Here is a 72,089-nt window from a genome sequence, read left to right on the forward strand (position 1 = left end):
TCATCCCCTTCTCCTCCTGCCCTCAGTCTTTTTCTGCATCAGAGCCTTTTCCAGTGAGTCAGCTCTTTGCATCAGGTGGCCAAAGTATTGGAGTTTCAGCTTCAGCATCAGTCCTTCCAATGAATATTCAGGGTTGATTTCGTTGAGGATTGACTGGATTGGTCTCCTTGCTGTCTAAGGGACTCTTGAGAGTCACCACAATTTGAAAGCATCAACTCTTCGGTGCTCCACCTTCTTTATGGTCCAACTCTCACATCTGTACCATGATTACAGGAAAATCCATAGCTTTGACTATACACTCCTTTGTCAGCGAAGTGATGTTTCTGCTTTTTAATACACTGTCTAGGTTTGTCATAGCTTTTTTTCCCATGGAGCAAGCATCTTTTGATTTCATGGCTGCAGGCAGCATCCACAGTGATTTTGGAGGCCAAGGGGAAAAAAAAAGTTTCCACTTTTTCCCCATCTATTTGCCATCAAGTGATGGGACCAGTTGCCATGATCTTTGTTTTTGGAGTGTTGAGTTTTCAACCAACTTTTCCACTCTGCTCTTTCACTTTCATCAAGAGGCTCTTTAGTTCCTCTTCACTTTCTGTCATTAGAGTGGTATCATCTGCATATCTGAGGTTGTTGTTATTTCTCCTGGCAATCTTGATTCCAGCTTGTGAGTCATCCAGCCCAGCATTTCTCATGATGTACTCTGCATAAAAGTTAAATAAGCAGGGTGACAATATGCAGCCTTGAAGTACTCCTTTCCCAATTTGGAACCAGTCTGTTGTTCCATGTCCAGTTCTAATCATTGCTTCTTGTTCTGCATACAGGTTTCTCAGGAGACAGGTAAGGCGGTCTGGTATTCCCATCTCTTTAAGAATATTCCACAGTTTGTTGTGATCCACAGAGTCCTATCCTAAAGCTGCATTGTCTTGTCAGTTCTTCACACATTTACTGTTCCTTTGTGTGCTTTGGTCCCTTCTGAGTCTCCTATCTTTGTGGACTCTCATATCTTTACAAAACTGCATATGTATTTTAAGTTGTTTTTCCTCTTGTTAATCTGTCTTTTATTATAAGGGAGTCTCAGCCCAGAACATACAAGGGTAGAGGGAAAATTATTTTTCCTCCTGTATGATGGCTCTGGGGAAAATTAGCAAAATTTCCAAGGTTTTGATTAAGATGAGCTTATTTTCATCATCTCTTACTTTCTACGCCAACTCTTTAGAGGTAAAGGCTGCCGGAAATAACTTTAGTTGAATAAAGCATGATATTAGCAAACAAATGAAACTGACATTTTGTTTATGTTTAGAGCAGTTTCTATTTAGGAAAGACTATTGAATGTTTTATCCGCTGTAATCATTACTGGTATTTTTTTTAAATGACTGCTATGGTACAAAGTACTAAAATAAACTACTCTAAGCACTTTAGACAGGATGCACAGTAATAATCACTGTTGGGCTAATATATTAATAAAAATGACACAAAATAAGGAGAAAGAATAGTATGTTTACCTCAAATAGACTCAAGGAGTTGATGACCAATGTTAGAAATTTTTAGGAACAATATAAATGGTCATTTGGTAAACAAAGTAAGTACATTTACTGAGGTTGATTCTCTCAAATAGAAATACATCTTTTAATATTATTTCCAATAGTTCTTCTGCTAACAAAATAGGTCTATTAGATCTCAAATCATCTGAAATTGTCTGGATTACTGAGTTCCAGAGGGACCTTGCCTTCAAAGGTTCTTATAATTGGTTTGAGGAAGCACATCAGATTACAGTAATAGTTCATGCTGTATGGTTACATGTCTCTTCAACTTCCTTTTCTCTCTCTATCTCCTTCTTTTTCTCATAAGATGTCAGGGTGAATAGGAAAAGTTTATTGTGAATTCTAAATTGCCACCTAATATTTCAGGATCCGTGGCCACTCAAAAATCTTCAATCTATTATTTTTTCTATTTTCTGTCATCAAGAGATTGGAAGTAATAGGCTCTGCCTTCAAGATATCAGACATGTGCTTTTGGATTCAGTATTAGGAAAGCATGGGAATGTTTCAGATATAAACCATTCTTCAAATAATAAAATATCTAGAGAAAACACTTCCTTTTCTTTTGTTAGGTGAACATTAATTATGGATGCAAATAATCATTCTTCCACCAAAAGTGATTTCTTGCATTTGGCTCACTCTGTGTTCAGCTCATACTATTTTAATTTCATAGTTTTTTCCTGGTGATCTTCCATCTGATCAAGTAGAAGCCTAAGACACTTGATATGTGTTGGGAACCCTACTGGGGAAGGGGTTGTGAGATCTGCATGCCTCAGAGCTGAGGGTGATCCAAGAAATAGCATCCATGGGTGAAGTCAAAATGAAAAGTCAGAGAAATTATGTGATCAAAATGTCAAATCCAATATGCATATGTATGGCTAAGTCCCTTTGCTGTATACCTGAAACTAGCACAACATTGTTAGTTGGCTATACTCCAGTAAAAAATAAAAAGGTTAAAAAAAAAAATCCAAAAAACTGACTAGGGAGAAAAAAAACCAAAGTGTCAATTCAGAAGGCGAGATAAGAATATTCAGTTCTGGGTTCAGTTCAGTTCAGTTCAGTTGCTCAGTCATGTCCGACTCTTTGCAACCCCATGAATCGCAGCATGCCAGGCCTCCCTGTCCATCACCAACTCCCAGAGTTCACTCAAACTCACGTCCATCAAGTTGGTGATGCCATCCAGCCATCTCATCCTCTGTCATCCCCTTCTCCTCCTGACCCCAATCCCTCCCAGCATCAGAGTCTTTTCCAATGAGTCAACTCTTCACATGAGGTGGCCAAAGTACTGGAGTTTCAGCTTTAGCATCATTCCTTCCAAAGAAATCCCAGGGCTGATCTCTTTTAGACTGGACTGGTTGGATCTCTTTGCAGTCCAAGGGACTCTCAAGAGTCTTCTCCAATACCACAGTTCAAAAGCATCAATTCTTCGGCATTCAGCCTTCTTCATAGTCCAACTCTCACATCCATACATGACCACTGGAAAAACCATAGCCTTGACTAGATGGACCTTTGTTGGCAAAGTAATGTCTCTGCTTTTCAATATGCTATCTAGGTTGGTCATAACTTTCCTTCCAAGGAGTAAGCGTCTTTTAATTTCATGGCTGCAGTCACCATCTGCAGTGATTTTGGAGCCCCAAAAAATAAAGTCTGACATTGTTTCCACTGTTTCCCCATCTATTTCCCATGAAGTGATGGGACCAGATGCCATGATCTTCATTTTCTGAATGTTGAGCTTTAAGCCAACTTTTTAACTCTCCTCTTTCACTTTCATCAAGAGGCTTTTTAGTTCCTCTTCACTTTCTGCCATAAGGGTGGTGTCATCTGCATATCTGAGGTTATTGATATTCTCCTGGCAATCCTGATTCCAGCTTATGCTTCTTCCAGCCCAGCGTTTCTCATGATGTACTCTGCATAACAGTTAAATAAGCAGAGTGACAATATACAGCCTTGATGTACTCCTTTTCCTATTTGGAACCAGTCTGTTGTTCCATGTCCAGTTCTAACTGTTGCTTCCTGACCTGCATATAGGTTTCTCAAGAGGCAGGTCAGGTGGTCTGGTATTCCTATCTCTTTCAGAATTTTCCATAGTTTAGTTCTGGGTAGGATGGTATAATTTGTGGTTGACCAGTACTTCCTTCAAAAACAACCAGAAATTCTTGGTAAGACAAGGTCACTTGTTTAAAGATAGACAACTGCTGAATCAAAGAGGGTAAAAATCTAAATTTCTCAAGAGGAAGGAACCTCAGCCTTCTGGCATGTACAATCACTTTTTTCCTTGGGATATATGCAGATTGTAAGAGATTGTCAGTCTGAGATTTTTCCAGAGTGCCAGGAGGAAGAAAAACTAGCAGAGATTTGAATGGTCTTGTGATGCTATGGCACCCCACTCCAGTACTCTTGCCTGGAAAATCCCATGGACGGAGGAGCCTGGTAGGCTGCAGTCCATGGGGTCGCTAAGAGTTGGACCCGACTGAACAACTTCACTTTGACTTTTCACTTTCAAGCATTGAAGGAGGAAATGGCAACCCACCCCAGTGTTCTTGCCTGGAGAATCCCATGGACAGAGGAGCCTGGTGGGCTGCCGTCTATGGGGTCGCACAGAATCAGACACGACTGAAGCGACTTAGCAGCAGTAGCAGCAGCAGTGGTGCTATAGAGACATAATTAAAGGCTTAAGGGACTTCAGGCTTCCCCGGTGGCTCAGGCAGTAAAGCATCTGCCTGCAATGCAGGAGACCTGGGTTCAATTCCTGGGTTGGGAAGATCCCCTGGAGAAGGAAATGGCAACCCACTCCAGTACTCTTGCCTGGAAAATCCCACGGATGGAGGAGCCCGGTAGACTATAGTCCATGGGGTCGCAAAGAGTTGGACACGACTGAGTGACTTCACTTCACTTCACTTCACTTCAAGGGACCTCAAATGCAAAACCCTCAAGACATTTGACATTTGCCAGTTTCTGAAGTGGCAGGGCAGGTAATTGAAAAGCCTAGCAGAAAACGTCTAAAACACTAACATGTTCTCATAGACTGATGGTACTGGGGGCTTCCCCGGCGGCGCTAATGATAGAGCACCTGGCTGCCAAGGCAGGAGACACGGGCTCGATCCCTGGGTCCGGAAGATTCCCCGGAGGAGGACAGGGCAACCCACTCCAGTATTCTTGCCTGGAGAATCCCATGGACAGAGGAGCCTGGCAGGCTATGGTCCAGAGGGTTGCAAAGAGTCAGACAAGACTGAAGCAACTTAGCAAGCATGTATGGTACTGGCCAAACAAAGAGAAGACTTTAGGACTTGCAAGCCGTATCAGAAACATCTGAAAATCAGAAAGGAATTTCCCACTGTTTCATAATGCAAAAGAGAAAAAAAAAAAAAAAAAGATCCTGCCAGGAAGAGGGGCAACAGTGAACACACGAGACATTTAGTTGAGAAAATCCTGAAGGGCAATATCTTAGTAAAAGACAAGGTTCAGAGGCAGACTGAACCTTGCCCGAACTGTCAGTTAGCCTCAACTCAGTTCATTCCCTGAGTGGTTTAAGAAATTTCACCTACCTAGCAGAGGAAAGGATAAACCCACTCAAGAAAAAAAAGCCACTTGGAGTGATATAATTTTTAGACACATGACCAACATTTAATAAAAAAAAAAATTGTATACATGCTGTGACTCAGGACTATATTACTAAAACCACAAGAAAAACCATTCAGTAGGAATAGAACCACAGATGACATAGATATTGTAGTTAGCAGAGAAGGACTTTAACTACGATTAATATGTTCAAGAAAATAGAACTTTAAAATATCTGTGTAGTATGTTTAAGAAAACAGACAATATCAATTTTAACATGGGAAATTTTCAGAGAATTATAATCTCTAAATGGAATCAAATGGAAATTTAAGAATTTAAAAATATGTGATATTATGGATTTAATAGAGATTAGAAACAGAAGACAGGACTAATGAACAGCAAAAATGACCAATAGGAAATTCCCCAGTGGTCCAGTGGTTAGGACTCCATGGTTCCATTGCAGGGGGCACGGGTTCCATCCCTGGCCAGGAATTAAGAATCTGCAAACCACACCACGAGGCAAAAAAAAAGGAAGAAAGAAAAGAAAAAAGAAAATGTCCAAACTGAAGCACAATGAAAGTAGGAATGAAAAACATAGAAAAAAGCACAAAAGACATGTAGGACAGAATGAAAATATGTAATACATATAAACTCTAGAAGGACAGGAGAGAATGAAGCAAAAGCAATATTTGAAGATAAAATGGCCAAGAATTTTCCTAATGAAGAGTGATAGCAATACACAAATTCATGAAACTCTGCCACAGATTCAAGAAGCAGCCATAAGCAAAATAAATACAAAGAAAACCACACTTGGGGACATCATGTTAATGCTGCTAAAAACCAGAAGGCCAGGCAAAGAGAGAATCTAGATATACCACAAAAATCCAGACACAAGAGAGGCCATATGAACAGAGAAAAGGAAGCTGGATTACCTGGATGATCCACGGGGTGGTACACTTGGCAAAGTATTTCAGAGGTGGAGATGAAAGCTCTTAAGAATAAAGAGACAAAGGAACTTTTGAGTTTCACTTTTAGTTCACTAGTGCTAAGAAGCCTAAGAACAACAATGAAATCTCAAGCAATTTGTACACTTAGTAGAGTCACCATCAAGTATTTTCTCTGTTATATACAAATATATTAATTTATAGGGCTTCCCTGGTGACTCTGACGATAAAGAATCCACCTGCAATGCATGTTTTTTTATATAGTTTATTGTTTGATAAATGCTTTAAGTATCAGGAAGAGTCTGCTTCTTGATTGTTGTTTTGTTTACTTGCTAAGTTGAATCTGACTCTTTTGTGATCCCATGGACTGTAGCCCACCAGGCTCCTCTGTCCATGAAATTTCCCAGGCAAGAATACTGGAATGGGTTACTATTTCCTTCTCCTGGGGATCTTCTCCACCCAGGAATTGAACCTGTGTCTCCTGTATTGCAGGTGGATTCTTTAAGACTGTGCCACCTTGGTGGGGCCTCAGCAAAAGGCCTCATTGCATATTGAATAGCTCCCCTTGTATTTCTGCCTCCCCCATCCCTACCCCTGGCCCCATTAAGAGCCACTTCTCTATACTTATGCTAATGAATCACTCAAGGATCCTATTAAAATGCAGATTCCAACTCTGTAGCTCTGGGGTGGGACCTGGGATTCTGTTTTTCTAACAAACTCCCAAGGGAGGCAGGAAGTTGTTTCACAGACCACTTGGAGAAACAAGGTTTCAGGTGACCCCCAAATCACCTAAAATTGGCCACTTGGGCTGTTAAATGTGTACTGCCTTTAGATAAAAGATCTGAAGTTCTCTCATGAAGTGGGGGTAGTGGGGAGTGATTGTAATTTTCAAATATTTACCAATGTATATTCTGAACACTAACTGTAGCAGTTGCAGAAGATGCACGTTCTCAAGAAGAAATAGTTCCATGGCTAAATAAATTTCGGAAGCATCAGACATTTTCCCCCCTCTGAAGAGATTCGTGATGCACATTCCCATTTAATGATTCTGAACCATCTGCAGTAGGATAACTTATTTCATCTGATAATTTATTTAATTAACTGTTAACACTCTGAGATCTAGTGTTCCGTGGGAAAAACATTGGGAAATGCAGCCATACAGTGCAGTGCTGTCAAACTTTGGTGTGTATCAGAATTAGCTAGAGAGTTAATAGAGAACACAGATACTGTTACTGAGCGGAACTTGAGTCTGCTCACTCACCATGCAGCAAAGCTAACTTACTGACTCTGGGGTGTAATGAAAGAGAGTACAGCATTTATTGCTAGCACCAAACAAGGAGAACAGGCAGCTCATGCTCAGAAGACCCAAACTCCCTGATGGCTTTCAGGGAAGGGTTTTTTAAGGCAACATTGTGGGTGAGGGTTGCAGGGTACATGAATTCCTTCTGATTGGTTCATAGTGAAGAAACAGGATGGTGTTTTAAGAGTCTTAATCATCAACCTTCTGGTTCTGACCAGTCTGGGGTCTGTGTGCTTGCAGTCAACATGTAGTCACCATCCTCCACCTGGGCAGGGCTGTTAGTTTCTGCACAACTCAAAGATATGCATTAGACTGTTATATACATTCCCTGAGGAATATACATTTCTGTTACCATCTGGAGAGGGAGGGTTGCCTGTTAGCCCGCTTCCCTTTTGCAGAAGCCTATGTTATCCCTGGGAGGACAAACATTGGTTACAAACTGCCCTCATCTAAGGAAGAACATTCAGACCAGATGGGGTACCCCAAAGATTCCTCCATGTATCCTACATGCCACAGGGATTCCTCCAAGTCTTTTCACTGTAACCTCCCAGTCATCAATGGCTATTTATTAGCCTTGCTCCAAATCAGAGCTCAGGAGAAGGACTTTCTGTCTAGAACCATTCACTAATTCACTGAACACATTTTCATCAATCAGTACTCAATAAACAATATGGCACTTCCACAAGGTGGGGTAGGGAACAAATGAGTAAATAATTTCAGATAGTAATCAATGCTGTGAAGCAAATAAAGTGTTACAGGTTGGGAAGCAGGATTATTGGATCATATCATCACTTGAACTGAGAATGATCTTGTGGCTGAAAACAAAGCAGGCAGCTCCATAAAGTGCAATTTATTGTGGGTGCCTTACATTCAGATAGGCAGGTTGAGGCATACAGAGGATCCAGAAGCATTTGCAGCTTCACCCCACACTGCCAAAGGGGCACAGAGTAATTTAGAGGGGCTAAGGCTAAAAACAGAATCTGACTACCAACTGAAGGAGGGACCAAGATGGCAGAGTAGAAGCACATGTGCTCATCTTCTCCTTGGAGAACTCCAAAATTGCAACTAAGTGCTGAACAACCATTAGCAGGAGAATGTTTGATCCCACCAAAAAAGATACCCCATGTCCAAGGGCAAAGGAGAAGCCCCAGAAAGAAGGTAGGAGGGGCAAAACCCCATACTCACCAGAGATGCTCGGAAGGCTCAAACAAAACCTTGTGCACACCAGAACCCAGGGACCCCACAAGAGACTGAGTCAGACCTGCCTCCTGCAGAGGCACAGGTCAGCAGTGGCCTGCCCCAGGGGCCTGGGCTCTGGCTGCGGCAGACCTGGGAGGTACAGCGCGTGAGCCCCACCATAGAGCCATCAAGCAGAAACCCACAAACTGGAGAGCAGTTGTATCAAAGAAGTTCTCACACTCTGTTAAAGTTCTGGGCCCACAACAGATTTCCAAACCTGGGGATCTGGCAAAGGGACTAATCGCACTCAACTTATATGCTAGCAAAATAATGCTCAAAATTCTCCAAGCTAGGCTTCAACAGTACATGAACTGAGAACTTCCAGATGTTCAAGCTGGATTTAGAAAAGGTAGAGGAACCTGATCAAATTGCCAACATCCATTGGATCATAGAAAAACCAAGAGAATTCCAGAAAAACATCTACTTCTGCTACACTGACTACTCTAAGGGCTTTGACTGTGTGGATCACGGCAAACTGTCAACTAAAAAAGATGTACAACTTGAGAGCGGCGAGTTGAGTTTTATTTGGAGCAAAATGGAGATTGCAGCCCAGGAGGCAGCATCTCAGATAGGTCTGAGAGACTTCTCTAAAGCGGCCGTGGGGGAAAGTCAATATATAAGGTTTTGGTGAAGAGGGAGTTCAATTCCATGAAGCATGCATTTTACAGAAGGTTTGTTAGTTATGAGGATCTGATGTCACCATGAAGGGATTTAGTGCTTCTCTAGATATGAGGAGATGCAAGGATTGAGATCATAAAATCTGTTCCTAAAAACATCCAACTATCTAAAGACGTGTCCCACCAGATTCCCTGGAGCCCAGAGTGCCTCACTCCATCCCGAACTCCCTCAGAGGTTGTTGAAGGTCAACAGCTATAGCAGCAAGGGATTCAATCTCCATAGCAGATGGCAAATGCCTCTGTTTTCAGCCATTGGCAATGCTCCTGGTAAGTGCCAATTTGTAGTCAAGAAAACTGTGGAAAATTCTTAAAGTGATGGGAATACCAGACCACCTTATCTGCCTCCTGAGAAATCTGTATACAGGTCAAGAAGCAACAGTTAGAACTGGACATAGAACAGACTGGTTCCAAATTGGGAAAGGAGTATGTCAAGGCTTATATTGTCACCCTGCTTATTTAACTTACATTCAGAGTACCTCATGCTAAATGCCAGACTGGATGAAGCACAAGCTGGAATCAAGACTGCTAGGAGAAATATCAATAATCACAGATACGCAGATGACACCACCTTTATGGCAGAAAGCAAAGAAGAGCTAAAGAGCCTCTTAATGAAAGTGAAAGAGGAGAATGAAAAAGCTGGCTTAAAACTCAGCATTCAAAAAACTAAGATCATGCCATCCAGTCCCATCACTTCATGGCAAATAGATGGGTAAACAATGGAAACAGTGACAGATTTTATTTGCTTGTGCTCCAAAATCACTGTGGATGGTGACTGCAGCCATGAAATTAAAAGATGCTTTCTCCTTGGAAGGAAAGCTATGACCAACCTAGACAGCATATTAAAAAGCAGACACGTTACTTTACCAACAAAGGTCTGTCTAGTCAAAGCTATGGTTTTTCCAGTAGTCATGTATGGATGGGAGAGTTGGTCCATAAAGAAAGCTGAGTGTCAAAGAATTGATGCCTTTGAACTGTGGTGTTGGAGAAGACTCTTGAGAGTCTCTTGGACAGCAAGGAGATCCAACCAGTCCATCCTAAAGGAAATCAACCCTGAATATTCATTGGAAGGACTGATACTGAAGTTCCAATACTTTGGCCACCTGATGCGAAGAGCTGACTCACTGGAAAAGACCCTGATTCCAGGGAAGATTGAAGACAGGGGGAGAAGGGGATGACAGAGGATGAGATGGTTGGATGGCATCACCAACTCGATGGACATGAGTTTGAGCAAGCTCCAGGAGTTGGTGATGGACAGGGAGGCCTGATGTGCTGCAGTCCATGTGGTCGAAAACAGTCAGACACAAACAAGCTACTAAATTGACTGACCAAGTGAAGAGCAATTGGAACCAAGTCCACACCAATTGGAATGAGGGCTTTTTCCCCCACTCCCTGAGGGCATCTCATGACCATCAACCATCTGTGTCAGCAAAAGGCAGTCTTTAAATTTTCCTGAAAAAAAGCTAAATGGGGACTCATCTGATTTGGTGCATTCCTTGTGAGTGAGGCTAAAGCTCAGTCACTCAGAAAAAGGGAAGGGGTAGGACTGTGGGCCTAAGCTGGAGCTAACAAAGTGGTGGCAGAGTGGTTCAGCCACATATCATGAGATGGAGAATGACTGAGTCAGGTACTCTGTTTAGATGTGGTCCTGAAAGACAGCAAAAGCCCTAGGGCCAGCCAGGGTAATGTAGACACCATTCCAGAAAGGCCAATAGTGTTGGGATTGGCCTTAAAGGTTGAGAAAACTTCCTTAGCTACTCCAAATATATCTGGTCAGGAGGCAGCCTGTATCCCTTAGTGACTAGTTCCTACAGGACTCCTGGTGAATGTTGGTGAACGGTTGGTTCGATGCATGCATGGATGGATGGATGAGTGGATTGTTGGATGTATAGTTAGTTTCAGTAATTCTGACAAAATTTCTCTGGTGAGACCTTAAAGCAGGATTTGTTTAAGCCATTGGGCCAAACGGGCTTCCCTGGTGGCTCAGAGGTTAAAGCGTCTGCCTGCAATGCGGGAGACCTGGGTTTGATCCCCGGGTCAGGAAGATCCCCTGGAGAAGGAAATGGCAACCCACTCCAGTATTCTTGCCTGGAGAATCCCATGGATGGAGGAGCCTGGTGGGCTGCAGTCCACGGGGTCGCAAAGAGTCAGACACGCCTGAGCGACTTCACTTTCACCTGGGCCAAACTGGGAATTCACTTTGATGAATAGCTCCTTCTACATGATAAGGCAAATGGTGAGATTCACTACATCTGACTCTGAAGGTACACGGTTGTCTAAGCCTTATGAGGCTGCCTTGGGGAAGTGATAACTTATTGGAAATCTGAAGGTTGAGTAGAAATTAACCAGGGTAAGAAAGAGAAGGGCATTTCAGGCAGAAGGCATAACCCAGCATACCTGTGGTGCAGGGGGAACAGCAGGTCCAGGCGAGCCTCTGGAAGGAAGCTGGTCTGGACAGAGGCAAATCGGAATTATGGGGCGAGGCAGGGTGGGAGAGGCAGGCCAGTCCAGAGTCTGCAGGCAAGCTCAGGGCTTTGTTCTGAATCCTAGTAGCTGGCTGTGTGTTCTCTCATTTGCCCTTACTCCCTGTAAGCTCTCTTGTGTTTATGCTAGGGTGTCCCTCACCTAATAAGAACCACAGTTTCTTCCACCAGCCCTCTGTGTTTAGGATTATAATATAAAGAATTTCAGCTATGGTGTCAAGTTACAAGCAGACTTAAATAAGGATAAAAATAAAGTGGTGGTTCTTGAGAATGAGGGAAATGGATGCTCCACCTTGAACAAAAAGGATTGAGATATATAATCAGCTATTTCTCTATGATATATCTGACCAAGGAAAACGCAGTACCCCTCTCATCAATCAGTAAACTACCAATCTGAAGGATCCAAACATGTGTGCATTGAACTCTTAACAGATTTAGAATCTGAAACTTTGGAATTCCTTGGCAAGTTGGGGTGGCTCTGTTATAAGGCAGGGAATGTACAGATTGTGTAGAATGTACAGATTGGTGATATTTATATCCTCCACAGTGGCTTGCATTAAGTAGGTGCAATAACTGATAATAAATACTAAGTTGACTTTTAGGACATTGAGAGCCACTGTATAATCAGCGAATGCAGATATTAAGGACTATGTTCTGGGACTCTCATCAAGGAGTGGCACAAAGTTGTGAAGAGCACTAGCTGAGGTTCATGAAGACAGTATTCTGGTTCTCACTCTGGCTCCGGCATGAAGGAGATTTTGGCCCCTAGACAACTCTTTCAAACCACTATAAGCCGCACCTTCATTGTTAAATATGATAAAATCACCTTCTTAAGTATGTGACTTAAATTTGCCTTAAGAAGAAAGGCTAAAGTTAAATATCACCAACACTATCTGAAAGATGGCTGAGGAAAAAAATGCCCGAGGAGGGCACATTGCTGGAGCTTGACACACTGCACCATCTCTTACCAAGTCCAACGCTGCCAATTTCTCTCCCAGCGTCGGACAGAACTGCTGTTGACTCAACTGAACGCCAGATGAAGTGGTTGGCCTGCATTCAGAAGCCATGTTGTAAGCAAGGAATGTACCTTCTCTTTAAACACTGAAACGACATTTTAGCAAGGTGAGATGCTTCCTGGGAAGCACCTGATTCTGAGGTAACGCCGCCACATGTGTCTCTCTCATTTCCCCAACTGCTGTTCCTGCATCTGCTAAGAGAAGCAACTGATACCACCTCATCCCTGCCTGCCTCAAAAGCATTCTATGAGGATAACTGTGGATACGCCTTACAGAAACCTTTACAAAGTCCAAGCCAGTGGGGAAAATCTCCAAGATCAATGTCATGTCAACACTGAGTTTTACGCAGCCAATATTTACAATAATGCAGTATCACATATGACAGAATCCTAGGGCTGCAAGTGGTCTTAGAAGAATTCTCACTTTTCAACAAGGTGACCCACTCCATGTTGCACTCAGACATTTTTCCGTTAATGACTTAATACCTGCTCCTTCAGGACTTCCACTCACTGTCTTAGTAATGTCTTTTGCAACCACAAAAAATTAGTATTCTTGCTTATGGCAACACTTCAGATATTCAAGGGCAGCAGCTGTGTCTCCTCGCCTCATAGCACATGGGTACCAAAGCTCTCATTCACCAGCCCAGACACCTGCCTGCACATACACAAAATTTATTTACCAGCATCCCTGTCCCAGGGCGGGGCTTTCCAGGTACAGCTAGCGGTGAAGAACCCACCTGTCATTGCAGGAGACATAATGAGATGTGGATTCGATCCCTGGGTTGGGAAGATCCCCTGGAGAAGGGCATTGCAACCCACACTAGTAATCTTGCCTGGAGAATTCCATGGACAAAGGAGCCTAGTCGGCTACAGTCCACAAGGTCATAAAGAGTCAGACATGACTAAAGCAACGTAGCATAGCATAGCCATTATACAGTGGGCAGGATCGCCAATCTTGCCTGTGCGTGAGCTTCCTTGAATGGAAAAAATTCATTTCTGGTATGGAATAATGGCTGCAAACCCGGAGTAAACATATCATTGGGCTACAGGTTGAAGATCCTTTTTTTAAATAAAAAATTCAGATGTGTGCATTTTTTACTCAGAGAAAACACGGACAAAAAAGAAAAAAGAAAAGAAAAAAATTCACCATAAGAAAAACAATTTCTGAAGTCTCCCACCCTTTTAAATATTTGAAATGTTTCCAGGGATTGTGTTTGGTTCCTGCATGCATGCCATCTCTGGAATTCAGTTTTCAAGGACCCAGACTGAACAGAATTGAGATACGGGGATTTATTTATGTTTTCTAATGGCCATAGATAATCAAGAATGTCACAGTTATTTCTCAGGAGCATTATAACCTGGTGAACCCATTAACTTCAACACAAGTAAGCATAAGAACAGACCGAGTCATCTCCCTAACGGCTCTAACAGCTCCTGAACAAACGGAATCCCCTGCATTTTCCTAATTCCATGGTTCTTAAAAGACCATGGCTGAGTAATTCTACTTGTGACACAACTCGGTTAACTATCCTGATCACTTTCTGAGCCTTATAATGACTAGGATGTATAGCACATACCATCTGAGATACACACTGTGAAATCTGTTCATGGTTTTTGCTAAGAGCTGACAAGTTTAAAAATACATTGTAGGAAAATTACTCATGGTTGTGGAGGAAGATGGGAGAAAAGTGCCAAATGAGCTTTTAATGAGGACTTCTCAGTGTGAACATATGTAAAAAGAACCTTTGGATAGAGGCATTGTGATAAACAAAAATGATCCAGCTAAGCTCTTAAGAAAACTTACAGGTACAAGATCATGGTGTGTATATGTACAATGAACAGCTTATTCATGAAGAACCAGCTTGGCTCCCCAGAAACATTTCAGCTAGACAAAACATACCAACACATTAGTCATAAATATAGTTTTATTATTATAATATTTTATAATCTAAAAACCTTTATTTAAAATCCAGGAACAAATATTCCAACTTCCATACAACAAAATGACCCTGCAGAATACCGGAAAACAGTGTCTAAGTAGTCTGAACTTTTCAGTTAAGAATCTGTAACCTAGTTTTGGGAAAAGAGAATGAAAGCAGGTTGAAACAAAGACTTCCTCCTTACAAAACAAATAATAAAATTAGATCCATTCTTCAGTTTAAACTCTAACATGTTTTCCTAGAAAACTTTGGTGATTTCTGAAAAAGACCAACTCTGAGGTTGACTACCCATGAGCACAAAGAATGCATTTAAAAATAACACCCAAGTGGGACATGGCACAAGGCTCAGGCCATGGCAGGTAAATGGGATATCCCTTAGAATGAGGTGGCTCGCATGTTTCAAAACCAAATTTATGTCTCTAAGGAAGCACAATATACATAATGCATTTCCTTATATAAGGATCAGAATTTAGTTGCAACTTAAAAAAAGTTTAATATAATAAACCTTAAAATCATTTGTCTTGTATAATGTACACAGAGTAGATAGGGCATTACGGTGCTTTCTGAAGATCACTGGGTACCACTGTCAGAGAGAGCTGTCATGCCCTCAAGGCATATTAAATGAAAACTGAAAACGTAAGTTACATTAAATAAAATGGGAAAAAAATCTGGCTTATACTACCTTTAAAAGCAAACTACTGTCATTACACACACACATTATGGGACAAAGAGCATGCAATACAACAAACCAGTCAAATTTTTAGTATGTAAAAGGTAAGTGCAATCATGGTATAAACATCAATAATAAATAACCTTGGAAGAGGTTAATTCTCCAAATAAACAGTTATTTTAACATTACAGTTTTTACCGTGTCATCCTAACAGTGATATTCACAGCAATGTTTTTTACCACTTGATAGCTGCCTATACACCACGTGAAGGGCCTATCCCCATGAGTTGAAAGTCAAGTGAAGATTCAAAAATCAACATTTTCACTATGATAGGCTCAAAGTATTTGTATAAATTACACTTTTCAATTTACTGGCATTTTACGTAATTGTTTTGTTACCTATTTTTAATGCACTGCTAATCTGATGCTTATTGCAGTAACAATCATAACCCTACTAATGTTAATTAGGTTAAGCTTTAATTTCTAAAATCAGAGAATTCAATTTACATGAACATATATAGTTTAAAAATCACCCACCACAAACATACACCTTTTTCATGAGTATTTAAAAATAAATTATTAATATACTTGACATATACATTTTGTATTTGTTATATATATATTATATGTATATAGTTGTGGACATAACTGTTCTTGTTTCCAAAGGAATGTCAGCACTTACAAACTCTGCGGGAGACCTGATGATATTGCTAAATTTTAAAAACTAACACAGAAATTTATTCTTGAAGAAAACTATAAAGCAGGAGGTTCATGACAGATGGTTCTTTATGGAAACAAAGGCCATTTTAGGGAGGCAGAGAGGGGAGGATGATTTCAGATTCTGGATCCCACATGCACTGTTTATTTCGGAAATCACTTTAGAAAGCCATATACAACAAATACATCAGGTACTCGGCTGAAAGGTAAGAACGTGTGTTTTAGTCATAAAATGGCACAGAAGCAGCAAGAGATGGAAAAGTCAGGCCAGCAAGGAGAAAGTCATGCCTATAGCTGACAGAGAGGCTGCTAATAAACCACCCCCCACCCCACCACCCGGGGGAGCAGGTCTTAGGAAAGAGCTGAGTAACATCTGTGGTGTCTCCTGGGTGGCTCGCAATGCACTAACTGTGTAGTCCACTGGTATCTAACCTTTCTGACCCTGAACTGCCGACGGGTGCTGAGCATAAGGGTTTTACTGTCCTCCCCAACCTCAGCAGTATAAGCAGCTATTAAGATAGAGGCTGGCAGCACAGTCTTAGAGTGCAGAATACTCAGCCAAGGAAGAAAGCAGAGAGGCACCAAAATAAGAATGAACATGCATCCAGAGAAACAAAAAACCTGAATCGAACAAACTGGAAAACAGTCTGTCGAGATGACAACTGAAGTCTAATGGGATGAGTTCTTGAAGCAACCCAAAAACTGGAATCTCGATTAACCAGAATTTTCAGGGAAACAAGAAGCTTTATTTTGGAGGCTCCCAAATTAACTGACAGTGAGGTTAAAAACAAAAAAATTTTTATTTCATAGAATTTTACTGGGCCAATTATTTTAAGAGCTGGAGCTAGCTTCATTTTACTAAAACTTTGGAATAAGACTGATTTCATTATTTTAAAAACAATTCTGTAATCTGCCTCCTGCTTCCAAAAGGGACTTGTAAAAAAGCCTGGTTCACCAAGATTCCCATTTGTTAAATTCTGGTTAATCCAGGTCAATGCCCACATTGACATGAAATATGTTTTATAATGCAGTATGTCCAAAAGGACACTACTGATGCCCCTAGAACACAATTCCCAAAGCCCAGTGCTGTGGTCCAGAACCACCCACCGTTTTAGATGATGTTCACGATGGCTGTTGGCTTTTTTTTGGCCATCTTGGGTCTGATATTGCCTTTCCGGCCAAACCCCAGAGGCTCCCCTTTCTTTGCTGGTCTGCAGAGTTCTCTTGGTGACTCGGTCTGCTCATGCAGGGACTTAGCGGGCTGCACGCTGGCTCTGTCATCCTTGGCTTTTTTCATCCTTCCCTTTGGATGGAAATGGGTCTTGAGATCAGGGTGGTTATACACAGAATGCAGGTGCCCTCGGCTTCTACAGATGATTGTGGGAGGAGGTAGATAAGCAGAAAGATTTAAGTCTTTAATAGAATAAAAACTACTCATGGCACAATCACTTCTACGTGCTAAGGTGGCAGTAATGCTCCAGTAAAACAAGTAATATATTGTATACTGATACTTTTCCTACCACATTGATACGATGGCCTTCATGAAAATGATCTCATGATACTAAATTCCCAGGGAGATATTACTAGTCTTATTTACCAGTGATAGAACCTGAGGCATAGAAAACCTAAATGACTATCGAGGGTAACAAACAGTGGTCTATGGAGAAGATGAGACCAGAACCTAAACCTTTTGACTATTTAAGTGACTTCTAGGGGATTCAAACAAATCTGTAGTACAGCTATCATAAAGTATATGATTCACAGTATAAATTTATGTATAAAATATATATATCAGTGTGCACACTACATTAATAGCACTATAGGGTTACTATGACTACACGATAGCACAATACGAGAAAGTTCTATTACACAATACTTTAAAAAGACTCCTGTAGTACTATCATACTGCCATATACTTATAGACCATTAGCATAAAAGTCACATCCACATTTTTAGAAAGGTAAATAAGCAGGTAAATTTTCACCTGAAGCTCTCAAATACATTTATATTATAGATACCATAAAAAGTGTAACAGGAAGGCATGTCATGCAAACATTAATCAAATGGTCTAAGTATAAAAAGATATACATACAGGAATTTGGGCTTCCTATTTGAGGAGATATCTGTAAGCTGAAGGAAAACAAGACAAAATATTACTTTCACTTAAAGGTTGGGTTTGGTTTTATAAAAATCCTCCTTATGTTTTTCAGAAACTGTATTCCCATTAAGGAAGCCAGTGACTGTTATCAGGAGCACAGCCCATGGCACCATCCATCACTGCAGTGAACAAGAACAGTTCGTGCTCAGCTCTGCTTACTCAGGAAGCCTCTGTGGCTCCCTGTTCTGAGAATTCCAAGAAGCCAGTATCAGCAGATCTCAAAAATTTCAAAAAGTTAAACAGCCCCTCAAGAGAACAACATTTGAAGAAACATGTTTTTAAAAACTGGAATGATGTGCCATTATTTCTCGATTGATTCAAGCTGTATTTGCAGCTAATTTACACAGCTATGACTGGTCACAGTGTATCAACTAAAGGGAAAATTGGCACAAATTTATTTATTGCCTAAAATACATCATTTCTAAAATGAGAGCACACAAAAACCCAACTCCACAACTGTCCTGAGGCCATCTATCATTGAGATAATTTTCCACTCTCATTGAAATATCTGCATGCACTTTTGTGGCTGGGCTCAGAATACCATTTGCAGAATAAATTGATAATTATCATTTTGTGTTCCAGATGTCACCAAACACTTTATAGGCAAGTGTATTTTCAGTGTATTCCCAAGCTTCAGTTCCCAACCTCCCGCATGCAGCCTTCAACTAAAAGAAGTGCTGTCACATTGACAGGCAGATTGACAGAAGAAGAAGGTGACAAAGAGAATGTGGAGAAAGGGCCATCCTGGCCCAGGATGGCCAACACCCACCCCTGCTATACTCAAGTCACCCAAAAAGCCAAGCCTGACAGAACAGGATCTTCCTCCAAGTTTTCTGTATGCAGCTTAAGCCGTAGACAGCAGCAAATCAGAAAGGGTTCTTAAACAGACTTCTTGGTGGCCAAGAAGGTGAGATAGAATTCCTGCCTTCTGCCTTGGGACACAACTGAATGTCACATTATTGCCAACCCTGTCCACGCTGGCTGGGTTTGGCATGGGATTAGTAAATTTGAACAGCAAAAGGCACCTTCCTTGCATGAGGGTCCTGAGGTCTTGTAATATACAAAGAAGGCCCCAGCAAACACCAGACTGGCAGCTTCTGGGAACTCTGGAGGCATCAGCATTTCTACTCTCTTTCCTCCAGTCCACCCATACTCCCTGCTCCAATCAGTTGGGCTCCTTGAATGGATTCAGTGTCTCTATAAACTGTAAAAACTTACAGGGTTTTTCTTCCTTTAAATACTTCCCCACTTAAAAAATCATTGTTATAGATATATAACAAAATGTTTTCAACTGTATGTGTGTATGTAAACACATAATGTGATGATTTGCTGCATATGGGTACATAATTCCCTTTGGAATTTTATTCAAAAGTGTGTGTGTGTGTGTGTGTGCGCGTGCATGCACACGCGTTTGCGCATGCCCGCACATACACACATACACATGTTCCCTTACTGGGGAAAAGGCCAACAGTGATCTGACGGATTATGAGGTTTGTGGGTAGAGGTGGTGCCTGTGATAACGAATTTCCTCTGCTCTCCTCCCTGTGAACACAAGAGGCCAGTGTTCCTTCTGGATCCACAGCTGTAGGCAGATGGAAACGCTCTTCCCACTCAGTCAATCCACCTACCTCCATTTTTTCCTGGTCCAACTACTCTGTCTTTTTATTTAGGGAGAGAAGGGTATGACAATAGGTATCAAGAGAGGCCCTGGTCAACATTTCTGGTTGAAAAAAATATAAATAACCTTGTACTGAGAGCCAATCTAAGTACTTCTAAAGCACAAACATGGTGTCTCAGGATATGACAGCTTTTGGGAAACTGGAAACCTAGCCCTCCTCCAACTTTCCTCTCTGTATATACCCAACTTTTTAGGCCAAAACCATGAATTTGTTCTTGACTCCTCAGTTTCCCTCACCAGCTAAATCTAATCCTTCATCCAGGCCAACTGGTCCTGTTAATTCTCCTCCAAGAACATACCCTATACCTTTTATTTCTACTTTGGCTCTATCTGAGCTGCTGTCCCCTCTCACCGGCCACAACATAACCCATGTCTTATTCTTGCATCCCTCCATCAGTTCCTCCAGAGCGGCACAGTGGTTCTGCTAAAACATAGATCATCTCCTACTTAAAACCTTCCAATGGTTTTTCCCTACGTGTGATGGAACAGATCCACATTCCTTATATGACCAAGAAGCTCCTGCCTGATCTGGACCCCTCCTGCCTTTCCAACTTATCTCCCGCCACTCAAATGTGCCAAGCTTATTCCCTCCTGAGGCAGCTGCACTTTCTATTTCTCTGCCTAGAATGCTCCACTTCCAAATTTTCCAGAACTGCCTCCTTGCCATTTAGGTCACAGTGCAAATGCTGCCTTCTCAGCAGGGCTTTTCTCGAAAGCTTTTTGCTAAAGCTAAAGTGACCATCTCAAACGTGTCATCTTACTTTTTTCTTCATAGTAGTTATTCACTATACGGAATTATCTTCCTTATGTGTTTGCTTATTGTGTGTCCCTCCTCCCTGAGACCAGGGACCTCATCGATCTCGTTCACAGCAGTTTCATCAGCACCCAGTAAGCGCTGCGTCCCCAATAAATACGGTAAATGAATTACTGCTAGCACTAATTTAGCAACCTGCAGGAAATAAATGCAATGCTTAAAATAAGATTATCCAAGCTATTTCATGACCTTCTATTTGAGCAGGTCTGTGAGTAATTCTGGCAGATGGTATATTAGGTCACTTTGTGTCTAATTCGACAGCATGTTTCAGAGCATACAGACAAATTATCTGAGTAAGCACATTGCATTTTTAGAAATCAGCCAGGTGAAAAAGAACATAAATGCTCAAGGGGGTTAATGCCGAAACATTATTTCAGAAAAGGCGCTAATTGTGAGGGGGAAGGAAATTTTTCTAGTGCACAAAAGAATCTTAAAGCTAGAAAGAATAGAGGTACACATCAATCTAAAGATGTCATTACTCTCTGGAGGGGTAATGAGAAAAAGAGGGAGGAGGAGAGAGGGAGGGAGGGAGGCAGGGAAGAAGGGAGATGAAGAGGCAGTGTTGTTTCTGCAGAGCAGCCTTGGTGGAAATGGGGAGAGCCGGCCAGGCTGGGGATGGCATTACCCACGGTTCTGGAGGAGGGAGTTTAGGTGCCGGGAGTTGAAATTTCTGCTCCATCCTGGGGTGCACCCGGGCAAGAAGCTCTCCCAGGCACAGCTGAGGCTCCAGAGGCCTGCACCTTCTCTAAGCTGAACCAAACAGGTTACTACAGATATGACCCATGGCTTATCCTGCTAAAAGCGTCCAAGTTCTTCCATGGCCAGACTGAGTAGTTAGATTACATCAAAGACATGGTAAATGTATTTTATTATGTAAAATAGACTAAGTTAAAAGGAAAAATGATTTTAGGATTCGTAGACTGTCTCATAACATGGCACATTATGGCCCAAAGTAGAGTTGAGAGGACTATACGTGAAAACAGGGAAAACCACATCTGCCCATTCTTTCAGAAATCAAACATCTCATCCTTGACACCTCTCAGGGCGATGTGTCCTCCCTCCAAAAGTCAGCTTACCTCGCTACAGCCTGATCATGCCCTGCTTACAGACATCTCTCATTTCTAAATTCCCACTCAGTCTCAACTGTATTTTATTTGACTTGAATTAAGTTCTTTCCTATGTGGATTAAATCTGAAAAAGGCAGATGGTGTCATGTTTGGGACATAAAGAACAAAAACATAAATATTTACTATTACATGTCCTACCATATTTGTATGTACATGTATACATATATACATATATTTATGTGTACATGTGTGCATATATACATTATGTGTACCTACACACACGTATAGGAGAAGGCCATGGCACACCACTCCAGTACTCTTGCCTGGAAAATCCCATGGACGGAGGAGCCTGGTAGGCTGCAGTCCATGGGGTCGCTAAGAGTTGGACACGACTGAGCGACTTCACTTTCACTTTTCACTTTCATGCATTGGAGAGGGAACTGGCAACCCACTCCAGTGTTCTTGCCTGGAGAATCCCAGGGACGGGGGAGCCTGGTGGGCTGCCGTCTATGGGGTCGCACAGAGTTGGACACGACTGAAGTGACTTAGCAGCAGCACACACACATATAATTTTATATCTATACATTTGACTACAAGAGCTGGGAGCTGTTTGACTTTTGATTATATGATAAAGCAGGTAAGAACTAATGACTGGCTATGTCTTTTAAAAGGTGTTCAGTTTCCAAGCTGGAAAAGTAAAGTGAGCAGAGGAAGTGAACACAGAAATACAAATAAAGGCAAGAACTAATGGGCTTCCTTTCTCTCTCCTTGCCTTCTATTATTTTTCTCTTTCTTTAAGAACTTCTTAATTTTGTACAATAAAAATTTATACATTTCGTAGCTCTGCGTTACTTATAAGCCTAAGTACTGAAAATATTATGGCTACATTTTAATTTTAGAACTCCTAACCACCAAAGTCAGGTGATGATCAGAGAATCTGAGAAGTTTAAAGCCTTATAGAGCATCTAGTCCAACTACTTCATTTTATAGAAGAATGATGGGCCCAGGAAGACAAACTGTCTCACCCAGTCAGAAGCAGAGTGGGAATGATCTAGAAGCCAGGTGGGCTCACCTCACATCTGGTCTCCATGATCTCATGCCACACCTCACTCCTGAGAGAGGGCAAAGTGGGAGGAAGAGGCAGGGAAGAGCTCAGAGTGTCCCTCTGTCTATGACTGGACTTGTAGTTTCCCAAGGAGGTGACTAGGGAACCAAGGAGGGGAATAAAGCTTCCTTCTCAGGAGACCACAGACACCCACCCAGAAAATAACAAATACGTCAGGTAGCTAAAACTGCTTTGATGACAGTTACGGAAAGCTCATAGGCATAACACACTGACTTCCTTCCAATCTACTTTGTTCTTGACCGCTTGCACAGTTGCTTGCACAGGGGCTTGCACAACTGCACAGCTGTAAGGCTGAGTGAATGTTACTACAGTAAGCACTGTGTAAGTCTTCATTTCTTCCCTTCCTCCTTGTCTCTGTACTTTCCTGCTATCTGTGTCTCTCCCTCTGGTCTTCCTTCTTTCATCCACCTGCCTTTCATTTCATTCCTTCTTTGTTTATTTAATCACGTTTCCTGTTAAATCTTGGCTTCCAGACTGCTCAGCCTAAATTTTTCAATCAACCAATAGCCACCTTACTAATCTTTTCCTCATTTCGGGGTTAGTAAAAGAATAATTTTTAAATCTTCTGAGAAGATGCTAAGCATAAACAGAATTCAATTGATAATGAAAATGTTATAAATAAACCACTTTAGGTTTTCAAAAATCCATTCTTTGGCTTTGTTGTTTATACCATCAAGGAAACTGTATGGGCAGTAAATGTGACCACCCACATCCCTCATCTGAAGTGTGCTTATTTGTAAACCACCCACCTCCCACCCACCCTCCAAAGAGTCCAGGCAACCTTGATCAAGCCACTTATGAGAGTTGGACCTTCATCTATACTCAGGGTTCTCATTTGGGCTCTGGGGGTTTAAGTCCCTGCAACCATATGTAAAATCATATGCAAAATCCTATTATAGAATACCATTTGGGAATTTTGCTTAGTCTTTTTAAAAATCTATTTAAAGAATCTTTCACCTAGAGAGAATACCAACAAGTGTTTTCCTTCCTATTAAGGGGGGAAAAAGTGATTAAATCTTTCGCTAACTAAGAAGCATGAAAGTTTTCAGACGATTCCTTGATGAGCTCAAAAACAGGATAATACTAATAACTTCCTATCCACCTGACACATGATTGGGACAGATGATTTCTTTGGATACTTCAAACTGTTACGCTGCAACATAAACGTATTTCTACCACCTCAGCCTGGTGTGGAGTTGGAGGTGAAGAACTGGAGACCAGGCATCCAGGGTCTCACTTACTCCCAAGTGTCCTAGGCTCACCTGTTCACTTCCGCAACACAGGTGTGGCTGGGGCCATGCTTTCAAATGATGCCTAGGAAATTCCTGCAAGTCATTCCCCAGCACCCTTTTCTTCTGTCCTTGACCCCACCTGTCGCCTCACAACCCTCACGCCGGGCCTGCAGGACTCACCGCGTGCTCTCGGGGGTCCCCGCAGGGGCCGGCCCCCTGCCGGCTGTGGTAGTACTCCAGCTGCTTTTCCGCTAGCTCGACCCGGTGCAGCAGATTCTCTATGAAGTCCTGCAGCCGAGCTTTTCCTTGAACCTCCTTCTCAGCTGCTGTTTCCAGGAAATGGTTGAACGTAACCACCTCTCTGCAAGGCAAAAATGTCAGAACACAAAACGGAGAACTGAGACAGGAATTCATTCATTCAGTGAATATTTACCGAGAGCCTACCCTGGCAGGCACCGCCCTATGTAGTATGGCCGTGTGTGTTGTGCTCAGTCACTTCAGCTGTGTCTGACTCTTTGCAACCCCATGGACCACAGCCCGTCAGGCCCCCCTGTCTATGGGATTTTTCAGCAAGAATACTGGAGTGGGTTGTGAATTCATTCATTCAACTCATATTTACTGAGAGCCTACTATGTGTCAGGCACTGCCCTACATGGTATGGCCATAGCCATGATAAAAGACATAAAATTACATTTTAGTGATTGCATTGAGAGGTTACATTTTAGTAGAAGATAGTCACTATAAAATAAACATATGTGTCAGTTGGTGATTAGTGCTAAGGAGGAAATGGAAACTGGGTGTAAGGGGACAAAGACTGACAGAGGAAGAAAAGGAGTAAGTGATACTGTAGACAGCAAAGATATCCACCTTTTGGATGGGGCAGCATTTGAATGGACACCAGGAAGCAAGCACAGCCGTGAAGACAGCTGGGAAGAGCAAGCCGGGTCCTTGGCGGGAACATGCAGAATGGTCTCAGGTACAGAGCAGATCGGGGAAGGGCAGATCAGCTGAGGCCGGGACCAGGTAGGGTCTCCCAGGTCAGCATGAGGACTCCAGATTTTATTATGAGACGGGAAACCACTGGCCGCTTCTGATAAAAGTTCTGTCCTGTATTTTAAAAGTCTGGCTATTAGGGAAGAAAAGACTACAGGTAGGGAAGTATGGAAGCAAGATGCCACACTGAGCACCAGAACATATAAAATAGTCTATGTCCAATAGTATATTTTGAGCTAAGAATAAAACAGTCCAAGAACTGCCATCTTGAGTAGATCCAAGGTATGTTGAGGAAGCTACTATAGCTGACATAGGAGAAGCAACCTGCAGGCTGCCCCTCCCTAAAAAGTTGAGCAAAATACCTTCATCTACATAATTCATTGTGATTCACAAATCCAGAAAAATTTTAATAACTGTATTACTACTTTATATCTTATTTCTAATGCAAGTATGAAAATAATACTTCCCTGAGTTACAACTAAATAAGTTGTTTATTAAAAATTCGAACACATTAAATATATAATGAAAATATCACCTAAAATCCCATTATCCCAAGACCATCACCATTTACATTTGGTAATCGTCCTCACAAACATCTCTACAAATACACACACACACTAGTCAGCACCAACAGTAGGTACACAGTATCACAATTCTCTTATTTGATTTGCCTCACGCAATAACAAATCATGATCTTTCTGGCCATCCTCTTTGTATGTTTTGTCACACCCATTGGAGCAAATGACTTCAATAATTTCATTACCTGTTGGATACAATATTTATGTTGTCTTTGAACTCTCAACCTTCAAGGAGTGGTCCCTCATTTTTCTGGCCATGTTCTACTCATGCAGAACCAAGATTCTAAAGAATCTGATCATTGTCCCCTAAACCTCTTTCATTTTAGATGAACAAATCCTATTTTTTTTTTAAATCTAACCTCAGGCATTTGTTCTAGATAGTCAATTAAATTCTATTCCTTCTCTGAATCTTCTCGGCCTCTACTTGATTTTTATTTTCTGCTAAGCTCCATAATTTCTTGAGAGTACAACTTCATGGATGTTCAGCTCAGGAAGTTGGTGGTGACTTCCAACTCCTTTATTCTGTACAACTAGTCAGGTGGCCACTTTTACAATTAGTAATGATTTTTCTCTCACAAATATATTACATTGTATTTTGCCATACTGAAAAGTTTCTGACACTTCCTACAGAGTCAAGCATCTCTGCAAAACTTTCACAATTATATATTTATACAAACAGAAAAAAGACTGGTTCTAACAATGATTCACTCCAAAAAACTACTCATCAAACTTGTTCTAGTTTCCTATCCAGATCAAATATAAACTCAGAGCCCATAAGAATTCCATTATCTTTCAGTAGCTAAGAAGTATTCACATATAAGAAGTAAGAGTCCTTTTGGAAAGTTCTCTTTTGTAATTAAGTTCCAATTCTATTTCCAGATGTTTCCCATGAGCCCTGAATATAAGATGTACACTTTCAAAGCTGTTCAAGCCACAGAGAGACGCCAATTTTCAAGTTCTGCTGTCATTTGCCTTTGCTCTGCCTCCTAGGTAAGTCACAAAACCCCTAACCAGCAGCAAAACAGTGAGGGTCCATCCAGGTGTCACATGCAGCCCTGTCATGGTCCTTAGTTATAGTAGAGAACCTTTGGATGGAACATCTTCATACGGCTCAAAAGCACCACCAAAAACAAAGCCCAGGAAATGGTTACTCCTTCCTCTTTCCAAAATCACGGCTTCAATTTATGTGGAATCAAGCCCGTAATAAAGAGTCCTCTAGAAAGAGAGTGATATTCAGGATAACTGACTCTTGAAGCATCTCCACACTGGTACTTAAAGGAGAAACAACCAGAAACCCACAACCCTCTTGCCCACCAAAACCAAAAACGTAGAAAAAAGAGCCAGTGTATTTTTTCAGTTTATTTTGGTTTAAATATTTACTATATTTATCTCATTACAGAAGTATTTCACATTTATTATGAGAAATATAAAAAGTGATCTATGGAAGACCCAACTGAGCAGAAGCTCAATCACCTTTTCACTGTAACTCCATCATTCAATACATGACACATAATACTCAATAAATATTTATCGTAATCAATGTTTAAAAAGGACAAAGAAGAAACAAAATGTGACCCATAGTCCCATAACCCAGAGGTCACTACTGTCAAGATTCTGGTGTACTTTTTCCAGTCTTTTTTTTTTTTTTTCCTGCACATATTTACTATTCTTGGGCTCTCAGGCTATACAGTTTAGAGTATAAGACATCAGTATTTGACAGCTTAATCCCACAGGATCAACATCTCAAAAGCAAGAAAACAAATCTGAATGCACTGCAGCTTATGATTGCGGCTGTATTTTTACATCATGTGATGTTTTATAACTGGTTCCATATGAAACTTTTTTATTTCATATAAAAGTTTTTAAAACATTAATGCCACTAGTTGATTATGTAGTGTTATGTCATGTTGTAAAAAAGAAGCATCTTTTTCTAACCTCCCTCATCCAATTATCTTGTGCCCTAAAGCTAAGACATTAATATCCTTTTTTCCAAACAACCTGGCATCAATACTAACCTGATTTCAGTTTATGGATGTTTCACATCAACTAAGAAAAAAAAAAAAACAGTGATGATTTAATTCTAAAAGAGAAGTTACACGAGAAAAGGGCTGGAGAAGTTCATCATACTGAGACTGTGTTTGGGTATCTGTATTAGATAAAAACAGGAATAAAAGCTGGTGATTAACAGTGGAATAATATGTGTGCACATATTCACATCCCCCTTTTCACATCCTGTTCAGTCTGGATTAACAATATCCAGAAACACCTATTTCCCCAAGGAATCTTGTGAACTTCCTGAATGAAAGAGAAAGAGCTTTAACTACTTTGCATTTGTGCTTTTTAAAATAATTATACTCCTAACAGTAAAATATCCATTCAAAGTGCAAGGCAGACCAATGGATTTCAATGGAGGGGAGGAGGAAATGTTTGTTCACTGGTGTGGTTTCAGATTCCACACTGCAATTAACCTTTGAGAAACTACCAATTGTCAAGCTTTGGCACAGTATCAGAGCAGAATAGCCACCATTCTCTAAAAGGCTATTAACATACCTCTCCACTTTCCTACTACCTATCTGTGTGAGACTAGATTTCCTTCAGCTACTTCAACCAAAACAACAAATTTGCAACAGATTAAAGGCAGAACTAAGGAAGTTCAGCTGCCTCCTGTTAAGCCAGACATTAAAAGTATTTCCAAAATTTCGAAAATAAAACCATTCTTTTCACTAAATTGTTTTTGGGAAACTTGTTCTTTTTTGAAATATTTTCATTGTGTTAAACAAGTAATGGATTTAATATTGTTATTTTTATATGAATTAATAACTATCCTTTTTACTTCACTAAATTTTAATTTTTAATATAGTAAACCTTGATAGATAAAACCTCCACAGAGAAAAGTTTCTTCGGGTCCTCAGATTTTTTAGGAGTGTAGGGGGAACTAAAGCCAAAGAGTTTGAGAACTGCTGCCATACCATGTACAGTTCAGTTCAGTTCAGTCGCTCAGTCATATCCGACTCTTTGCGACCCCATGGACTGCAGAACGCCAGGCCTCCCTGTCCATCACCAACTCCCGGAGTTTACTCAAACTCCTGTTCATTGAGTCAGTGATACCATCCAACCATCTCATCCTCAGTCATCCCCTTCTCCTCCTACCTTCAAACTTTCCCAGCATCAGGGTCTTTTCAAAAGACTCAGCTCTTTGCATCATGTGGCCAAAGTATTGGAGTTTCAGCTTCAACATCAGTCCTTCCAATGAATATTCAGGACGGATTTCCTTTAGGATTGACTGGTTGGATCTCCATGCAGTCCAAGGGACTCTCAAGAGTCTTCTCCAACACCACAGTTCAAAAGCATCAATTCTTCAGTGCTCAGCTTTCTTTATAGCCCAACTCTCACATCCATACATGACTACTGGAAAAACCATTGCTTTGACTAGATGCACCTTTCTTGGCAAAGTAATGTGTCTGCTTTTTAATATGCTGTCCAGGTTGGTCATAACTTTTCTTCCAAGGAGTAACAGTCTTTTTATTTCATGGCTGCAGTCATCATCTGCAGTGATTTTGGAGCCCCCCAAAATAAAAGTCTCACTGTTTCCACTGTTTATCCATCTATTTGCCATGAAGTGATGGGACTGGATGCCATGATTTTTGTTTTCTGAATGTTGAGCTTTAAGCCAACTTTTTCAATCTCCTCTTTCACTATCATCAAGAGGCTCTTTAGTTCTTCACTTTCTGCCATAAGGGTGGTGTCATCTGCATATCTGAGGTTATTGATATTTTTCCCAGCAATCTTGATTCCAGCTTGTGCTTCATCCAGCCCAGCGTTTCTCATGATGTACTCTGCATAGAATTTAAATAAGCAGGGTGACAATATACAGCCTTGACGTACTCCTTTTCCTATTTGGAACTAGTTCGTTGATCCATGTCCAGCTCTAACTGTTGCTTCCTGACCTGCATACAGATTTCTCAAGAGGCAGGTCAGGTGGTCTGGTATTCAGAATTTTCCACAGTTTATTGTGATCCACATAGTCAAAGGCTTTGGCATAGTCAATAAAGCAGACATAGATGTTTTTCTGGAACTCTCTTGCTTTTTCTATGATCCAGTGGATGCTGGCAATATGATCTCTGTTCTCTTCCTTTTCTAAAACCAGCTTGAACATCTGGAAGTTCATGGTTCACGTATTGTTGAAGCCTGGCTTGGAGAATTTTGAGCATTACTTTACTAGTGTATGAGATGAGTGCAACTGTGTGGTAGTTTGAGCATTCTTTGGCATTGCCTTTCTTTGGGATTGGAATGAAAACTGACCTTTCCCAGTCCTGTGGCCACTGCTGAGTTTTCCAAATTTGCTGGCATATTGAGTGCAACACTTTCACAGCATTATCTTTTAGGATTTGAAATAGCTCAACTGGAATTCTATCACCTCCACTAGCTTTGTTGGTAGTGAGGCTTCATAAGGCCCACTTGACTTCACATTCCAGGATGTCTGGCTCTAGGTCAGTGATCACACCATCGTGATTATCTTGGTCGTGAAGATCTTTTTTGTACAGTTCTTCTGTGTTCTTGCCACCTCTTCTTAATATCCTCTGCTTCTGTTAGGTCCATACCATTTCTGTCCTTTACTGAGCCCATCTTTGCATGAAATATTCTCTTGCTATCTCGAATTTTCTTGAAGAGATCTCTAGTCTTTCCCATTCTATCATTTTCTTCTATTTCTCTGCACTGATCACTGAGGAAGGGTTTCTTATCTCTCCTTGCTATTCTTTGGAACTCTGCATTCAGATGCTTGTATCTTTCCTTTTCTCCTTTGCTTTTCACTTCTCTTCTTTTCACAGCTATTTGTAAAGCCTCCTCAAACAACCATTTTGCCTTTTTGCATTTCTTTTTCTTGGGGATGGTCTTGATCCCTGTCTCCTGTACAATGTCACAAACCTCTGTCCATAGTTCATCAGGCACTCTGTCTATCAGATCTAGTCCCTTAAATCTACTTCTCACTTCACTGTATAATCATTAAGGATTTGTTTTAGGTCATACCTGAATGGTCTAGTGGTTTTCCCTGCTTTCTTCAATTTAAGCCTGAATTTGGCAATACCATGTACAGTGCACGCTAAGTCACTTCACTCGTGTCCGACTCTTTGCGACCCTATGGACTGTAGCCCACCAGGCTCTTATGTCCACTGGAATTCTTCAGGCAAGAGTACTGGAGTGGGTTACCATTTCCTTCTCCAGGAGACCTTCCCAATCGAGGGACTGACCCTGCATCTCTTACGTCTCCTGCATTGGCAGGTGGGTTCTTTACTACTAGCGCCACCTGGGAAGCCCTACCATATACACAGTGATCCTAAATCTCAGAACTCAGATGAGGGTGGACAACACAGGCTAGAACCCTGTACAGTGCAGCCAGAATCCCTAAATTTATTTACTCCACTATTCAGTAACTCAGCAAACATTTACTGAATGCTACCAGGTTTGGGATTAGTGCAACAGCACTTATGAACCAGTGGCCGTCCTCATGAAGCTTACTGTCTAACCCAAGGGTCAGCCAACTTTTTCTGTAAAGGGCCAGGAAGTAAATATTTAACCTCTGCAGTTCATATGGTCTCTGTTGCAAGTATTCAAGTCTGCCTAGCACAAAAGAGCCACAGAGGCTGTGTAACAATAAAACTTCATTTATGGACACTGAATTTTGAATTTCATATAATTTTCAAATGTCATGAATTATTATTTGCCTTTTGAATTTTTTTCAAGCATTCAAAAAAAAAAACCAAACTATTCTTAGCACAGGGGCTCCACAAAAGCAGGTGGTGGGCTGGATCCAGCTGTGGTAAGGCAGACTCCCCACAGAGTAGGGACGCAGACATTCAAAGAAACAAACATGAAGTTACAAAGCTGAATGTGACTAAGAAAAAGAGTAACAACATGATGCTATCAGAAAGCAGAGTAAAAGACGTGTGGTTTTAAGTTCTCAATACTGACTCAGAATACAGTGCAAAGGTGGAAGGCAGATGAGAAGATAAGGGCAAACCTGAAATTCAACCCAGGTGTGGGTGCAGACCAGCTCTGGGAAAATTAACTGATTCTAAGCTGCTTCCAGCCCTATTTTTGACTTATTATTTATTTTTTTTAAAGGTTAAATATGATTGAAATCAAGGTTTTAAGCTTCAACGGAGAATACTTTTATTTAAAGCAATATCTGATACTAAAGGAAAAAGATACCAGTATACAGTACAAGAAACTGGCCTGAAGCTCGTTATCATGCTGAATGATTTGCAGACCTAGAAATCTGTCAGTATCCTGAGATGCACAGGTATACAGAAAAAGTCTAGAAGGAGGCATGAAGGGAAAAAGCCCCTTCAGTATAAAATTTTATTTAGAAAGAAATATCTGTTCACTTATGCACTCATTCATTTGCAGGATAGCTATAAGCTCTAAAACATAGGTCATACTTCATTTTATTACAGAGTGAATCCCTTCAGTTACTTCTTCAGAAGTAGGTTACTACTACTACTACTAAGTCACTTTAGTCCTGTCCAACTCTGTGCGACCCCATAGACAGCAGCCCACCCGGCTCCTCCGTCCCTGGGATTCTCCAGGCAAGAACACTGGAGTGGGTTGCCACTGCCTTCTCCAATGCATGAAAGTGAAAAGTGAAAGTGAAGTCGCTCAGTCGTGTCCAACTCTCAGCGACCCCATAGACTGCAGCCTTCCAGGCTCCTCGGTCCATGGGATTTTCCAGGCAAGAGTACTGGAGTGGGGTGCCATTGCCTTCTCCGTCAGAAGTAGGTTACAGACAGGTTAATTTCAGAAAAATCAAAGATACACTGTCTAGAAGCAGGTGGAGAGACAGAGGGAAATGCATGTGAACGCTCTGTGGTGTTCACTGCGGTTTTACACTGGCAGTGAACCGTGCATTGTTACTGAGGGACGGCACACTGATCATATCACCCACTGTAATCTACTGTCAACAAACCATTTCCAGCTTTCACGGCCATCCTGTGAGCCTTCGGTTCACCTCGGGCCTCATCAAGGCACATCACCTCCTCTCTGCTCCAGCATTAGTTCACTCCCCTCAGCCTCCAAGCCAGATGCTTACTTCTGCACACGCTGTTCCCTCCACCAGGGTCCCTTCACAAGCCCCCTCTTAATGATCCTTCTAGCCTCAGGCTCCCAACAGGCCGGCCCCTAGACGTGGGCGAGGCGATCTGCTGTGTTCTTCCGCAGAACCTGGTAGCCTGCCACAGCACACTCCAGGGACTAGTGTGCCATCGACACCATCAACCACAAAACCAGGGACTTCGGGGTCCTGGCCTGCCTCTTCACTGCGACTCCCACAGCCCCTAGCGTGACACCAGAACACATCAGGGTCTCCACAAACTTCTGCTGAATGCGTGAAATGTGTTATTAATAACTCCATCTTTAGTCAAAAATCTTGAACTGACTAAAAGATTCTGAGGTTTGTTTGTCTCTTTTGTCAGACAATTATTGGGCCATAAAACAAGTAAGTGACCTACAACAAAGGTACCTTCTACAGAAATAGAGGTGGGATCTAAAATTGATGCCTCTTTTCTATTCTTAAACAACACTTTAACAGCTACCATCCCAAGGGCAAAGCTCTACCCCGTTATTTAAATTTCATTTTGCATTACTGATTTATGAACCTCTTCAGAGTATACGAAACGGTAAAAATACCCCTGGTTAAAAATAGCCTAGCTATTGATCACAGAGCACCTCAGACAGACTGTAATGTCACCCATGAGGCAAATCCTAAAACTAGAGCCAACCGCCTCCGAGTGCTGGAAGCCTGGCTGCTCACTCAGAGCTCGGGGTCAGCTCCTGTGTCCCTGGAGGGGCCCACAAGGTGGAATCCACACCTGCTACACGTCAGGAGCCACATCACACTTCCACTCGGGTCAGCCCTTTGCCTCATCTTTCTTTCATGACCTCCTGGAACACACCAAAAAGAATACAATTCTAATTAAGGACTTAAAAAAAAAAAAGAAGAAGAAAATCAAATTATTCTTATTTGCTCTAAATAGATCAAAACCACATCCTAAGCCCCTCAGTCCAGACAGAGAGGGTGGAAGGGGAAGGGAGGACGGACATGAGAGATAAGGGGCTCCACAAATTTCTGCTGAATGCATGAAATGTGTTATTAATAACTCCATCTTTAGTCAAAAATCTGTAACTGACTAAAAGATTCTGAGGTTTCTTTGTCTCTTTTTCCAGACAAGTACTGGGGCATAAAACAAGTAAGTGACCTACAACAAAGGTACCTATTACAGAAATAGAGGTGGGATCTCTTTTACAAAATTTGAAAATTTTGGGGGGGGGGTCTCCAAATTTTATCAGAGATCTAAGAGGGCATGTTTGACATCCTGTTTTTTCCTACATTAGTCTGTAAGTCTGCACGGAGCACAGCCTGCATAGGGAGGACTCCATTCAAATAAATGCATTAAAACATGGAGCAGACACCTCGCTGTTCCACTGAACTCTCCATCTAACGTGAATTTTCTAAGCCTGCTTCCTAGCTATGGGTCAGTCTGGAGACCAAGTTGCCCGCTCACTGCTTTAGTTGATCAAAGATGGGAAAGTGGGTTCAGTTGTGCAAAGGAAGTTACCAAGTCAAACTTGTCTTTCAAAGGACAGCATTCGACAGCCAGCTCTGGATAGAAACCTAAATGGCCATTCCTAGCTCAAGCCACCCCTGGGATGTCTCTTTTAACACACCCCTCATGATGTTTAATGTCTGACTTATCTGCTCATCTACTCCTGTCATAGAAGCAGGAACTGGACTCCTTTGGTTATCACTGTATGACCAGAACCCAGAACAGTACCTGGCACTCAGTAGGCACTCAATAAAGAGTTGTCTTCTGGCCGACACCAGCCTGGGAACAGGACAAATGACGAAGGAAGAAAGTAAAGGTCATATCTATGGCAGCTTGCAAGGGAGGAGTATGGAACGACATGGAACTACAAAGAGTCCCCCTCACTGCCATCCAAGGCTGGCAGTGGCACATACTCCACCCTGACTGGGCATGAACATCTAGAGGGCCATGTTCACAGCCCTTGTTGGAAGCTAGAAGTCCTGAGCTGATGTTCCAGGAGCTTCATATCATAACTATACTGATGATGCCGCCATTCCCCATTTCCCAACACTTCTGATGCTAAATGATGTCACCATGCCAGGCCTCTCAACACAGCAGAGAAGTAAGCCCATTCCAAAACAGGCCAGATTTAGTATTACCTAAGTCTTGATGCTCTGGGCAACCCATTTTCAAAAGTCTGGCTGAGTGAATTAATGGAAAAGGCACTCAGCAAAGAGACAAGAAATTCGGGTTCCCATTTCAGGTTTGTTACTAAATTTTTGTCCCTGTCATTCTACTGTTTCAGGCGTTATTTCTGACATGTGTAAAATGAACATGGTTTCTTTCCAGAACGGAAAGTACACAGTGCCCTCGGGGTTCATCTCTAATAGTCACCTCTCTGATGTCCTTCAATGTGACTGTCCTCTGACTACCAGTGCAAATCCCACCTTTCCTCCTCACTCTTCAGTGTGGCCTCAACACAAGGGAAAACCCTTTCTCCAATGTTCATCAGCTTGAAACCGTGGTTTGTATTTAAGCAGTGAGTTTGAACATGGGTATGACTTATTCTTCCTATGTAGTGTGGAAGCTTCTTAGGGAAAAGGACCAAGAATGTTATGCGTTCCCCCCGCCCCCACACCACACACACACACCTAGCACAGCGCTGGGCACATCACAGGTGCTCGGGCAGGGCTTTCCAACCTTGCCAGCACCTGAGTATGAAGTAAATTTAGGATTACTGCTACTACACTGATGTCCTCTGAACCCCAGGTAACCAAATCGGCCAGGAGTCAGCTACAATCCAATCCATGTCTATCTTTCTAATTAAGGGATACCCTACTGCAAGGCTGGCCAGGGTCGATTTACCTGATCATGGACAGTGCTACCTACAAGCTCTAAATATTCTGGGACAAGTAAATACAGTATCTGTTTGCATAAGACTTTTAAAATTGCACAGACTGAAAACAATGGGCAGTTTCTTTCTTGGATGTGCACTCCAAAAACAGAGATACCTCTCTGTGGAGGTACAATGAGACTCGCTCAGAAGTACAAAACTCTGCCAATTCAAACAATCTCTTACACAGCATAAAGATGACTTCTATATCCCAGCTGGTTCAGCCTATAGATGGCCTCAAGGCAGAATCAGCCCTTAAGTCTTTTATTTCAGTATGAAGAAAAGGATTTTTTTTTTTTTTTTTTACTTCAGCCATGCTGCACGGCTTGTGAGATCTTAGTTCCCAAACACAGACCAGAGATGGAATTGTGCCCTGTGCAGTGGAAGTCCGGTGTTTTAACCACTGGACTACCAGGTAAGTCCCAAAAAGGATTTTAAAGTTGAGGGGGAAATCCATAATCAAGAGAACCTCATGAAAATGTCAAAATACTAGAAGTCTGCTTATTTTTTAAACCAAATCTACCATCTGTATCTTAAAGGGTCCCCGGAGTTTAAGTCAATTTCAAATGGGACTGTAACAACCTACTTTTTCTCACAAATGAGCCTTGAGAGCTGAGGAGACGTGGGTTCGATCCCTGGGTTGGGAAGATCCCCTGAAGGAGGACATGGCAACCTACTCCAGTATTCTGAGCTGGGAAATCCTATGGACAGAGGAGCCTGGCAGGCTATAGTCCATGAGGTTGCGAGAGTTGGAGACTTAGTGAACAAACAATAACAACAACAAACAGGAGAGCACAGCTCCTGATGTGTTTGTTGGGCAGGCAGGGCCTTCCGTACCTGAAAGGTCACCTCTTTTCTCTGGTGGAAGCCACAGCACTGGAAGGGAGTGGTGAGGGGGGAAGGAGCGTGGCTGAGCCAGGCTCATCTGGTCAGTCACCCTGGCATGACAAATGGACAGCTGGCCTGCTCTGCTCCCCACCCTGCGGTGGGGGTGGGGCTAGCTCTAGCCACCGAGGCCGCTGGCTACAGTCGCTCTCTCAGACCAAGGGCTCCACTGTCCTTCCTGGAAAGAACACTCTTTCAGTCCTATTTTATGTACAGAAAGAGTGATTATTTGAGGCATGAATACAGAAATTAATGGGACAGGCCAAACGAATGCGTAACAAAATGAAGACTTTGTTTATCTTATGTTTAAAAGTTTAAGGCAGTTTCACTACATTTTCACTTAAAGTGGTTTTTGTTCTGTTTTTGTCACTGCTGTTTTTCCCCTGGTAGTCCAAAAATGTCATACTAAAACTCAACTCATAATTTATCCTTAGGTATACACCCCAAAATGTGAACAAAGATATATGTACATGGACATTAACTGAGACATTACTTTTTAATACCAGGAAAATGGAACAAAACCCAGGTACTCCTCAGTAGCAAACAGATTAGAACAGTATGTGTCATGATTCCACTGGGAAAACACAGTAACTCTATACGTGCACATAAAGTACCTATGACTGTATGCATGCGGGAAAGGTCCATAAGGATATCCACTGACCTAAACAGTGGCTGTCTCCAGAGAATGGGGAGGGGGATACCTGAAGAGGAGGGAGGACTTTAACACATACAATTTTGCCCTGTTAAATCTTATTTTTACGAATATATTTAGTTTTCTAATTGGTCCTCTGGTAACAGCACTGGATTAACCATATATAACATATTATCACTGCTGATTCATGCATGGCCCACTTTTATTGAAGTTATTTGACCAGTGATTTTTCTAATAATAAAGCACCCTCGAACACAAAATGAAAGTTAGATCCTTGACAATAACCTGCTGCTGCTAAGTAACTTCAGTCGTGTCCGACTCTGTGTGACCCCATAGACGGCAGCCCACCAGGCTCCCCCATCCATGGGATTCTCCAGGCAAGAACACTGGAGTGGGTTGCCATTTCCTTCTCCAGTGTTTTGATATTTGGCAAAACTAATACAATTATGTAAAGTTTTAAAATAAAATAAAATTTAAAAAAAAAAAAAAAAAGTGAAAAGTGAAAGTGAAGTCGCTCAGTCGGGTCCAACCCTCAGCGACCCCGTGGACTGCAGCCTTCCAGGCTCCTCTGCCCATGGGATTTTCCAGGCAGGAGTACTGGAGTGGGGTGCCATTGCCTTCTCCGACAATAACCCAGATCTAACCATATGCTCCTCCCTACCATCGTATTGTTTTCCCATGTTCCAGGGAACCACCACCCCAAAGCCCATCTCCCTTATTACTTGTGTACTTAATAAATAAAACATGACAAATAAATAAATGCACACAATTAATTTGGTTGCCTTTTAAACTGACTGCTCTTCCACCAAACAGAAATGTCACAAATTTAGCTCCACGCTCTTCTCTGCACATAAAGCAATGCCATCTGCCGTTTCCTCAGTGGTGCAGTGTTACTCACCCTTGGTGCTACAGCAAGTCAAGGCACTAACTTCCCACCAGGAAATACCAAGAGCCAAGAGCGAGACATTTTTCAAAGGAGATCATTTCCATAGGAGTAAAGTAAATCAGTGGCTGATTCAAATCTGTCCTCACCACATGATTTAAAAAAAGTATCTAGTTGAGCAGTGCAGGCTTTTTCTCCAGGCAGGCGGTAAGCATTTAGTAATAGCAAGTGATGATCTCTTTAATACATAGGATTTCTCAGCCTCTTACCAAGTGGAGGAAGCTTTAATTACTACATTTTAAGAGACAACACCAGATAGAAGAGTGCCAGAGGACAAAGAAAGCATGAAATTAAGTCAATCTGTATAGCACACCTCAAATTATTTGAAAACCTTCCTTTTAGGCTGTTTCAGTCAATCAATTTTTATTTCCTTTGGTTCTATGAATTCTGAGCCTCCACTTAAAATTAAACCCAACATTCTGCATTTGGGATATAACACTGCATTGTTACATATACTTTTCTAGTTTGAGATGAATCCATACTTATTGATAAGGAAATGCTTTTCCAAGTATGATAATTTTTAAACTAACAGCTTCTCCAATCACCTGTAATTTGTAAAAACCAGCGTCAACTCTGCAAGCAGGCATGACTAAGTCTAGTATTTTACAAAAAGAAAATTCTCAAACTTAAATCATAAAAGTATGGCAATCTCAGATGCTTCCTCTGGGTTTCCTAATGTCTGCTTCTTTGAAATAAAAATTATTATTAATAGATTCTCAGCTACTAATATTTAATTAACACAGACAGGTAATACAAAATGGCTAAGAAGCAAAAATTATTTATATTTAGACCATATTGGAGAAGGAAATGGCAACCCACTCCAGTGTTCTTGTCTGGAGAATCCCAGGGATGGGGGAGCTTGGTAGGCTGCCATCTATGGGGTCGCACAGAGTCGGACACGACTGAAGCGACTTAGCAGCAACAGCAGACTATATTTTTATATTTGAATAAGACAACATCTCATGTTCTTGATTTTATTACATGGAGTTGTCAATAAGACAGGGTGCCCAGCACTCCCTTTCTGCCTTCCCATTCAACTCAACACCCCTATCCCCCCACCCCCTACCCCCCTCACACACACACACACACACACACACACACATACACCAGGAATGGATCCCACCATGGACAGAGGACACTTGTAGTAGACATTTGTAATGTCTACAGTTTCTAAGGTGAGAAGGAATACAATATTTCAACTTTCAGGTTGCTGAGCTGGAGGCCATAGCAGAGACGGTAAACTGTACTAAAAGTCTTGAGTCTCCCACATTCAACTATATCAATGGGAGACTGCAGCAAGGTACCTGCAAGCAATTAAAACCAAACTATGCTTCACACTTGAGTGTAACGTGGGAGTGGGTGGGAAGTGTCTAAAGCAAGGCGGTTAGCATCCATTTTCAACGCCACTTACTCTTCTTTCCTGAGAAGCTCCTCTTCGGATTCCGTCAGGCGTTGCCTCAGGGCTGCGATCATCTCCACGGCCACATCCACCTGTCTGTTCAGGGCTCGCTCTCGTCTCTGAACTTCCTGCTTCTTCTGCGTCAGTTGCACAAATGCCGCCCGAACTTCCAACAGTTCAGCAGTTTTCTGGGCCAGTTCTTTGGTGAGTTTATCAATCCTCTTCTCTATGGTCCTGTCCACAGCCTCGACCATCCGACTGAACTTTTCTCTGACATGTGCCTCGAAAGCTGCTTTGGTGTCTGGGGCAGGAAGGCCTGGACTGGCCCTCGGGGCATCCGGCGAGTCTGCACGTAGGTCTACTGTAGTGTAGGTCTGCACGTACGACACAGGCCTCTCTGCCACCATCTCGAATGGCTTCCTGTCCTTGGAGTGTTCGTGCGAAATACTATACAAGTTAACATAGCTTGGTTTCTGCTTTACTATGTTGCCACAGCTCTGCAATTTTCCCTGTTTCGGGGGTTCCGAGGAAGTGACCAGGTCTGTGTCTTTGAGGGATGGAAAGAGGCTGCATTTTGTCAAGAGGGTTCTCTCCTGGTAGCTGTGACTAAATTCCAGATGGGCCCTCAACGAGGACAGGCTTCTAAATCTGGTATGGTCCCCACATCTCGGGCAACGGAAGGGCAGGCACACAGCGACATTCTCAAAGGACTCCTGCCAGGGGTATCTGCTTTCCTCAAAGGCCTTCTGTTGCATTACTCTAAAAGTTCCTGGGCAGGGAAGAATAAAACAAGTAGTTTGCATGTCTGTTTAAAAAAATACTACTGAAATGAGCTGATCTCCATGGGGACAGAGGCTTTGAAATTCCAAATTACTTTTACATATAATAACTAATTAAAATTAAAACGTATAATCCACGAGCCAAATCCAACAACATTCCACTCATTTCCATATTGTCTACTGCTGCTTTGCGCTAAAGGATGGAGGTGAATAGTTGAGATGGAGGCCCTATAGCAGGCTAATTCAAAATACTTTCTACTTGGTCTTTACAGAAAAAGTCTGTCAACCCCTACTTAAAGATAAAAAAGATGGTTATCACTCCCTTTTCACAGATGAGGAAACTGGAGCAAGGAGGTAAAGCAATTAATCCAAGGCCAAAAGGAAGTGTCAGATTCCCACACGGAATTCAACTTTCCTGCCCTCCTGAATTTAGTACAGTCACTGCAAAAACACACACTATTTTACTGAGGACCCTGATAAACATGAAAAAAAAAAAAAAGAGAGAGAGAGAGAGAAACTCATATGAATTGTCAAAACAGGTCCTAAGACAGCAAACTCAGCAACCTTTCTCAAATATAGGAAAAGTATCACTCAAACTAGTGCAGTGGCATTAAGCACACTATCAGCTGAAAAATTTTCAATCTGAGATTTCTGCCCTTAATTTTAAAATTATTGCTGTGATGATTTAAATTAAAGTGTTATCATAATAATGCTGCTCCCCTAATACTCCAGATTTACTGAAATCTGGAAACCCAATGTATCAAAATACTAAGTGGGGCCACAGATAAGGTTTTACTAAAACAGAGTGTTCTGGATGGATTTGTCTCGACTCTGATCCTGTTTTAACATGACGACCTCTAGGGTGGCCAAAGTTTGAACCATGTAGGTAACAGCATAACTCTTAGTAAAGGGAAGTTCTTATTTCCTCGTAGAAATTTATTTTCTTAACCCTAGCAACAGATGACTGTTAGCAGCCCAATTCTGCCAGCAGGGCATATCTAGTCCCTCCAGGAATGGTTTCTTAAATGTAAGTAATAAGCACGGGACCCCAAAGGGAGGGAGCCAAGGGTCTTGGCTAAAAAGTACTATTATTGGGCCCTCAACCTCTTTGAAAGCAGAGGTGCCAGTGGTCCCCACACAGTAGACAAAGCTTCCCTGTTAATAAGCCTCTGCCCCCAAAGAGGGGAACCTCTTCCTGTGCTACAGCAAGCTGTTTAAACACGCGTGTTCTGGGGACAGGAGGCCAACTCTGGCCGAAAACGCAGGCCAGACGTGAAAGAAGGGGTACCAGAATTCCAGGGAGTAATGGGGAAGGAATGGCATCCCCGGATGGGGAAACCCGTGCTGATGCACCCCGGGAGTGCGCCAGCTTTCAAGAGCCCAGCGGGGGCCCCAGTTCACAGGGTTGGCAGACAAGCCCTAATTTCCTCTGCCTTAAGCGGGGCAGGCTGGAAATGAGTGTGCCTCGGGGGTCCCGGCTCTCCCCACCCCAGCTCCTCTGCGTGCCAGCCCGCCGGTGCCAGAGTGGATACGTGCGCACACGAGTGCCCGCAGGCGAGGGCCGAGATGCCCAGCTCCCCGCCGTGGTGCGGGACGGGACCTGCTGCCCAGCCCGGACGGCCCCCTCTGCCGCGCCCCCTGGGCCGGGCCGCGGGCGCAGATGCCCACTTACCCGACTTGTTGCTGCAGCTGCTGCTGCTGCCACGACGGTGCTACTGCTGCGGGAACGAAGCGGTTTTCAGCAGAGCCGTAAATCAGGCTGAGCGGGCCTGCTCTCACCCCCCGCGCACCCCCGCGCTGGGACCAAAGCGGCTTCCAGGGCGGAGCGTGGCGCGTGCCAGCGGGGGCGGCGTGCGCGGTTGCCGGGACCCCGCGCGCGGAGAGAGCTTTCGCCTCGGGGGTCCCGGACCGCCGTGGTCCCGCGAGGGACACCCCAGCTCTTCCCGGCTGCCGAGAGCACCGTCTGCCCTCTCCCAGCCGCGGAGCGGGATGGGGCTCAGGATTCCACTGACATCACCGGCAGAGGTGCCGGGATCTCTCCCCGCTCCGGGGGAGGAAGGGGGAAAGCGTGCCAGCCTCTGAAGCGCTGCGCTTTCTGCAGGCCCTGGCAGGGTTTGTTTGGACTTTACAGTTATCGGGGAGCGGGAGAGTGTGCGTCAGGATGAAGCACGGCCGGGCATCTTCTTTGAAAATCTGCCAGCAGGAAGATGCGGGTGTATATGTTAGGACCTCTTCATTCTGTCATCCCAGAATAACTAGCCTCGATAGTCCATACTTCCTAGCGGAGTATGCTGGTGCTGAGTTAACCGGCAGAACTAAGTCTAGAAAAGTATATGGGTTGTGAATAAAGAAATGAGACCCCTACCATTCGCACTCCCATCTCTGAGATACACCCTCCCCCTGTCCCCCCAAGCAGAAGGGAAGATTTCCCATCCTAAAGAGAGGTTTCTTCCTTTCTAAAGGACACAGATGACTCAGCTTTTTTTTTTTTTAACCTCTTTTGGAATATTCCTAGTCTAACTGTTGAAATAAAACCAGAATAAAAGTTACCATTGGGTTTTCTTGTCAAAAAGAGATTTTGTTCATCTGCAGTTACTCTGATGAATATTAACTCCACAGGGTGTCTCTATTCTCAGAAGGTACTGTTACTCATTTCAACCTTGATTTTAACTGTAAATATCTCAGATTTGGGGGAGGGGTGCAAATGAATTATCACATCAATGTAATTAAGAGTCCAGGCTCTGGAGTTAGGCTTGATTCAAATCCTAGTTCTGGAATTCAAATGTGTTTTATAGTAAATATGGTGATTACATTTACCAGAAATTGACCTTAGAAGAACTGAACAGGGCCCCCTGTTTGTATAAAGCTCCTGTGAAGGGAATGCAGGTCAGATTACTGTTCCTTCTGCATGTCTGCAACAGGCATGTGTATGCAGAGTCCCCTGGGTTGCAGAAGTAAGTGACCTGAAGAGCAGAGACAGTCCTTTGGAATCAGACAAATCATTTCACACACTGTCAGGTAATTACGAAAATCCAGGGTGATTATGAGTGAACTTGTTTCAGGCTGACTGAGGATTGATTTAAGTAGCATCTGCTGCTAGGTCTTCATCTCCCTAATGCAACTAATTGCATTCATGTTTTGTTTTTCCACCAGTGTAATGGTGTACCTACTATGTGCCAGTACTTGCATCACTTGCATCAGTTAATCACTTGCATCATTTAAGCTTCAGAGTCAGAGCTGTAATCTGGCTTTTTAGCCTTCACCAGAATAATCTACTAGAGCACTCTATTTCTGTTAAATTTCGTTGGCATGGCAACCACCAAGCAACACCATGGAAAGTGCCTTAAATCCCACAGCAGTCTGTTAGCCAGAGTGAGTGAAAGAGCACAGAGTATACGGAGGCTAAAAATAGGCAATTTACAGGGAGGTTTCCCCTTCCCCACTAGGAGGAGTGCAACTTACTTGCTCCCTTTAGTGGAGTCAAGTCTTCCCTGGTGGCTCAGAAGTAAAGAATCCACCTGCAATGCAGGAGACTTGAGTTTGATCCCTGTGTCCGGAAGATCCCCTGAAGGAGGAAATGGCAACGCAGTATTCTTGTCTGAAGAATACCATGGACAGAGGAACTTGGACTACAGTCCATGGGGTCACAAAGAGTCGGACACAACTGAGCAACTAACACTTTGGTGGGATCAAACATGAGCCAATTGAGAGAGTGCTCAAATTTTTCAGTTTACAGGTTTCTTCACCCCAACACCTGGACTGGAAATGTGCAGACTCAAGGTCTAACACCAGTTTCACTCCCTCATTAGCTGTGTGAGATTCAGTCCAAGAGGGGCAACATCTCTGGGCTTTAGTGCCATTACTTATAAAAGGCAGGGCCTGGAATGGACCAAGGGCTCTCCAGTGCTACAATCTTAGTTGCTAGTTCAGTTAATGTGTTTGTCATTTCCTTGCTAGTATGGATGGGGTGTCTAGCAAAGAGGGCATGGCAGGCAAGTGTGGTGGTGATACAGTTTGTCATTTGTCAACAGGCGATTTGGCAAAAATGAGGTCATCTCTGGTAATAACAGCTGTCATACGGCATGTTTACCACATGCTAAGGAAGGTTCTAAGTGATTTTCACATAATATGCCATTTAACCTTCCTAACTGGGCCAAGAGAGAAATTACTGGTGTCCCTATTTCATAAGTGAGAGTGTGTGTATGAGTGTGTGAGTGTGCAAGCATACATGCTTAGTTGCTGAGTCATGTCCAACTCTTGGCATCCTGACAGACCTCCTCTGTCCATGGAATTCTCCAGGCAAGAATACTGGAGTGGGTTGCCATTCCATTCTCTAGGGGATCTTCCCAACCCAGGGATCAAACATGGGTCTCCTGCACTGCAAGTGGATTCTTTACCATTTGAGCCATCAGGGAAGCCCCATAAATGAGTAAGCTGAGTCATAAAAATAATATAATTAATAGATCATATTTACACAAGTAGTAAATTATTTGGGCTTCCCAGGTGCCGCTAGTGGTAAATTATTTAGTTGGAATTTAAACACTGCTGCTGCTGCTGCTGCTAAGTCTCTTAAGTCACGTGTGACCCCAAAGACAGCAGCCCACCAGGCTCCCCTGTCCCTGGGATTCTCCAGGCAAGAACACTGGAGTGGGTTGCCATTTCCTTCTCCAACGCGTGAAAGTGAGAAGTGAAAGTGAAGTCGCTCAGTCATGTCCGACTCTTAGCAACCCCATGGACTGCAGCCCACCAGGCTCCTCCGCCCATGGGATTTTCCAGGCAAGAGGACTGGAATGGGGTGCCATTGCCTTCTCCAATTTAAACACAGACTACCTAAATTCAGAACCTATGCTTGACCATTATTCCATTGTACCCCTAGTGCTCAGATCATTGCCTGACCCCCCAAGGGTCCTCAAAAACTAACTGTTGAATGTGCAATGCATGACTGCTATGCTAGAAGATTCTCAGTGAGTATTATTCACAAAACTTCAAAGCCCGGTGTTCCTTTCTTAGTAGTTTATAATATGAAAATAAACCTTTGAGACGTCTCCCCTAAGAAAATGGTTGGGGGCGGGTAGAAAACATATTGCTATGGAATAAAATATACAGAAAAAGATACAGTTAAAATACAAGTATTGTTAGGTAATGAGTTTGGATTACGTGAAAAATGAATTATGCAACTGATGTTTTGTCAAAATAGGGCCTATTTTCTAGGACCTACACCTAGGCCATTTTCTTCTGTTTTAGTTGAAAGTTATATTTGTTTCTAAAAGCAAGAGGGGGGAAGTGGGCACTTATAAGTATAGGCATGGAGAACTGAACTTGAGAATAACATATAGGCTATAGAAATAAATCTTCTGATTGGGAAGAAGAATTCCCCCCACCTGCCCCATCTCAGCCTTCCACGGCAGTACAGGAGTGATTTTCTAGGGTTAAGAGAGAGGTATTTTATCAGGTGGCTCAGAACTAAGATCATAAGGTGAATTAAAAAGATAACTTCTTTGGAACATTATTATTGTAAGGTGAAATTAATAATGTACATCAGTCTTGACCTTCTAGTTTAATTCCTCTCTAAAAATGAGTTGTTAGTGTATTTTGAACTTTTTATTGGAGACGAGTATACATATAATAGTTTTTCATATGGTAAGTGTAAATCCTAACGAATTTCACAACCAGATACATTCCTGTGACCAACATCTAGATCAGGAAACAGGGTGATTTCCTGCTTCTCACAACACTCCTTGGTATTCCTATTAAATTACACTTGTACCCTCCTCCATCAGTGTAACCATCGTCCTGACTTGTATCACAGAGGGGCTTAGGCTTGCCTCTGTGTGCTTCATGTAAATAAAATCCTATTGTATGGACCCTTTTTGGTTTTAGTAGATACTGCCTAATAGTAGTCAAAAATGTACCAGTTTACAAACCTTCTAACAATGTATGAGAGTTCCAAATGGTACCTATACATCCCTTTCAACTCTTGGCATTTTCTGACTTTAGCCATTCTGGTGAGTGTGTAGTAGTAATCTCAAGCTGTGGTTTAATTTAGAAGTTCCTGATGGCCTTTCCATACTGTTCATGGGGTCCTCAAGACAAGAATACTGAAGAATGCTAAAGAATGCTCCAACTACCATGCAATTGCACTCATCTCACATGCTAGCAAAGTAATGCTCAAAATTCTCCAAGCCAGACTTCAACAGTACGTGAAACATGATCTTCCAGATGTTCAAACTGGATTTAGAAAAGGCAGAGAGGAAACAGAGATCAAATTGCCAACATCTGTTGGATCATCGGAGAAGGCAATGGCACCCCACTCCAGTACTCTTGCCTGAAAAATCCCATGGATGGAGGAGCCTGGTAGACTGCAGTCCATGGGGTCGCTAAGAGTCAGATATGACTGAGCGGCTTCACTTTCACTTTTCACTTTCATGCATTGGAGAAGACAATGGCACCCCACTCCAGTACTCTTGCCTGGAAAATCCCATGGACGGAGGAGCCTGGAAGGCTGCAGTCTATGGGGTCGCTGAGAGTCAGACACGACTGAGCGACTTCACTTTCACTTTTCACTTTCATGCATTGGAGAAGGAAATGGCAACCCACTCCAGTGTTCTTGCCTGGAGAATCCCAGGGACGGGGGAGCCTGGTGGGCTGCCGTCTATGGGGTCGCACAGAGTCGGACACGACTGAAGCGACTTAGCAGCAGCAGCAGTTGGATCATCGAAAAAGCAAGAGAGTTTCAGAAAAACATCTACTTCTGCTTTATTGACTATGCCAAAGCCTTTGACTGTGAAGATCACAACAAACTGGAAATTCTTCAAGATATGGGAATACCAGACCACCTGACCTGCCTCTTGAGAAATCTCTATGCAGGTCAAAAAGCAACAGTTAGAACTGGATGTGGAACAACAGAATGGTGCCAAATCGTGAAAGGAGTATGTCAAGGCTGTATATTGTCACCCTGCTTATTTAACTTATATGCAGAGTACATCATGTGAAATGCTGGGCTGGATGATGCACAAGCTGGAATCAAGATTGCTGGGAGAAATATCAATAACCTCAGATATGCAGGTGATACCACACTTATTGGCAGAAAGTGAAGAGGAACTAGAGCCTCTTGATGAAAGTGAAAGAGGAGAGTGAAAAAGTTGGCTTAACACTCAACATTCAGAAAACTAAGATCATGGCATCTGGTCCCATCATTTCATGGCAAATAGATGGGGAACCATGGAAACAATGACAGACTTTGTTTTGGGGGGCTCCAAACTCACTGCAAATGGTGACTGCAGCCATGACATTAAAAGACGCTTTTTCCTTGGAAGAAAAGTTATGACTAAACTAGACAGCATATTAAAAAGCATTACTTTGCCAACAAAGGTCCATCTAGTCAAAGCAATGGTTTTTCCAGTAGTCATGTATGGATGTGAGTTGGACTGTAAAGAAAGCTGAGTGCCAAAGAATGGATGCTTTTGAACTGTGGTGTTGGAGAAGACTCTTGAGAGTCCCTTGGACAGCAAGGAGATCCAACCAGTCAATCCTAAAGGAAATCCGTCCCGAATATTCATTGGAAGGAATGAATATTCCTGAAGCTGAAACTGAAGCTGAAGCTGAGGCTGAAACTCCAATACTTTGGCCACCTGATGCGAAGAACTGACTCATTTGAAAAGACCCTGATGCTGGGAAAGATTGAAGGCGGGAGGAGAAGAGGATGACAGAGGATGAGATGGTTGGATGGCATCACTGACTCAATGGACACGAGTTTGGGTAAACTCCGGGATCTGGTGATGGACAGGGAGGCCTGGCGTGCTGCTGTCCATGGGGTCACAAAGAGTTAGACACGACTGAGCGACTGAACTGAACTGATGGCTCATGGGATTGAAGTACCTTTTTACACGATTTTAGGATACTTGGATATCCTCTCATGATGTGTCCAGATTTTTTTTTTTTTTCGGTTTTCTCTTGGGTCATCTGTCTTACTGATTAATAAAAGTTTGTACACATTCTAGATATTACTCCTTTGTTAGATATATATGTGTGTGTATATATATGTGTGTATGTATATATATATATATATATAGGGATGTTATTCTCTGTGTTAATGCACTTTATGTCTTGTTTAAGAAATCTACTTACTCCAAGATCAGAAGGATGTCTTCCTGTGTTCTCCTCTAAAAGCTTTATTGTTGTATTTTCACATTTAGATTGGCAATCCATCTGGAATTAATTTTTGAGTAATGGTATAGGAAGAGGTACATATATATATATGTGTGTGTGTGTGTTTGTATTTTTAACATATCCTGTTAATCCAGCAACATTTATTGAGAATACTCTTCTTTCACCCATTACATTGTTACCTTTATCATGAATCAGATGACTATTCATGTATAGACCTCTAATCTAGTTCACTGGTTAGTTTATATAACTTTAAAATAAGTCAATCCCATGAGGTCCTCATTAACTATAGCTTTATGATTGGTTTTGTTCTCAGGTAGAATGAATCTTCAGCTTTGCTCTTCTTCTTCAGTTGCCTTAGGTATTCTTGGCCCTTTGCATTTCCATATGAATTTTAGAATAGGCTTGGTCAGCTTTTCCAAAAATCCTGCTAGAATTTTGATTGGGATAGTATTAATTTATAGATTTATTTGGGAAAAATTGACATCTTTACAATATTGAGATTTCTGAGTGTTAAAAGCTTTCTGAAATGTTTATTTCTAAATTTATTTAAATATTTAGCTTCCCTCAAGGAGTTTTTTCGTTTCCAGTGTTGGGGAATTATTAATATTGGGTTGGCCAAAAAGTTCACTCAGGCTTTTCATCAGATCAGATCAGTCACTCAGTTGTGTCCGACTCTTTGCGACCCCATGAATCGCAGCACGCCAGGCCTCCCTGTCCATCACCAACTCTTGGAGTTCACTGAGACTCATGTCCATCGAGTCAGTGATGCCATCCAGCCATCTCATCCTCTGTCGTCCCCTTCTCCTCCTGCCCCCAATCCCTCCCAGAATCAGAGTCTTTTCCAGTGAGTCAACTCTTCGCATGAGGTGGTCAAAGTACTGGACTTTCAGCTTTAGCATCATTCCTTCCAAAGAAATCCCAGGGCTGATCTCCTTCAGAATGGACTGGTTGGATCTCCTTGCAGTCCAAGGGACTCTCAAGAGTCTTCTCCAACACCACAGTTCAAAAGCATCAGTTCTTCAGCTTTTCATATCACCTTACAAAAACCCAAACAAACTTTTTGGCTAACCCAATATTTTATATGATATTTATTTTATGAGAATTATTTTTATGTAGTCAGAATATGCTATTATAAATAATATATTTTAAAATATAATATTCTATTTACAAATGATATATAGAAATACAAATGATATTTTAAGAATGATCTTTTATCCAGCAATGTTGCAGATTCAATATTAGGTCACAGAATTTATAGATTCTTTTGGATTTTCTACCATATAATCATGCTGTCTACAAATAATGACAGCTTTTCTTTCTTTTCAAATTCATATATGTGTGTGTATATATATATATATATATATATATATATACACACACACACATTAATATACCACAATGGCTGGGACCTCCACTACTTCTAACCTCAGTTATAAATAGTAAGAATGGCATCCTTGTCTCATTCCCAAGGTTAGAAGGAAAGTTTTCAGTTTTTCACCAGTCGGTATGATGTTTGCTATTGTTGTTGTTGTTTTGGTAATATTCTTTAATTGTTTAAGAAGTTGCCTTTTATTTCAAGTTTGTGAAGTCTGTTTAAATACAGAATACATGACGAAGAGAAAATTTTTGTCAAATTGTTTTGCTGCATCTATCAAGATGGTCATATAATCTTTTTCTTTTATTTACATTAATATGATTGGGTTAATTTTTAAATGTTAAGCCAATCTTGCATTCCTAGAATAAGCTCAACTTATATATCATTAGATTCAATTGTCTAATATTTTGTTAAAGATTTTTCATCTGTGTTTATGAAAGATTGGTTCTGTTAATTCTCTTTCTTGTAATGTCCTTGTCAGATTTTTGAATTCTAGTTATATTGCTCTTAAAGAGTTGCATTAGAAACAGATGTCTTTTTGTTTTCTAGACGAAATTGTGCATATTTTTTTTTCCCTTAGATTTTTGTAAGAATTTGCCAGTGAAACCATGTGAGCCTAGAGTTTTCTTTAGGAGAGATTTTTAAATAATAGAGAAAATATGTCTAAGCTAGTCAACTACTGGCTTAAATACTGAGCTAGTCAAATTTTCTGCTTCTATTTTGGTAAATTATGTATATAGCTTTAGAAACTTATGCATTTCACCCAAATTGTCAAATTAATAGGTGTTAAAATATTTAATTGGGACTTCCAGGTGGTTCAGTGGTTAAGAATCTGCTGCAGTCTATGGCATCACAAAGAGTCAGACACCTGAGCGACTGAAAAACAGCCAAATATTTAATTACCAAGCAGTTGGCATTATGCCAGTTATATTTTGTTATTGATTTCTATCTTGATTCTGTTGTCTAAAGACAACTCTGAGATTGACTGCTTTTTTTAGATTTGTTGAGATTTTCTTCATTATTTTGGTAAAAAATCCATGTTCACTTGAAAAGGTGAATTCTGTCATAGTTTAAGGCAGTATTCTATATAAGCCAATTAGGCCAAGTTGGTCAATTGGGTATTGTTTTTACAGTTTTTTTGTTATACTGTCTTATGAGCTATTAAATAAAGTATGCTGAAGTGTTTCTTTAAGGGTATGGATCTGTTCACTGAGCCTTTTCATTCTGTTCATTTCTCCTTTAATATTTGGAGCTCTGTTATGTAGTACAGAAAAACTCAGGACTGTAAATAACTTCGTGCTGAATTGATCCTTTTACAATTACGAGGTTTCTTAATTATTCTTTTTACTTTATATCTGCAAATTTGATAATTCTTTTCACATTAAATCTATTTTATCTTATTTTACTATAGATACACTACCTTTGTTTTGTCTACTGTTTGCATGGCATATGTTTTGTTTGTTTTTTACTGTTAACATTACTGTATATACCTAAAGTGTGACACTTTAAACACGATATTGTTGTTGTTGTTTAATCCAATCTGACAACCATAAACCTTTACTTGGTGTATTTAGTTTATTTACAGTTAAAATAATAACTGACATAGTTTGATGTATATATCATGTTGCTATCTATGTTCTATTAAGGCTGTTTTGTTACTACTTTTTCTATTTTTCTTTCCTTCTTTAGGACTAAACTTTTTTTTTTTTAAACTTTACATAATTGTATTAGTTTTGCCAAATATCAAAATGAATCTGCCACAGGTATACATGTGTTCCCCATCCTGAACCCTCCTCCCTCCTCCCTCCCCATACCATCCCTCTGGGTCGTCCCAGTGCACTAGCCCCAAGCATCCAGTATCATGCATCGAACCTGGACTGGCATCTCATTTCATACATGATATTTTACATGTTTCAATGCCATTCTCCCAAATCTTCCCACCCTCTCCCTCTCCCACAGAGTCCATAAGACTGTTCTATACATCAGTGTCTTTTTTGCTGTCTCATACACAGGGTTATTGTTACCATCTTTCTAAATTCCATATATATGCGTTAGTATACTGTATTGGTGTTTTTCCTTCTGGCTTACTTCACTCTGTATAATAGGCTCCAGTTTCACCCACCTCATTAGAACTGATTCAAATGTATTCTTTTTAATGGCTGAGTAATACTCCATTGTGTATATGTACCACAGCTTTCTTATCCATTCATCTGCTGATGGACATCTAGGTTGCTTCCATGTCCTGGCTATTATAAACAGTGCTGTGATGAACATTGGGGTACATGTGTCTCTTTCCCTTCTGGTTTCCTCAGTGTGTATGCCCAGCAGTGGGATTGCTGGATCATAAGGCAGTTCTATTTCCAGTTTTTAAGGAATCTCCACACTGTTCTCCATAGTGGCTGTACTAGTTGGCATTCCCACCAACAGTGTAAGAGGGTTCCCTTTTCTCCACACCCTCTCCAGCATTTATTATTTGTAGACTTTTGGATCGCAGCCATTCTGACTGGTGTGAAATGGTACCTCATAGTGGTTTTGATTTGCATTTCTCTGATAATGAGTGATGTTGAGCATCTTTTCATGTGTTTGCTAGCCATCTGTATGTCTTCTTTGGAGAAATTCTATTTAGTTCTTTGGCCCATTTTTTGATTGGGTCATTTATTTTTCTAGAGTTGAGCTGTAGGAGTTGCTTGTATAGTTTTGAGATTAGTTGTTTGTCAGTTGCTTCGTTTGCTATTATTTTCTCCCATTCTGAAGGCTGTCTTTTCACCTTGCTAATAGTTTCCTTTGATGTGCAGAAGCTTTTAAGGTTAATTAGGTCCCATTTGTTTATTTTTGCTATTATTTCCAATATTCTGGGAGGTGGGTCATAGAGGATCCTGCTGTGATGTATGTCAGAGAGTGTTTTGCCTATGTTCTCCTCTAGGAGTTTTGTAGTTTCTGGTCTTACGTTTAGATCTTTAATCCATTTTGAGTTTATTTTTGTGTATGGTGTTAGAAAGTGCTCTAGTTTCATTCTTTTACAAGTGGTTGACCAGATTTCCCAGCACCACTTGTTAAAGAGATTGTCTTTAATCCATTGTATATTCTTGCCTCCTTTGTCAAAGATAAGGTGTCCATATGTGCATGGATTTATCTCTGGGCTTTCTATTTTGTTCCATTGATCTATATTTCTGTCTTTGTGCCAGTATCATACTGTCTTGATAACTGTGGCTTTGTAGTAGAGCCTGAAGTCAGGTAGGTTGATTCCTCCAGTTCCATTCTTTCTCAAGATTGCTTTGGCTATTCGAGGTTTTTTGTATTTCCATACAAACTGTGAAATTATTTGTTCTAGCTCTGTGAAGAATACTGTTGGTAGCTTGATAGGGATTGCATTGAATCTATAAATTGCTTTGGGTAGTATACTCATTTTCACTATATTGATTCTTCCAATCCATGAACATGGTATATTTCTCCATCTATTAGTGTCCTCTTTGATTTCTTTCACCAGTGTTTTATAGTTTTCTATATATAGGTCTTTAGTTTCTTTAGGTAGATATATTCCTAAGTATTTTATTCTTTCCGTTGCAATGGTGAATGGAATTGTTTCCTTAATTTCTCTTTCTGTTTTCTCATTATTAGTGTATAGGAATGCAAGGGATTTCTGTGTGTTGATTTTATATCCTGCAACTTTACTATAATCATTGATTAGTTCTAGTAATTTTCTGGTGGGGTCTTTAGGGTTTTCTATGTAGAGGATCATGTCATCTGCAAATAGTGAGAGTTTTACTTCTTCTTTTCCAATTTGGATTCCTTTTATTTCTTTTTCTGCTCTGATTGCTGTGGCCAAAACTTCCAAAACTATGTTGAATAGTAATGGTGAAAGTGGGCACCCTTGTCTTGTTCCTGACTTTAGAGGGAATGCTTTCAATTTTTCACCACTGAGGATAATGTTTGCTGTGGGTCTGTCATATATAGCTTTTATTATGTTGAGGTATGTTCCTTCTATTCCTGCTTTCTGGAGAGTTTTTATCATAAATGGGTGCTGAATTTTGTCAAAGGCTTTCTCTGCATCTATTGAGATAATCATATGGTTTTTATTTTTCAATTTGTTAATGTGGTGTATTACATTGATTGATTTGCAGATATTGAATAATCCTTGCATCCCTGGGATAAAGCCTACTTGGTCATGGTGTATGATCTTTTCAATGTGTCGTTGGATTCTGATTGCTAGAATTTTGTTAAGGAATTTTGCATCTATGTTCATCAGTGATTTTGGCCTGTAGTTTTCTTTTTTTGTGGGATCTTTGTCAGGTTTTGGTATTAGGGTGATGGTGGCCTCATAGAATGAGTTTGGAAGTTTACCTTCCTCTGCAATTTTCTGGAAGAGCTGGCTGAATGGATACAAAAACAAGACCCCTACATATGTTGTCTACAGGAGACCCACCTCAAAACAGGGGACACATACAGACTGAAAGTGAAGGGCTGGAAAAAGATTTTCCATGCAAATAGGGACCAAAAGAAAGCAGGAGTAGCAATACTCATATCAGATAAAATAGACTTTAAAACAAAGGCTGTGAAAAGAGACAAAGAAGGTCACTACATAATGATCAAAGGATCAATCCAAGAAGAAGATATAACAATTATAAATATATATGCACCCAACACGGGAGCATTGCAGTATGTAAGACAAATGTTAACAAGTATGAAAGGAGAAATTAACAATAACACAATAATAGTGGGAGACTTTAATACCCCACTCACACCTATGGATAGATCAACTAAACAGAAAATTAACAAGGAAACACAAACTTTAAATGATACAATAGACCAGTTAGACCTAATTGATATCTATAGGACATTTCATCCCAAAACACTGAATTTCACCTTTTTCTCAAGCACACATGGAACCTTCTCCAGGATAGATCACATCCTGGGCCATAAAGCTAGCCTTGGTAAATTCAGAAAAATAGAAATCATTCCAAGCATCTTTTCTGACCACAATGCAGTAAGATTAGATCTCAATTACAGGAGAAAAACTATTAAAAATTCCAACATATGGAGGCTGACCAACACGCTGCTGAATAACCAACAACTCACAGAAGAAATAAAAAAAGAAATAAAAATTTGCATAGAAACGAATGAAAATGAAAACACAACAACCCTAAACCTGTGGGACAGGGTAAAAGCAGTCCTAAGGGGAAAGTTCATAGCAATACAGGCATACCTCAAGAAACAAGAAAAAAGTCAAATAAATAACCTAACTCTACACCTAAAGCAACTAGAAAAGGAAGAAATGAAGAATCCCAGGGTTAGTAGAAGGAAAGAAATCTTAAAAATTAGAGCAGAAATAAATGCAAAAGAAACAAAAGAGACCATAGCAAAAATCAATAAAACCAAAAGCTGGTTCTTTGAAAGGATAAAAAAAATTGACAAACCATTAGCCAGACACATCAAGAAACAAAGGGAGAAAAATCAAATCAATAAAATTAGAAATGAAAATGGAGAGATCACAACAGACAACACAGAAATACAAAGGATCATAAGAGACTACTATCAACAATTATATGCCTTAATGGACAACGTGGAAGAAATGGACAAATTCTTAGAAAAGTACAACTTTCCAAAACTCGACCAGGAAGAAATAGAAAATCTTAACAGATCCATCACAAGCACGGAAATTGAAACTGTAATCAAAAATCTTCCAGCAAACAAAAGCCCAGGTCCAGACGGCTTCACAGCTGAATTCTACCAAAAATTTAGAGAAGAGCTAACACCTATCCTGCTCAAACTCTTCCAGGACTAAACTTTTAAAATTATTACTTAATTTATCCCTTCTATTATCTTGTAATTATTGGGTTGCCCAAAATGTTATGAAAAATCCCAAATGAATTTTTTGGCCAACCCTATATATATATTTATATTTATATTTATCATTAACCATTCATATAGTGGTCCTCCTAGATATGCAGCCCTGGTGGGGGTTTGGTCTCTCAGTCGTGTCTGACTCTTGTGACCCCATAGACTGTAGCCTGCCAGGCTCCTCTGTCCATGGAATTTCCCACGCATGAATACTGGAGTGGGTAGCCATTTCCTTCTCCAGGGGATCTTCCCAACCCAGGAATTGCACCCTGGTCTTGTACACTGCAGGTGGATTCTTTACTGATTGGGCTACGAGGGAAGCGCTAGCATGCACTAGCATGGCAATATTCGCCAGGATCCTAGCAGATGTCGCCATCATTAGGTGACACTTTCACTTTTTCATCCAGTCTACTTCACTCACTTAATTCACCTGCCTGGCCACTATAGGAATTAAAATTTGAGATTCTTAAGTTAGAAATTCTAAGATATATGTCATAGTTCTTGCTTTCAATATGCTTGAGGAGAAATAATCGAGTATGATAATCACTGCTCTGTAAGTGCCAATCTACAACCTGTGGGTCAAATCTGTCCTACTGTTTGTTTTGGTGAATAAAGTTTTTACTGGAACACAGTCATGCCCGTTTGTTTACATATTGTCTGTATCTTCACCCTACTGTGGCAGACTTGTATAGCGGTGGCTGAGATTGTACAGCTTGCTACATGTGTTCCTGGATTAGCTAAATTGGGTGGCTGAAATAATAGAAATTGATTCTGTCACATCGTGTAGGTCAGAATCCAAAGTCAAGGTGTTGACAGGACTACACTCCCCACAGGGTTCCAGAGCTGTCCATTTTTTTTTTTTTTTTTTTTGCCATATCCAGCTTCCAGTGGCTGTCAGCATTGCTTAATTCATGGCAGCATCACTCCACTCCAACCTCTGTCTCTATGGTCACATTGCATCCTCCCTTTCTACCTATCTTCTCCTATATGTTTCTTTTATAAGGACACATCATTAAATTTAGTCTCCACCTGGATGGTTCAGGATGGTTTCATCTCACAACCCATTACATCTGCAACAATCCTTTTTTCAAATAAAGTAACATTCATAGTTTCCTGGTTTTAAGACATGGATCTTTTTAGAGCCCACTGTGTAGCCTACTGAGAGAAGGAAATGGCAACCCACTCCAGTATTCTTGCCTGGAGAATCCTGTGGACGCTATCAGAACCTAAAATATTTATTATTTGGCCCTTCACAGAAAACAGTTGCCAACCTTCATCATAGAGTAGTACAAAGAAGGCCATATAACCCAGATTGATGAAGGCGGGAGATCAAAGACATACATATTCCTGGGGAAAGGTGACATTTGAGCTGAATCTTTAAGGTTGAATACAATGTGGCCAGGTTTGGGGAGTGTTTGAAAGATATGAGAGTATAAAAAAGAGGGAAAAAACTTCAAGAGAGGCAATAGCAGTGTGTGCAAGGGCCCAGTAGAGTACACAGTGTGGTATGTAGTTAAATGCAAGTATGATAGCTCAGCCTGGCTATTGTGTCAGGTACATATGGCAGAGAGGTAAAGTGCAGATCATGAATAACTTTAGAGACAAAATGAAAACTGTCATATTTAATCCAAAGTACTATAGGGAACAATGATGAATTTTAAACTGGGGAGAGAGGCAATGAGATTTCCATTTTGTAAGGATTGATCGGAACCAGTACACACCAAATAAATTGGAGAAGGGCGCAAAATGAGTCAGAAGGAAATTAAGTGGCTATTACAAGAATCTGAAAGTTGGAATGAGGGCCTGAAGTGGTAGCAGTGAAGATGAAGAAGATATGGCATTTAAATACAATTTTGGAGGTGGAATCAATAAGACAGGGAGATTTATTTTCCCCTGGCTATGCTGGGTCTTCATTGTTGTGTGAGGGCCTTCTCTAGTTGCAACAAGCAGGGGCTGCTCTTTAGCTGTGGTGCATGGGCTTCTCACAGCAGTGTCTTCTCTTGTTGCAGAACTCAGGCTCTACAGCATGGGCTTCGGTAGTTGCAGCACAGAGTCTCAGTTGCCTCACGGTGTGTGGGATCTTCCTGACCTGGGATTGAACCCATGTCCCCTGCAGTGGCAGGCAGATTCCTAACCACTGGACCACCAGGGAAGTCCCAGGAGGTCTTTTTGTTTTAGTGAATGTGACAAACGTTGAAGAGATAAGATGACTCCTTTATTTCTGTTGGAAAGTGGGTCAATGTTTGTGCAATATGAACATAGAAAATGAAGGAATATGAAGATAGAAAATGCAGGAGAGTAGATTCAGAGGGAAAGATGGAGAGGTCCATGGAGTACCTTCTGAGATGGGAGTAGGATAATAACTAACATACTGAACAAGTTTGAGTTGTAGATATACAATTGAATCTATTGAATAAGCCCTTGTGTGGGTAGGTGTGACAATTAGAAAAGATATCAAGTGTTTCACTATTATTATTCACTATTATTTTTATACCTTTTGAAGACCATGTTTTAATTATCCTTATCTGTTTCAAATCTTTCCTAGCAGAATGAGGTAAAGACTCATTTTCTTTAAACTGACAAGATGAAAGGACAGTAGGATGCTATTCTCTGCAATAATATTGTGATGATGTTTGTTACTATCAGGTAATGAAAATCAACCACTACTTAACTCCTGTTTCTCCTCCTACTTTACAAATACTAATTAGTATTCAAATCACTAAGGCATAGTGAGTAAGAGCTTCACAGAGATTATTCATATACTTTCTGGTTGCTGGAGATCCAATTTAGCCACATAGTAGATTGGACACACAGGAAATGACTAACGTATGTGGTGTTAAGTTGCATGATGAAATAAGCTAAACAGGTAGAATTCTCTGAGTTGAAAGCTTATAAGAGCAAGAAAAAAAAAATCTCTCTTTCAAATAGTATTCAGATATTATACAGGGCTTGTTTATCCAGTTTATATCTACGTGTAATATCACATAATATATTACCATAGTATATATCTTGATAAAAAGATGTTTCTTCTTTTTCCTGTTGTTGCCACCCTGTGGTTATTGGCAAAGAAAAACAGATTCTGTGACATTATGCATACATTCAAGCAAAGTTCTACCCCATATGATCCTCATCTGTCCTGAATATGGAAACTGAGTGGTTTTGAACACACGATGCTCTTTCTAACCTCAAGAACATCCTAGAAATCTTCCCTTCGCTGGACCCAAATATCCTCCATCTAGGTTGTCTTCACGCTTAGATTAGGAAGACTTTCCCCATACTGTGTTATCTCTGCTGGTTCACCTAAGTTTTTTTTTCTCATCACAGAATCCTATGATTCCTTCTTAGAATCAAGTAAAACCTATATTATCTGTTCTATTCTTTTTTCTTTTTTAAACTGAAATATTGAAATATGTTAGTTTCAGGTGTACTACATAATGATCTGACATTTGCATACATGATGAAAAGATCGCCGTAAGTCTGGTAACCATCTGTCCCCATACAAAGTTATTGCAATACTATTGACCATATTCTTTATGCTGTGTATTATATCCCCATGACTTATTTATTATATACATAGAGGTTTGTACCTCTTAACCCCCTTCACCTATTTCACTGATTTTACAAGCCCTTTCCCTTCCGGCAAAACCCATTTTTCACTCTATCTTTGAGTCTGTTTTCATTTTGCTTGTTTATTTGTTTTGGTTTTAAGATTCCACGTGTAAATAAGATCATGTGGTATTTATCTTTCTCTGTCTGATTTATTTCACTAAGCATAACACCTTCTTGACCCATCCATATTTTTGCAAATGGTGAGATTTCATTTTTTTAATGGCTGAGTAGTCTGTCTGCCCTTGTAACATCTATACCACATTTCCTTTATCCATTCATCTGTTGATGGACATTTAGATTGCTTTCATACCTTAGCTATCATACTGAATAAATAATGCTACAAGGAACACTGGAGTACATATATCTTTCAAGTTAATATCTTGTTTTCACAAGTGAAACTGCTGTATCATATATTCATTCTATTTTAGTTCTATGACACACCTCTGTACTATCTTCCACAGTGACTGCGGCAATTTACATCTCCATCAACAGTGTACTAAGGTCCCCTTTTCTACACATTCTCACCAGCACTTGTTATTTCTTGTCTTTTTGATAATAGCCATTCTGGCAGGAGTGAGGTAGTATCCCCTTGTGGCCTTCATTTGCATTTCTCTGATGATTAGTGATGTTGAGCATCTTTTCATGTGTCTTCTTTGAAAAAATACCTATTCAGGTCCTCTGCTAATTTCTTAATCAGGTTGTTTGTTTTACAATGTTGAGTTGCATGAGTTCTTTCTATATTTTGTATATTAACCTCATCAGATATATCATTTGCAAATATCTTCTGCCATTCAGTAGATTGCCTTTTTGTTTTGTTGCTAATTTCTTTTTTTTTTTTTTTTTAACTTTGTAGCCACGTGTATTCATTATCACTGAAATCTAGCGTATTCCCATTGAAATTTAGTTGCAGGTAGAGAGATTGGAACCAGAATGTTCAAGACAGTTTATTAACGTTTTGAAGAAAAAAAAAATCATGCATCCCATGGATCTCCAGGCGTGCTCCCGAAACCCACCTTGTCCACAACTCTCCTCCTCCTTCTCCTCAATGCCTCCTTCTGTGCTGGAACTGTGGAGTACTCTAATGCCATATTTTCCTTCCTCTTTTCACTTGATCTCTCACCTGTATATGTCTGGGAAGAACTTAACTGTGATGGAAAGTTCAGGGTCGTTTTGTAGGAATATTTTTTTGGTTTATCCATCTGACTCCAAGCATCCCTAGAGTCATGTCCTCTGGTCCAGGCAAAGCCCACAGAAGTCGATTTAATGGAAACAGTTTTCCCTCTGTCATTTTGTGAAATTCTAGTCAAAGCCAGAGCCAGGGCTGAGTTGACTCCAGGTAGTAAATCAGAGAAGGTGTGGTTTGCGTGGTGCCAGCAGTGAACTTAGCTTTGGTTTGGTAGTTAATAAAACTACCATTCACAATGGGTAGTCATTCACATCGGGCTTCCCTGGTGGCTCAGATAGTAAAGGATCTGCCTGCAATGCAGGAGATCTGGGTTTGATCCCTGGGTTGGGAAGATCTGGAGAAGGGAATGGCTACCCACTCCAGTATTCTTGCCTGGAGAAGTCCATGGACAAGGAGGCTGGGGGGCTACACCTCATGGGGTCACAAAAAGTCATTCACATAAGTTCTGCAAATTGAATTTGGAAGTGAGGGAGTGGCGAGGGAGGGAAGGGAACTCGGAGGTGGTCAGTGTTTCCTTGGCTTGAACCTGAGCGCCACACTGTTGATGCAGAACCTCTGTCCAGCAGGCCCAGGTCCGTCGGGGAACACATGGCCGAGGTGAGCTTCACACTGCTTACAGACGACCTCTGTGGGAGCTAGTCCCAACGAGGTGTCCGCACGTCTCAGGATCCCCCTGTTACTCTCATCAGAGCCAGATGTCCCATGAGCCTCAGAGAACGAAGGCCATCCCGTGCCGGAGCAGAACTTGTTCTCAGAGCTGAAGAGCGGGCTGTCGCAACACACACAGTGATACATCCCTGGTTCCTTGTTATTCAGGTAGACCCCACTGAAAGGCGGCTCCGTCCCTTTTTCTCTCGTGACATGGAACTGCTCTGGTGTCAGCTTCTTCTGCCACTCACTCTTGGAGAGAGCCGGCTGACGTTTTATAAGAGACCCTGCTTGCGGGGATCCAGCACCTGCGCGGAGGCCGCCACAGTCCGCTCGGCCCCGCGCAGCCCACCCGGGGGCCTTGCGGAGGGGCAGGCCCCGCAGAGCCCGCAGGAGGAGCACCATGACGCTCTTGTTGCTAATTTCTTCCACTGTGCAAAAGGCTTTTAGTTTGATGTAGTCCCGTTTGTTTATTTTTGCTGTTGTTTCCCAGGCCCAAAGAGGCATATCCAAAAAAAATACTGTAAGACCAGTGTCTGAGAATATACTGCCCATGTTTTCTTCTAAAAGTTCTATGGTTTCATGTCTTACATTTGTCTTTAATCCATTTTGAGTTTATTTTTGTATACAGTGTGACAAAGTATTTCAGTTTGCCACTTCTGCATTAACTGTCATGTTTTTCCTAATGCTATTTATTAAGAGGGTATTAATTGTTTAATATATTTATTAATATATTTTGGTAATTTTATGTTATTATTATTTTGTATTATATTATTATATATTGTATTAATATATTTTTATCTCCTTTGAAATAGGCTAATTGATTAGATGAGTATATTTCTGGATTCTCTATTCTGTTCAGTTGATCTGTGTGTCTGTTTTTGTGCCAGTACAATAGAGCTTTGATTATTGTAGCTTTGTGGTTTAATTTGAAATCAGGGAGCATGATACCTCCAACTTTGTTCTTCTTTTCTCAAGATTGATTTGGCTATTTGGAGTCTTCTGTGTTTCCATGCAAATTTTAGAATTATTTGCTGTAGTTTTGCAAAAGTATTTTTGTAGAAATTATATTAAATCTATAGATTGTCTTGGGTAGTATGGACATTTTATCAATATCAATTTTTCAAATTTTTCAGCACAGTGTATTTTTCCATTTGTCTGTGTCTTTAGTTTCTTTCATCAGTGGCTTATGGTTAGCTAAGTACAAGGCTTTTACTTCCTTGGTTGGGTTATCTCCTAGGTATTTTATTCTTTTTGATATAATTTTAAATAGGATTGTATTCTTAATATCTCTATCTGATAGTTTGTTATTAATGTATAGAAACACAACAACTTTTTGTATATTAAATTTGTAATCTGAAACTTTCAGTCCAGTTCAGTTCAGTCGCTCAGTCATCTCCGACTATTTGCGACCCGATGGACTGCAGCACACCAGGCTTCCCTGTCCATCACCAACTCCTGGAGCTTACTCAAACTCATGTCCATCATGTCGGTGATGCCATCCAACTAGCTTATCCTCTGTTGTCCACTTCTCCTCCCACCTTCAATCTTTCCTAGCATCAGAGTCTTTTCCAATGAGTCAGTTCTTCACATCAGGTGACCAAAGTACTGGAGTTTCAGCTTCAGCATCAGTCCTTCCAGTGAATATTCAGGACTGATTTCCTTTAAGATTGACTGGTTTGATCTCCTTGCAGTCCAGGGGACTCTCAAGAGTCTTTTCCAACACCACCATTCAAAAGCAATGATTCTTTGGCACTCAGCTTTGTTTATAGTCCAATTCTCATATCCATACATGACTACCGGAAAAACCATAGCTCTGACTAGATGGACCTTTGTTGGCAAAGTAATGTCTTTGCTTCTTAATATGCTGTCTAGGTTGGTCATAGCTTTTCTTCCAAGGAGCAAGCATCTTTTAATTTCATGGCTGCAGTCACCACCTGTAGTGATTTTGGAGCCCCCAAAAATAAAGTCTCTCACTGTTTTTGTTGTTTCCCCATTTATCTGTCATCTACTTGTCTGAAACTTTACTGAATGATTTATTAGTTCTAATAGCTTTTGGTGACATCTTCAGGATTTTCTATATATGATATTACGTCATCTGCAAACTGTCTTCCTTTACAATTTGGATGTCTGTTATTTTTTCCTTGTCTGATTGCTGTGGCTAGAACTTCCAATACTATGTTGAGTAAAAGTGGCAAGAGCATACATCCTTCTCTTGTTCTTGATTTTTGAGTAAATACTGTCAGCTTTTCATCATTGAGTATGGTCTTAGCTGTTGGTTTGTCATCAGTCAGTCAGTCAGTTCAGTCGCTCAGTCGTGTCCAACTCTTTGCGACCCCATGAATTGCAGCATGCCAGGCCTCCCTGTCCATCATCAGCTCCTGGAGTTTACCCAAACTCGTGTCTATCGAGTCGGTGATGCCATCCAGCCATCTCATCCTCTGTCATCCCCTTCTCCTCCTGCCCCCAATCCCTCCCAGCATCAGGGTCTTTTCCAATGAGTCAGCTCTTCACATGAGGTGGCCAAAGTATTGGAGTTTCAGCTTCAGCATCAGTCTTTCCAATGAATACCCAGGACTGATCTCCTTTAGGATAGACTGGTTGGATCTCCTTGCAGTCCAAGGGACTCTCAAGAGTCTTCTCCAACACCACAGTTCAAAAGCATCAATTCTTCCGTGCTCAGCTTTCTTCACAGTCCAACTCTCACAACCGTACAAGACCAATGGAAAAACCATAGCCTTGACTAGATGGACCTTTGTTGGCAAAGTAATGTCTCTGCTTTTGAATATGCTATCTAGGTTGGTTATAACTTTCCTTCCAAGGAGTAAGCGTCTTTTAATTTCATGGCTGCAATCATCATCTGCAGTGATTTTGGAGCCCAAAAAAATAAAGTCTGACACTGTTTCCACTGTTTCCCCATCTATTTCCCATGAAGTGATGGCACCAGATGCCATGATCTTACTTTTCTGAATGTTGAGCTTTAAGCCAACTTTTTCACTCTTCTCTTTCACTTTCATCAAGAGGCTTTTTAGTTCCTCTTCACTTTCTGCCATAAGGGTGGTGTCATCTGCATATCTGAGGTTACTGATACTTCTCCCGGCAATCTTGATTCCAGCTTGTGCTTCTTCCAGCCCAGCGTTTCTCATGATGTACTCTGCATATAAGTTAAATAAACAGGGTGACAATATACAGCCTTGACGAACTCCTTTTCCTATTTGGAACCAATCTGTTGTTCCATGTCCAGTTCTAACTGTTGCTTCCTGACCTGTATATAGGTTTCTCAAGAGGCAGGTTTGTCATATATGACCTTTATTGTTTCGAGGTATTTTATTCTATACCCACTTTCTGGAGAGTTTTTATTGAAAAAAATGGGTATTGAATTTTATCAAAAGCTCTTTCTGATCATTGAGATTCTTTAATTTGTTAAATAGATGTATCTTCCCTTGTGGCTCCCCTTGTGGCTCAGTCAGAAAAGAATCCACCTGCAATACAGGAGAGCTGGGTTCAATCCCTGGGTTAGGAAGATCCCCTGGAGAAGAGAAAGGCTACCCACTCCAGTATTCTGGCCTGGAGAATTTCATGGATTGTATAGTCCATTGGATTGCAAAGAGTTGGACACAACTGAGTGACTTTCACTTCATCACATTGATTTGCAGATATTGAACCAAACCTGGGATGAATCCCACTTGATCTTGGTATATGATCCTTTTGAAGTGTTGTTGAATTTGGTTTGCTAGTGTTTTGTTGAGGAGTTTTGAATCTATTTCATTCAGTTTTAAATCCAATATCAACGTTGGTCTATAATTTTCTTTTTTGGGAGGAGGTTGGGTCTTTGTCTGGTTTGGTATTAGGGTGAGGCTGGCCTCATGGAATGTGTTAAGAAGAATTTCTTCTTCAGTTTTGGGGGGAATAGTTTGAGGATAGGTGTTAACTCTTCTTTAAATATTTGGTAGAATTCATCTGGGAAGCCAGAAGATTTGGACTTTCCTTCGATGGGATTTTTAAATTAATAATTCAATTTAACTACTGCTCATATTTTCAGTCAGTCTGCTCATATTTTCTATTTCTTCCTCATTCAGTCTTGGAAAATTGTGTGTTTCTAAAGATGTATCCCTTCCTTCTAGGTTGCCCATTTTATTGGTATATAATTATTTGTAGTAAACTCTTTTAGTCTTTGTCTTTCCACTCCATTTGATTCTTTTTTGTATTCTGACCCTGTTAAATTCTCACTGTGTTCATCCACTCTTCCCCTTAGTTTGTTGAGCATTTTTTACAATCATTACCTTAAACCATTTATCAGGTTGATTGCTTATCTCACTTCGTTTAGCTCTTTTTCTGAGGTTTTGTCTTGTTCCCTCGTTTAGAGTGTATTTCTCCATCTCCTCATTTTCCCTAATTCTCTGTGTTTATTTCTATGTATTAAGTGAGTTGGTTATGGTTTTAGATCTTGGAGAAGTGGCCTCCTATGGGAGACTTCCTAAGAAGCTCAGCAGTGTGCTGGTAACCAGAGCTGTATGCTCTGGGAGTGCCCCCTATGTACTGCATGGGTCCTTCTGTTGTGGTAGGACCAGCTGCTGACCTGCTATTGGGCAGGGCTGGGCCCTGGCAGTTTTCTGCATAGCCTGGGGTGTCCTTGGCTGGTTCTGGCCCACTGGTAGGCAGGTCCAGTTCCTGGCATGGCTGGTTTTGCAGCCTGGAGGACTGAGGGCTGGTTCTGCCCACTGATGAGAGGGGCCACATCCCAGGGTGATTGGCTGAAAGACCTTTGGGGACTACTCTATTTTTCCTTAATCAGACTCAAGAAGAGTTTAATTTTGTTACTATTCTATATTTTGAGAGCATTATTATCTTTCTTTCTTTTTTATTTTACATTTATTAACTTTCTTATCTCCTATCTTTAAATTCCATATTTCTAGTTCTTTCAGTTTATTTTATTGATTTTTTCCAATGTTCTTAAGAGATATACTAAAAATGTGTCCTTTTTTTGTTATCTTTTCCTTAATGATGCAAGCATTTAAAGGCTAATACTTTTAGTTTTTAGTATAGCTTTTGCTGCAATGTTTCATAGATTTTGATGTGATCTCCTTACATATCCTTCTATGTATATGTATTTTTCCACAATAAAAAAATTCAGTGAAAAAAGTTATCCATGTTCATTTTAGGTCATGGCTTCTCCACATAAAATTTTAAATGGAAAATATCCTATCAATATCTTTGACATAACATCATTGAATCCTAATCTTTTAATACAGAGTAAGTCTCTAAGTTCCCTTTAGACTTTTTTTTTAGTTTTACATTTTTTTGTCTTTAAAGGAGTTGCTTTTTGGAGGGTTATTTTTATGCTTAAGGGGGGTTCAGGATGGGGAACATGTGTACACCCGTGGCGGATGCGTGTTGATGTATGGCAAAACCAATACAATATTGTAAAGCAGAAAAATTTTTTTTTTTAATTTTAAAAAAGAACTTTATATTTTACAATAATTTTTGGCAAATATTCATATACATACAGAAAAGAATATGTCATAAATTTATGGCTTGATGAATTAACACAGGTGAATATGCTCATATAAATAACTAACCAAATCAAGGAATAGAACATTACCAACCCCACCCCTTAAGAAGTTTTCTTTGTATTCCTTCTAATTCACTGACTTTACCCTCTTCACATAAGAAACTACTTATTTAATGTGTAATTTTAATGTAACTCAGTTTTACAGTGCTTCCATTATAAATTAATGCTTTTTGTTCCCAGTTAAAGAAATCTCCTTCCCAAGTTTCTTAAAGTATTCTCCTTTGTTATTATGTTTCAGATGTTTCCATTGTGACATCTTTGACTCACAAATTATATAAGTGTATGTGATTCATCTCCAGAAATTGGTGTTATTTTCTAATTTTCTTCCTATTATTGATTTCTAGTTTAATCCTGCGATGATTAATTTTAGTCTTGTCAAATTTGTAGAGGCTTGCTCTATTATCCAGCATAGGATTAATTAAGTTTTGTTCCATGTACACCTGGAAGAATGTGAATTCTCTCACTGTCAGGTAGAATGTTCTGCCTATGTCTGTTAGGTCAATTCTTCTTTACCTTGAATGATATTTTCACCTTAAATTTTTTTTATTTTTTGGTGAGAATGCCTAAGACCTACAATCTTAGCAGATTTCAAGTATATAATTCAGTATTGCTAACTATAGTCACTATGCTGTATATTTAGATCCTCAGATTTTATTCATCTTATAAACGGATGTGTGTACCATTGGATCAAGATATCCTCATTTCTCCCATCCCTGGCAAACACTATTCTACCCTCTGTCTCTCATAAGTTTGGTTTTTTTAGATTTCATATATAAAGTGATACCATATATTATTTGTCTTTCTCTGTCTGGCGTATTTTACTTAGCAAAATGCCCTCTAGACTCATCCAGGTTGTCCCAAATTGTAGTATTTCCTTCGTTCTCATGATGAATAAGATCCCATTGTATATACACATCTTCTTTATCCATACATTCATTGATGGACACTTAGGTTGCTTTCATATTTTGGCTTAGTGTGAGGAATGATGCTGCAATGAAAGATGGGAGTATAGATATCACTTGTGATTTCCTTTCCTTTGAATATATACAGGAGTGGGATTTCTGGATCAAAGAATTATTAATTCTTTGAAGAACTGTTTTCCAGAATGGCTATAGCAATTTATATTCCTACCAACATTATCAAAGATGAATTTTTGACTGCTTGTTTTGTCACCTAGCAAAAAAATATATAAATTCTCCCACTATCTTTGTAGACTTGGATACTCCTACTTTTAGGTCTATAAGTTTTGCTTTATAAAGAGACTTATAGCCAAATATATTATGCAGAACTTGTTTGTATGTGATAGGAAAATGTATTTTAAGACACCAGAGATATTAAAACATAGGCTATTGTTGTTCAGTCACCAAGCCGTGTCCATCTCTTTGCAACCCCATGGGCTTCAGCACACAAGGCTTCCCTGTCCTTCACTATCTCCCAGAGTCTGCTCAAACTCATATCCATTGTGTCAGTGATGCCATCCAACCATCTTATCCTCTGTCACCCCCTTCTCCTCTTGCCCTCAATCTTCCCCACCATCAGGGTCTTTTCCAGTGAATAGGCTCTTCGTATTGGAGCATCAGCTTCAGCATCAGTCTTTCCAATGAATATTTGGGACTGAGTTTCTTTGAGATTGACTGGTTTGATCTCCTTGCTTTCCAAGGGACTCTCAAGAGTCTTCTCCAGCACCACAATTTGATAGCATCAATTTTTTGGTACTCAGCCTTCTTTATGGTCCAACTCTCACATCTATACATGACTACTAGAAAAACCATAACTTTGACCATATGAACCTTTATCAGTAAAGGATATCTCAGCTTTTTAATACCTGTAGAGGTCTGTCATAGCTTTTCTTACACGGAGCAAACATCTTTTAAGACGTAAGCCACTATCTGCAGAGATTTTGGACCCAAGAAAATAAAATCTGTCACTCTCTCCACTTTTTCCCCATCTATTTGACATGAAGTGATGGGACCAGATGCCATGATTTTAGTTTTTTGAATGTTGAGTTTTAAGCCAACTTTTTCACTCTCCTCTTTCACTTTCATCAAGAGGCTCTTTAGTTCCTCTTCACTTTTTTTCCATTAAAGTGGTGTCATCTGCATATCTGAGATTGTTGATATTTCTCCCAACTATCTTGATTCCAGCTTGTGATTCATCCAGCCCAGCATTTCTCATGATGTACTCTGCATATAAGTTAAATAAGCAGGGTGACAAAATACAGCCCTGATGTACTCCTTTCCCAGTTTTGAACCAGTCTGTCCAGTACTAAATGTTGTTTCTTGTTCTGCATACAGGTTTTTAGGGGGCAGGTAAGGTGGTCAAGTATTCTCATCTCTTTAAGAATTTTCCACAGTTTTTGTGATCCACACAGTTAAAAGCTTTAACGTAGTCAATGAAGCAGAAGTAGATTTTTTTTAAATTTCCTTGCTTTTTCTATGAGCCAGAGGATGTTGGCAATTTGATCTCTGGTTCCTCTGCCTTTTCTAAATCTAGTTTGTACAGCTGTAAGTTCTTGATTCACATACTGCTGAAACCTAGCTTGAAGAATTTTGAGCATAATCTTGCTAGCATGTGAAATGAGTGCAGTTGTTCGGTAATCTAAATATTCTTTGGCATTGTCTTTCTTTGGGATTGCAATGAAAACTGACCTCTTCCAGTCATCTGGCTACTGCTGAATTTTTCAGATTTGCTGGCTTATTGAGTACAGCACTTTAATAGCATCATCTCTTAGAATTTGAAATAGTTCAGCTGGAATTCCATCACCTCCACTAGCTTTGCTTGTAGTAATACTTCCTAAGGCTCACTTGACTTCACACTCCAAAATTTCTGGCTGGGTGAGAGACTACATCATCGTGGTTATCCGAGTCATTAAGATCTTTTTTGTACAGTTCTTCTGTGTATTCTTGCCACCTCTTCTTAATCTCTTCTGCTTCTGTTAGGTCCATACCATTTCTGTCCTTTACTGTGCCCATCTTTGCATGAAATGTTCCCTTGGTATCTCTAATTTTCTTGAAGAGATTGCTAGTCTTTCCCATTCTATTGTTTTTCTCTATTTTTTGCATTGTTTTCTTTAGAAGGCTTTCTTATCTCTCCGTGCCATTCTCTGTAACTCTGCATTCAGTTGGGTATATCGTTCCCTTTCTCTTTTGCCTTTTACTTTTCTTCTTTTCTCACTATTTGTCAGGCCTCCTCAAACAATCACTTTGCCTTTCTGCATTTCTTTTCCTTGGGGATGGTTTTTGTCACTACCTCCTAAACAATGTTATGAACCTCTGTCCATAGTTCTTCAGGCATTCTGTAGATTACCAGATCTAATCCCTTGAATCAATTCATCTGTCCATTGTATAATAATAAGAATTTGATTTAGGTCATATCTGAATAGCCTAGTGATTTGCCCTACCTTCTTCAATTTGAGACCAAATTTTGCAATAAAAAGCTCATAATCTGAGCCACAGTCAGCTCCATGTCTTGTTTTTGCTGACTGTGTAAAGCTTCTCCATCTTCTGCTGCAAAGAATATAATCAATCTGATTTTGGTATTAACCGTCTGGTGATGTCCATGTGTAGAGATATCTCTTGTGTTCTTGGAAGATGGTGTTTGCTGTGACCAGTGTGTTCTCTTGGCAAAACTCTGTTATCCTTTGCAGTGCTTCATTTTGTACTCCAAGGCCAACTTGCCTGTCACTCCAGGTATCTCTTGACGTCCTACTTTTGAATTCCAGTCCCCTGTGATGAAAAGGACATCTTTTTTTTGGTGTTAGTTCTGGAAGTTCTTGTAGGTCTTCATAGAATCATTCGACTTCTGCTTCTTTGGCATTAGTGGTAAGGGGAACAGACTTGGATTACTGTGATGTTGAATGGTTTGCCTTGGAGACGAACAGAGATCATTCTGTTGTTTTTGAGATTGCACTGAAGTACTGCATTTTAGACTCCTGTTGACTATGAGGGTTACTCCATTTCTTCTAAGGGATTCTTGCCCATAGTAGTAGATATAATGGTCATCTAAATTAAATTCACCCATTCCCATCCATTTTAGTTTGCTGATTCCTGTCGTTATTCACTTTGCCATCTCCTGTTTGACCACATCTAATTTACCTTGATTCATGGACCTAACATTCCAGGTTCTTATGCAATATTATTCTTTACAACATTGGACTTTACTTTCACCAACAGACACATCCACACCTGGGGATATTTTAAGGGACATTTGAACATAGGCTGTGCATTGGATGATATTAAGGAGTCATTGCTAAATTTGTTAGATGTAGTGATATCTACTAGCAATAGCAGCTAAAAGGATTATGGGCTGTTTTACATTTTATAGAATTTGCTTATAGGGACTTCCCTGGTGGTCCAGTGGCTGAGACTCCTTTCTCCCAATGCAAGGGGCCCAGGTTAGATCCCTGGTCAGGGAACTAGATCCCACATGCCACAACTAAGGGTTCACATGCTGCCACGAAGATCCCGTGTGCGACAACTAAGACCCGGGGCAGCCAAATGGGTATTATTAAATATTAAAAAAAGAATTTGCTCATAGAATAAACTGAGAAGACTGAGAAATATATTTCCTTTAGATTTTTATAACAAAGGTCTCTTGTTACTCACGAAAATATCATAGAGACATGATTGACAAGGATACGATTCATCACATGCTAAACAAATAGAGCTGCTTGGCTTCCCATGGCAAGTTGGCTTGGGAGTTTGTCAGAGGCGTTTAGTCAAACGTAGACATAGATTTCATTTTTTTTTTAAGCCACTAATAGATGATTTTTCATTCTATCTTTTTCTAAACATGAGCCAACAAGTATTTTTGGAAAAAAAATATAGAAATGCAGTCACGGGTGGGTAGGAATATTTTCAGAGTGAAATCAGGAAACTCATGTAATGGTTAATTTATGTGTCAACCTGACTGGGCTGAGAGATGCCTAGGTAGCTAGTAAAACATTATTCTGGAGTGTTGTCTGCGTTGTCCAGGGTGTTTCTGGAAGAGATTAGCATTTGATTCCATAAATTAAGAAGATTGGCCCTCACCAGTGTGGGTGGGCATCACCTGATCCATTGAGAGCATGAATAGGACAAAAGGGAGGAGGATAAAGGAATTCCCTCTTTCTCTCTCGAGAAAGAAAGAAAATATGTCCAAGATATATTGGACATCCATATATCTTGCTTTCAGACATCAGAGCTCCTGGTTGTCTGGCCTTTGGGCTCTGGGACTTACACTAGTGGGCCTCCAGTTTTCAGGCCTTTGGCTTTGCATTAGCGCTGACACCATGGGCTCCCCTGGTTCTCAGGCCTTCTGACTTGGACTGAATTACACCTCCAATTTACCTGGTTCTCCAGTTT

General features: G+C 40.8%; 2 protein-coding genes and 1 pseudogene across 3 annotated transcripts; 1 reads left to right on the top strand and 2 right to left on the bottom strand.

Moving 5' to 3' along the window:
• Window positions 1-14,655: 14,655 nt before the first annotated feature.
• On the bottom strand, window positions 14,656-42,159 carry ZNF365 (zinc finger protein 365). The gene is made up of 5 exons (XM_086382283.1): window positions 42,023-42,159; window positions 39,584-40,340; window positions 24,330-24,510; window positions 18,167-18,204; window positions 14,656-17,441 (listed from the first exon to the last, which is right to left on the bottom strand). Exons 2-5 carry the CDS (start codon window positions 40,324-40,326, stop codon window positions 17,186-17,188), a joined length of 1,218 nt encoding a protein of 405 aa, XP_086238409.1. The 5' UTR covers window positions 40,327-40,340; window positions 42,023-42,159; the 3' UTR covers window positions 14,656-17,185.
• On the top strand, window positions 41,796-42,907 carry LOC147343054 (uncharacterized). Its single transcript, XM_086382284.1, has one exon. It carries the CDS (start codon window positions 41,917-41,919, stop codon window positions 42,430-42,432), a length of 516 nt encoding a protein of 171 aa, XP_086238410.1. The 5' UTR covers window positions 41,796-41,916; the 3' UTR covers window positions 42,433-42,907.
• A 17,279-nt stretch (window positions 42,908-60,186) lies between these two features.
• Window positions 60,187-61,580, bottom strand: LOC147343055 (methionine-R-sulfoxide reductase B2, mitochondrial pseudogene; annotated as a pseudogene). Its single transcript, XR_015157200.1, has one exon. The product of XR_015157200.1 is annotated as a methionine-R-sulfoxide reductase B2, mitochondrial pseudogene (transcript).
• Between the last annotated feature and the right edge of the window lie 10,509 nt (window positions 61,581-72,089).

Source organism: Bos grunniens, chromosome 28 (genome assembly GCF_055505025.1).
Source record: "Bos grunniens cultivar Pamir isolate PY7600 chromosome 28, Bosgru_T2T1.0, whole genome shotgun sequence".
Taxonomy (NCBI): Eukaryota; Metazoa; Chordata; class Mammalia; order Artiodactyla; family Bovidae; genus Bos; species Bos grunniens.

Bases quoted from the DNA above. Each gene is read 5' to 3' on its own strand.
- ZNF365 (XM_086382283.1), bottom strand. From the start codon at position 40,326: ATGCAACAGAAGGCCTTTGAGGAAAGCAGATACCCCTGGCAGGAGTCC. The intron at 18,205-24,329 runs GTGAGTCCTGCA...GTTTTCCTTCAG, and splicing joins GGGACCCCCGAGAGCACGCG to CTTACAGATATCTCCTCAAA. The intron at 17,442-18,166 runs GTATGTATATCT...AATCATCTGTAG, and splicing joins AATAGGAAGCCCAAATTCCT to AAGCCGAGGGCACCTGCATT.
- LOC147343054 (XM_086382284.1), top strand. From the start codon at position 41,917: ATGCCCAGCTCCCCGCCGTGGTGCGGGACGGGACCTGCTGCCCAGCCC.